This window comes from Pipistrellus kuhlii, unplaced genomic scaffold, assembly GCF_014108245.1.
Source record: "Pipistrellus kuhlii isolate mPipKuh1 unplaced genomic scaffold, mPipKuh1.p scaffold_m20_p_5, whole genome shotgun sequence".
Lineage (NCBI taxonomy): Eukaryota > Metazoa > Chordata > Mammalia > Chiroptera > Vespertilionidae > Pipistrellus > Pipistrellus kuhlii.
In genome coordinates this window covers 75,112,755-75,181,621 of record NW_023425551.1, presented here as the reverse complement: position 1 = coordinate 75,181,621, position 68,867 = coordinate 75,112,755, and the positions used below count along the sequence as shown (strand labels likewise).

General features: G+C 58.0%; 1 protein-coding gene across 7 annotated transcripts; it reads left to right on the top strand.

Annotated features, from left to right (window-relative positions):
* Positions 1 to 14,625: 14,625 nt before the first annotated feature.
* Positions 14,626 to 68,416, top strand: FOXP4 (forkhead box P4). Of its 7 annotated transcripts, none has more exons than XM_036413746.2 (18): positions 14,627 to 15,135; positions 32,797 to 33,019; positions 48,807 to 48,902; positions 54,586 to 54,708; positions 55,181 to 55,267; positions 56,728 to 56,875; positions 57,021 to 57,231; positions 57,460 to 57,564; positions 58,290 to 58,377; positions 59,350 to 59,433; positions 59,547 to 59,754; positions 59,846 to 59,922; positions 60,713 to 60,814; positions 63,571 to 63,621; positions 64,234 to 64,355; positions 65,616 to 65,682; positions 66,187 to 66,356; positions 66,613 to 68,416. In XM_036413746.2, the coding sequence occupies exons 2-18, from the start codon at positions 32,813 to 32,815 to the stop codon at positions 66,758 to 66,760; spliced, it is 2,094 nt and encodes a 697-aa protein (XP_036269639.1). In that variant the 5' UTR covers positions 14,627 to 15,135; positions 32,797 to 32,812; the 3' UTR covers positions 66,761 to 68,416. The 7 variants fall into 7 exon arrangements, with proteins under 7 accessions (XP_036269643.1, XP_036269639.1, XP_036269636.1 ...); XM_036413743.2 differs by having other exon boundaries at positions 14,629 to 15,135; positions 57,018 to 57,231; XM_036413747.2 differs by having other exon boundaries at positions 14,630 to 15,135; positions 57,018 to 57,231; positions 59,583 to 59,754.
* The last annotated feature ends 451 nt before the right edge of the window (positions 68,417 to 68,867 follow it).

The following is a 68,867-nucleotide window of genomic DNA, read 5'->3' as shown; positions in this document are numbered from 1 at the left end:
GACTGCCTAGGAGTCGGAGTTTTTGACACTGACGGGCATAGAAATCAACCAATCAGAACGAAATCCAGGTGAACTGCGAGGAACCAATGGCTGCCTAGGAGGCGGAGCTTTTGATGCTGACTGGCATAGAAACTGACTAATTATAATCTAATTTAAGGCCAAGGCAAAACCTAAGGTGAGGCCTGAGGAGGTTTTTTTTTGTTTTGTTTTGTTTTGTTTTGTTTTTATCAATCTTTATTGTTCATATTGTTACAAAAGTTCCTCATTTTTCCCCCCCTCCACCAGGTTCCCACCCCACCCTCTGCCCTTTCCCCACCCCCCATTGTCCTCATCCATAGATGCACAGTTTATTTTCAGTCTCTTCCGGTACCCACCACTCCCCTTTTCCTCGAGAATTATCAGTCCACTCCCCTCCCATATCTCTGATTCTATTATAATCAACAGTTAATATTGTTCATCAGGTTTTTTAATTTCCTTGGTTTTTTTTAAATTAATAAACTTTTATATTTTTAAGAATAAATTTTAAAATCTAATAATTTTAAACCTTGTTTTTTCTGCCCTGGGAACTGAGAAGCAAACTTGTTTACATGTAAACTTGCCCTTGGGCTATCAAAAGGCATTGCCATTCAAATGTAAATAAACACATTGTTTAAAGATAGCTGCTGGCTGGAATTGGATTACCTGTTCTGGGTGGGAAGGGCATGTCCTCCCCTTTCTCCATTAAAATTAAGGTGTTAGCTTTAAAACCTCTTTTTGGCTAGAGACCTTAAACTTTAAATTTTTCAGGTAGCAAATCAATTACTTAGCATTTTCTCAAATCAATAATACCTCCACATTCCCAAGGATACACTTCAAACAAAAGACACATCCAAATAGATCAACCAACCTTATCCAGACCCCACACAAGGCACTCACAGATCAACACCCCAGCACTATACTAACTCAACACATCCAGATCTAAGCCTTCATCACTTGATTCAGCAGACCCTCAAGTTCCCCCAAAAGTTTCCAGCCATGTCTGAGAAGCAGCCCTGGGAGGTGAGCAGGTAGGAGCCAGCAGTCCCAGATTGCAAGAGGGATGTCCTACTGTCAGTTTAGGCCCAATCCCCAAGGGGTCCCTGATTGGAGAGGGTGCAGGCTGGCCTGAGGGAGCACCCCAACCCCATGCATGAATTTCGTGCACCAGGACACTAGTATACTTTATAAGAATGGTATCAAGATTAAGGGACCCCACCAAAACCGGTTTAGCTCAGTGGATAGAGCATCCACCTGTGGTCTGAAGGGTCCCGGGTTCGATTCCGGTCAAGGGCATGTACCTTGGTTGCGGGCACATCTCCAGTAGCAAGAGGCAGCCGATCAATGATTCTCTCTCATCGATGTTTCTAACTCTCTATCCCTCTCTCTTCCGCTCTGTAAAAAAATCAATAAAATATATTATATAAAAAAAAAAAAAAGATTAGGGGACCTGATGTACATGAACTTATCTTAAAGAATTGCCTTATAAAATACCCCAAAGGCCGACTCTGAATGGTGCATCACTAAGGTAGCCCTACATGGGAAGATCTCGGTATGACATTGCCACCATGGGAGTGGTCTGCTGTCTCCTTTTCCAGCTTCCCACAGTTTCTTCCCTTAGCTCTGTAACGGTTTGATCTCATCAGGAGTCTGAAAATTGTGGCCCCTGAGCCATGTCCTGCTATTCTTGTATGCTCTGTGAGCGAAGAATTATTTTATAGATAAGCATATGCCATCAAGTTGATGAAGGGAGCATGAACTTTGGACCCCCATTTGGCTCAGTGGATAGAGCGTTGGCCTAGGAACTGAAAGGTCCCAGGTTCGGTTCCTGTCAAGGGCATGTACCTTAGTTGCGGGCACGTCCCCAGTAGGGGGTGTGCAGGAGGCAGCTGATTGATGTTTCTCTCTCATCAATCTTTCTAACTTTCTATCCCTCTCTCTTCCTCTCTGTAAAAAAGTCAATAATATATATTGACTTTTATATATATATATCCCACCCACACCCCCATCCCATTCTTCTCATTAGTAGACCAGCATTACAAACAAATTGGGCTCAGTTATTAATGTAACTGCAATCCCATCAATAAAAATTGGGTGGGGGGGCTGTTCCTCCCTTGTTACCGTATTTTCGGACCATAAGACGCACTTTTTCCCCCCCAGAAGTGGGGGGGGAAAGTCCCTGCGTCTTATGGTCCAAATATAGCCTACACATATACTTTAAAAAAAAAGTTTTTTTACTTGCCCGGCTCTGTGTGGTCTCTGTGTGCTTGCCCGGCTCTAAAATGGTTCTAAATGCTGCTGTTTACTTTACAGGGTTGATTACATGTGTTTATGACTATGATGTTGGGTTTTAATGCACATAAAATATTTTAGGACACTATTTGTTTCAGAATCTTTTTTTCTTCATTTCCCTTCTCTAAAAACTGGTGCGTCTTATGGTCCGGAGCGTCTTATGGTCCGAAAAATACGGTATATAAGTCCCCACATAACATCCTCAATTTGGCCTTGGCTTACAGAGCCCAAAATGTTTACTTTTTGTCCCGTTACCGGAAAGCTGGCTGGTGTCTGCCTCCTGTGCAGTGCTGCCGCTACAGAAACAAGCCGGCCACCGTCTGCCAACCCCAGAAGTGGAACACTCTGAGCCCTTGGCCATTTGGGTTGGTTTGGGGAAGGGCATGTAAATCTCTCCTCAGGTCCCAACAAGCCAGCATTCGCTCAATCAGTTCAATGGACTGAACTCTGCAGAATGTGAGTGTGAAGCCGACAGGACTCCCTCCAAGGACTCTGAGGATGAGTCAGAGTGAGCCACGGAGAAAGCCCAGCAGCAGCGACGTAAGCCCCTAGATCACACAGCACCTGCAGCAAGCACTGCCCCCGACTCTCCAGTTACACAAGCAAGTCAAGTGCCTTTGTTGCCTAAGCCGCTGGAAGTGAATGTTCTAACACTTGCACAGAAAACAAAAGCATAAAACATGCGTGCCTAATCCAAATCCGGACATCCCAGGAAAACTTCCAAGAGGAAGTGTCATCTAAGCTGAGTCTTGGACTCAGCCCTGAAAGCCAGCGGAAGGGAAGGTGTTCCAAGCAGACGATGGGAGAGGAGAGAACGCAGCACCCACCACTGGCTTCAAGTGGCGGCGCTGGCAGTAGCCAGGGGAGGGATCGGAGGTTAACAGAGGACGCCTAGCCCTGTCCGGGTGGCTCTGTTGGTTGGAGCATCATCCCGTACACCAAAAGGTTTCCGGTTTGATTCCTGCTCAGGGTTCATTAGGGAGGCAAGGCAGCCAACCTCTCTCTCTCTCTCTCTCTCTCTCTCTCAGTGTTTCTCTCTCTCTCCCTCTCTCTCTAAAAATCAATAAAAACATATCCTCAGGTGAAGATTTAAAAATTTTTTTTCATGAAGATAGGACATCTTGTGCCTAAAAACCAGGCCAAGGTACTTGAACTTGGCCCTGGGGAAACAGATCTTGAGCAAGGCATGACAAGTTCAGGTTGGCAAATTTTTTTTAATTAAACATTTTTTGTCAATTATAGTTGACATTCAATATTATATTAGTTCCAGGTGTATGGCCTAGTAGTTATACATAAACTTAGAGAGTGGTCCTCGCGGTAAGTCTAGGACCCACCGAGCACCGCACATAGTTATGACAATGGAGTTGGCTATATTCCCTGTGCTGTACTTCACATCCCTGTGACTGCTTTGTAATTGCCAATTTATACTTCTTAATCTCTTCACCTTTCCTCACAAAGAGCCCCATTCCTCTGCCATCTGGCAACCATCAGTTTGTTTTCTGTATCTATGAGTCTGTTTTGTTTGTTCATTTATATTATTTTTCAGATTCCACAGATAAGTGAAATCACATGTCATTTGTTTGTCTCCCTCTGTCTGACTTATTTCACTTAGCATAATATTCTCTAGGTTCATCCATGCTGTCGCAAATGCTAAGGTTTTATTCTTTTTTTATAGCCAAGTAATATTCTACTGCATATATGTACAACCACTTTTTTTATCCACTCATCTATTGGTGGGTACTTGGGTTGCTTCCATATCTTGGTTATTATAATTAACACTTCAGTGACCATAGGGGTGCCTATAGTCTTTTGAATTAGTGTTTTGGATTTTTTCACACAAATATACTGAAGTGAAATTGCTGGGTCAAAAGGTAGTTTGACCTTTAATGTTTTTGAGAAATCTCCATACTCTTTTCAATAGTGGCTGCACCAATTCACAGTCCCAGCATTGGCACTTTAGATAGCACTATTTGCCGAGACCGGTTTGGCTCAATGGATAGAGCGTCGGCTTGGGGACCGAAGGGTCCCGGGTTCGATTCTGGTCAAGGGCATGTACCTTGGTTGTGGGCACATCCCCAGTAGGGGGTGTGCAAGAGGCAGCTGATCGATGACTCTCTCCCATCGATGTTTCTAACTCTCTATCTCTCTCCCTTCCTCTCTGTACAAAATCAATAAAATATATATATAGATAGCACTATTTGATCTCTTTGGAGGGGGGGCTGGAGAAAGGTGTTAGGAGGGAGGTGTTAGGAGGAGATCAGGTTGGAAGAGGCCAGCAGTGAGAAGGATAGAGATCATGAGGATCTAGACCAACAGCAGTGGGAGTTGGGGTGGAGAGGAGGAAGTGACTCTGAGAACTAGTTTGGAAGACACGTCCTCAGAGGTTGGTGATTGGGTGTGAAGAGAAGGAACTGGGAGAACCAAAGGGTGAGATCTAGTTTCTGAAGTGACTGGCTGGATCATGTACCAGGCCCACCTCCACACTCTTAAAAGACGCCACCCCTGGGGAGGAAACGTGGAGGTAGGGCATGGGTGTGGATGCAGACGATGATGGGTCTGGAGTATGTTGATCAGGCCATCATTGGAAGTTCACAGACATGGGGAGTGGGAGCAAGATCCACGTCAAGGACAGGGCTTGGAGTCACCTACTCACAGATGGTAGTAAAAACCACGAGAGTAGGTGGAATTGTCCAAGAGCGCCTGTCGCTTTGGGGAGCAATGGGTCCAGGCTGAAGCCTTGGGAACACCAGGCCTGTAAGAGGGAACATTGGGGAATGACAAGAACCCGCAAAGGCGCACAGAAAGGGAAAGTCAAGGAGAAGAAGGGAAGGCCGAGGGTGGTAGGTGCTGGCGCCCTGCCCAGATCTCAGCACTTACCCCTAGAGGAGAAGGCTGCTTACTGCCAGCACCTGCTCTTTGCCCGAGGGCTTTTTCCCTGACTGTGACACGCTCTTGTACCAGCTCCAGGCAAGCCGGAAGTGCTGGAGAGTTAACGTGCCTGCAGTGTGTCTGGCAGGGCTTCCGGAGCCCAAGCCGGACCGTGTCCCTCTCCCTCACGTGGCAGCATAACCTGCGAGAAGACACTCCCCACGCTGGCTTCCCGCCCTGCCTCCGCGCATTCCCACTCCCCTCCTGGTATTTCCTGGGACCGGTTCCCAGATAAACCACTTGCACTGCAGTCCTCGCCTCGGAGTCTGCGTCTGGGAGAACCTACGCTCAGAAGCAGGTGTCAGGAAAACCAAACGAGCAGAAAATCGTGAGATGTTCTCTCCATGCAACTTTTGCCTTCGGGGCATCATGTCAGCCCTGCTCCATGCCCCATGCCTGGTGCCCACCTCCACTGTCTTAAAGGAGGCAGGCCAGTTCCTCCCCTACCTGGAGATCCTCAGCAGGGACTTTCCACATTCCCAGGCTGAGCACAGCTCACTATCAATCCTTTCCTGCCCCAGCTGGTATGGCTACGTTGCTGGAGCATCATCTGAGCATCCTCGGGGCACTGTAAGGTCTCAGGACTGTGCAGGAGGTAACTGATGGATGGATGTTTTTCTCTCTCCCTCTCTCTAAAAAAAATCTATAAAAACATATTTTTTTTAAAAAAAAAAAAAAGAAAGAAAGAAAGAAAGAAATCAGAGCATTGGCCTGCAGACTGAAGGGTCCCGGGTTCAATTACGGACAAGGGCACGTACCTCGGTTGCAGACTCCTCCCTGGCCCAGGCCCTGGTCAGGGCACATGCAGGAGACAACCAATTGATGTGTTTCTCTCACATCGATGTTTCTCTCTGTCTTTCCCTCTCTCTTCCACTTTCTCTAAAAATCAATAGAAAAATATCCTCGGGCGAGGAAATCCTTTCCCATTTGTCACCTTGGGGGGTTTATAGGGGCTGCGTGTTCCGGGAAGTCTGATCACTGTCCCTTGAATAACACAGTGTTATAAAGATCGCTTGGCTCTGAGAGCACCCACCCACCCCTTGTACCCTGGCATAGTCCTTTCCTTTGCCAGCACTCCACATGGCTCCCACTTCTCTCCACTTGTTCTATGCCCAGCCCTGGAGGTGTTCATCGCTCTCTCTCTGTCTGTGACCCAGGGGCTGGCTCCGTCTGCAGGTTGGTGACTCACAGCGGGGCAGGGGGGGCCCTGGAGACACTCCCCTCTCCCGTCACTGGTGCTGACCCACCCTGCTCCTCACCCCCAGCCTCTCAAGGCCACAAATCAGAGAGTGGGCCTGAGCCAGGCCTGGGGGTGGGGGGGTGGGGGGAGGCACAGGGGCAGGACCTGTGGGAAGCCACCTGGTAGAGCCATGTAGGGGAGTGGAGCACAGGCTCTGCCCTTCCCCTATGAAATGGGACTGTGTGAGTTTCAACCTCTCAGAGCCCGGGACTTATCATTGTAAAATGCAGATAATAGCCATAACCGGTTTGACTCAGTGGATGGAGCGTCTGCCTGCGGACTGAAAGGTCCTGGCTTCAATTCCAGTCAGGGGCATGTACCTTGGTTGTGGGCACATCCCCAGTGAGGGATGTGCAGGAGGCAGCTGGTCAATGTTTCTAACTCTCTATCCTTCTCCCCTCCTTTATGTAAAAAAATCAATATATATATATATATATATATATATATATATATATATATATATATATATATATATATATATATAATTTTTTTTTAAAATGATGATAATAACAGCCCCAACCTGACTGAGGCTGGGTTCCCCCAGAAGCAGTGCAGACCACAGGGTTGATTTAGGAAACCCCAGGGGAGAAGGGAGGGGCTGAGACAAGGAGAGGAGGGAAGACAATCCTGTGTTAGCAAGCCAGCTCCCTGAGTGGCTCAGTCTGGGTGTGTGTGTGTGTGTGTGTGTGTGTGTGTGTGTGTGTAAACCCCAGGAGAGCCGGAGAACACACACCTGGGTTAGGCCCGCAGAGGGCCCAGGGGGTGGGGATAGTTGTACGCCAGTTCCCAGCGTCATGGGTGGGGGCCTTCCAAAAGGCATTAATTCCCTGACCCTTCTGGCCTCCCATGCAGGGGCAGAGTGGGCTCTGGAGGCCGCCCCCGGGGCAGGGCCAGACAAGCACTGGGGAGCGGAAGCCTCAGAGGTGTAAGCAGCCAGGGTGAGGGCACGGCAGCTCAGAGGGCAGCTGGAGGTGAAATGAGGTCACACGTGAAGCATGGTTAGCTCAGTGCCTGGTGCACGGGGTTCTCTACAATCAGGACCCAGCCTCTCGCCAGGCCCGAGGGGCGGGCTTGGGCCCTTCCTGCCCTAAGGACCATGAAGGAGGCCTTGGGAGCTGGAGGGGGTCAAGAGCGGAGGGAACTAGAGGAGGGAGGCCAGGAAGAAGAGAAGGTGCGGGAGAACGGGAAGGAGGTGGGCCCGGGGCCCAGGCCAGGCACGGAATGTGACTCAGATTCGTGTTTTGGCACCCAAGAAAAAGTCTGAGCCCCACTCCACGGGCCCAGCCAGACGTCACATGTCATCAGGAACTTAGACACACTCTTATCTCTCTGCACAGCCACCCTACATCCACTGCCTCTGCCACCTGGGGCACGGCCTCCTCCCCAAACCATCGCGGCAGCATCACCACACGGGGCCACCGTAGGAACCAGAGATGCCTATAGGAGTGTCTGGCACGTGCTCAATTCGAGGCGGCTCTGTCCAGCGTGAGGTGACCTCGGCTTTGACCTTCCTCCTTCCCTCTGCGCCTCCCCCTGAGTGCTGGCTGCCGGCTGTGAACCCCCGGCCTCCGGTGTCCATGCAGAAGGAACCCTCCTCCGGCCAAAAGCTCTACAGCATCCCCACCACAGGCGGCAAGGGAGCAGGGAGGAGCGGGAAGAGTGGGGAGCACGGCCCTCTGGGAGGAGGAGGTGGCCCGAGGGAGGAAGGGTGCTGCCTCGTTCCGTGTTCTATCCACATCCCCCCACTTTGACCTCCAACTCTTTCCCTCCAACCACTGAAGACACGGCTATTCCATAAGGAAGGTTAAGACCCCCAGCTGACCCCTGCAGGGCATCAACGTGTCCTGAGGTGTCACGGTTTTCTTCTTTAAAAAAAAAAAATGTTGCTCTAAATCAGTGGTTCTCAATCTTTCTGATGCTGTGACTCTTTAATACAGTTCCTCATGTTGTGGTGACCCCCAACTATGAATTATTTTCGTTGCTACTTCATGACTAATTTTGCTACTATTATGAACCGTAATGTAAATATCTGTGTTTTCCAAGGATCTGGTCGCAACCCACAGGTTGAGAACCGCTGAAGGAAAGCCTAAGACCATTGGAAAGCACAGATATTTACATTACAATTCGTAACGGTAGCAAACGTAGTTATGAAGTAGCAACAAAAATAATTTTATGGTTGGGGGTCACCATAACATGTGGAACTGTATTAAAGGGTCGTGGCATTAGAAAGGTTGAGAACCACGACTCTAACTGATCAAATCATAAAACACACTCAGTACCTACTATGCAAACCCCAGGATGCTGGCTGGTGCCACAGAAAATCCCAAAGTGCATCAGCTTGTGGGCCCCTGTCACTGGTTATTATCCGGTTGGAGAGACAGGCATCGAGGGGTTAACAGCTAAACAATACAATGTATATAAAGTTAGGAGGTGCTTATTAAATAAAAGTCAGCTAACCAAACATTGTAGCTTCAATGTGTGCGCTGTGGAGAGGAAAGAGGTGGGAGTGGGGGGAGGTCAGTATCCAAGAATGAATGACAGCAGCTCTGACCTACCCAGCGCCTCTGCTGAGAACCCGCACGTGCCTTCCTCTTCCTCACAGCCCCTGCCGGACCCTCCTCTTCCTTCCCATTCTGTAGCTGAAGAAACTGAGATGGGGCCCCTGGCTTCAGGATCGCAGGCTCGCGGGTGGCAGAATGGGAGCTTAAACCCAAGCATCTTCACAGGGAGGAAGACACGGGGCAACTTGCCAAGGGTGATGGCCCCTGGGAGGGCAGGAGGGTCTTCCCTCTGAGCCTGCTCCATCCTTGGCCTCTCCCTGCCCCAGGCCACCGCTTCCTGGGTGCATGGCTGGGTGCTGGGGCTGCTGTGCTTGTCCTGCTCGCTCCCTGCACGGAAACCCCTCCGTGGAGGGGGTCCTGTTTGACCCAAAATGTTCTAATTAATGGAAAATTGTCCGCTGCTTGTCAGATTATTGTTCATTTCCTGGTCCTTAATGACTGATTTTCCACCAATCAGCCCTGAGCTCCGTGCCTACAACCCTGAGGACAAGACAAGGTCTGGATCCCTAAAAGTGACTACAGAGGGGGTGTGCAAGCAGGGCTGGGGCACCAGGAAGGGCAGCTGGCCCATCCCCCGTCCCGGTGCCCTCCCCTCCCCTGCCCCATGGGACAGAAGCCCTCACTGCGTGGTCCTCTACTCAGGGCAATGTGGTAAGCTGATAAGCTTTACCCCCCAGGAGAATGAGCCCCCCTTAAAAGAGGGAGTCTAGAGAGTGCCTTGAAGGTTCCTGGCACAGTTCATTAAGATATCAGCCCTTAATGAAATATTTCTTTGTCTAAATCGTCATTTATCTTGGGGAACAGGGGCCTTTGTGGCAAAGGGAAAGGCTGCCCCTTTCCACCCCTCCCCCACCGCCCCCAGCGCGGACCCTGGGTCTTCTGAGTCAGAGAGATTGGGAAGCAGGGTAGGAGGAACAGCTGGGAAATATGGGGAGGGGAGGAGATTCCAGAATGGGGGAACCACAGAAGAAAGCGGGGAGACAACTCGACTGAGCAGAAGGCAGCAGAAAGCCCTGGAAGCCCTCCCCTAAAGGAATCCCACTGCAGTATGGCCACAATGGCCATACCTCGGAAACAACCCAACTGTCCATCATGGGGGGCCTGGCAGAGACCGACACTCTGTGTAACCCATGGAAGGCTCCAGAAGCCTTTTTTTTTTTTTTTTAATATATTTTATTGATTTTTCACAGAGAGGAAGAGAGAGGGATAGAGAGCCAGAAACATCGATGAGAGAGAATCATCGATCAGCTGCCTCTTGCACACCCCCCACTGGAGATGTGCCCGCAACCAAGGTACATGCCCTTAACTGGAATCGAACCTGGGACCTTTCAGTCCGCAGGCCCACGCTCTATCCACTGAGCCAAACCAGTCCCGGCTCCAGAAGCCTTTTCAATGAACACCCTGGAGTTCATGCAGCACACCTGACTTCATCTCAGCAGCCTGAGGTTGAGTATGAAACAACAACAAAAAGTAAAAGCAAAGGAGCAGAAGGCCACCTTTCACATCACGTTTCAAGATGCACTCACAGCCAAAACCAGTTTGGCTCAGTGGATAGAGCGTCAGCCTGCGGACTGAAAGGTCCCAGGTTGGATTCCGGCCAAGGGCATGTACCTTGGTTGTGGGCACATCCCCAGTGGGGGGGATGCAGGAGGCAGCTGATGGATGTTTCTCTCTCATCGATGTTTCTAACTCTCTATCCCTCCCCATTCCTCTCTGTAAAAAAATCAATTATATATATATATATATATATATATATATATATATATATATATATATATATAATGCCCTCACAGTGCTCCAGGAGTGCAAGCATGGAACTTAAGTTGGGAAGGCGAATGACCAACCTCAGGAAACGGGCTGCCTTGGGCAGGGGAAGATGGAGAATGAGAGGGAAGGACAGGCAAAGAACTCAACCAGATCACCAACCATGTTTACGCTTTTTATTTTTAGGCATAAAAAAAGATGTATAAATCATAAGTGTACATACAGCCCAATTAATTTCCACAAAATGTGCACACCCACGTAACCAAATGAAAAAAACACACAAGAACATTTCCAGACAGCCAGGAAACCCCCACGCCCCTCCCCCACCCAGAGTAGCCACTCTCCCGAGTTGTAACACCATCAATTAGTCTGACTGATTTTTGCATTTCAGATAAATGGAATCACGCTGTGCATTTTCTCAGGGGTCTGGCTTTTATGCTCCATGTTCTGGTGGTGAGATTTCTCCATGTTGCTGCGTGTGACAATCGCTTGCTCATTCTCATTGCCTAGTGCTAGCTCATGTATGCAAATCCTAAGGTTTATTCACTTCATTCCACTGTGGATGGCCGTCATAATAGTGCTGCTAAGCACATGCTAGCGGGTGTCTTTTGGTGAGCACACATATGTGTGCGTTTCTGTTGCTATGGACTTAAGAGCGGAGCTGCTACGCTATGCCGATAAAGTTTTATTCCTTAACAACTAAAAAAAGGCTAGACGGGGGAGAAAGGTAAGAGTCAAACAGTCAGATGGATGGAAACAAAACATCTGGGTGCAGATGTGTAGGGACTGTGGGAATGAGGAGATAACTGTTTCTGAATTTGCACAGCCCTGAATGCCAGGCTTGGCACTCCGAACAAGCTCACCCACGAGCCCACTTCCCCTGGCAAAGGGCATCTGCTTCAGAGAAGGAAGACCTGGGAACAAGAGGTGGTCTGCGCCACCTCTTCGCTATGTCACCTGGGGTGAGTTGCTTGACCTCTCTGAGCCTCAAGTTCCTCACCTATAAAATGAGCAGAACCACAATGCTGAGCAGCACACAGCAGGCATGTAATAAGTATAAACTCGAGATATGCATAATCTGAAGTTTTGTGAGGTCCACATTCCTCATTGTTAGGTAAGGAAACTGGGCTCGCAAAAGGGAGAACGAGTGCCTGTGGAAAGCACTTTGAGGCCACGGAGCTCGACTTTGCCCACACTTGTTCATGCGCCCTTCCCACCACTCCGGGAAGCACCCTCCCAGTTTCTGTAAATGAGGAAACTGAGGCTCCGATGTCCAAGTCACACAGCTGAGAAGTGACAGAGGCGGAAGTCCGACTCCAGGCCGCCTCTCTCTACCCCGGACTCCTAGCTGGGCCCTGGTTCCTGCCACAGCCAAAGCCCCTGGCCCTGGCCCCTCTGAAGGAACAAGGACAGAAAGGGCCCCCCCCCCCCACTCCCCGACTGTTCCCAGTCCCTCCACCCGGGGAGCCATGGGCTTCTCTTTTGAACCCTCATCCAGAGCTCCGGCCCCAGAAGGAAGACCTTTGGACCGGCTGCTTTGGTTTTGGGGTGTTTGTTCTGTACCTCTCTTTAGCGAGGCCTTGTTTTCTCACTACAATGCCCTTTAGGTGAAGACAAGACAGGGTCTTTTGCCTCCCTTGGGCTCCCCACCCCCACCCACGGTGACTCACTGGGTGCTGGGAAGTGAGCTGGCCTGGAGACGAGGGGTAAATGGAAATGAGAGCCAAAAAATTCCCAGGAAATCTCTTCGGGCGAGTGAGCCTACATGTGAGATAAGGGAGCTGCTAAGAGGTGGAGAAGCCACAGGGAGGTCACCTCCTTCATTCCCCCTCGCCCCCCCAGCAGAAACCCACCTCAGGCCTCTGCAAGAAGGATGGGGAAGGGGTCATGGTCCAGCTGGACTCACACAGGACCTGCGGACTCCAGGCCTGCTCTGCCCTGCCCCCTCTCTGCCCTCCACCCCCACCCCCACCCCAGTCCACACAAGCCCGACTCCCATGGAGCTGGCTCTCCATAGAAGATAAATCAGATCACATGACCAATGCCTTCCTTCCCCCAAACGGTACTCCTAGGTAACCCCCAAGCAGGCTGTGCTGCTTTAGAGCCCTCCAGGAGCTCTTTCCTGTCCTGAGGTGGCTCTGGTTGGAGTCCTGCCTCCGTGTAAGCCTGGGAACGCGACTTCATCTTCTGTGCCTCAGTTTCTGCCTTTGTAAATGGACAGAATAATCCTATCCACCTCGCAGGGTTATTGTGAGAATGAAATGAGTCCTGGGATGTGCTATGACTCCAAAGCAAGATGTGTTATTTTGTTCTTATTGCGACTGCTATTGCTACATTGGAAACGACACTTTCCAATAACAGTATCCAAATAAATGGCACTTCGAGTCCCGTTTCTCCTCCCCCCCCCCCCCCCCCCAACAATTTCACAGCGAGATACCTGAGAGGTTCCAGCAGGACCCTAGCAGGCTTCTGGCATCCACCCAAATACCCAGGGCAAATACCCAGGACCTGGGCCTGGACAGGTCTCACTAACCTGACAACCACTACCTGCACTCACAGAAAAGAAATGGAGCAAGTGATACAGGACAGCCCACGAGGGAGGGAGCCTCCTCTCTGAAGATCCTTTTCTCCCAAGCCCCATGCTTCTCCCCAGGCCTCAGCACTGACACACTCCGAGCACCAGTCCCCGAAGCACCCCCAGCTCAGTCCCCAGAAGCAACAAGTGTCTGCCCACCCTCACCATAATTCCCCTAAAGGTAATCTGGGCCAGGAGAGCCTTCAGCAGCCCCTGCCTTCTGGCCCCCCACCCACAGCAGGGCCCTTCCTCCCTTGGTCCCGGGTGCTCCTCCACCATCCCTCACCTCTCCCCACCCCAACACACAGGGCCAGATGGGAAATGTTTGGGCGGCGGAGGGTGGGAGGGAGCACTTGGGGCTGGCACGGGTCTCTGAGTGGGGCATCTGTTACCAGCGCCGCCCTCCCCCTGGGATCTTGGGCCTTTCCTCACCCGGACTTCCCCCTCCCAACACAAACACACCCCGCTGACTGCCACCACCTCAGTCCCCTCAGTTCTCCGGGGCAAAACACTGAGTTTTGTTTACAGTCTAATGTCTCCGAAGAACGGAGTCTACTTTGCATTTCTCCAGGCCGCGTGGATCCGGCGTGGGGCCCCTTCTTCGCCGGTTCGCAGAGCGCAGGGAGGGAAATTCCCCTTCCGAGGAGGGAGGCAGCGATCGCCCGGGGTGGCCGCGCACAAAGCCCAGAAGCAGCCTCCCACACCCCCGCCCCGGCTCAACATCCCACCCCGACCCCCACGCCGAGGGGGCCGGGAGCGAGGCGAGGAGGGGCACAGGCCGGCCCCCGGCCCCGGCCCCGGCCCCACCACTCCCCGCGTCCAGCGCAGCCCGCCGGGAACCAGTGAACCGTGTGGGCGCAGGGCTCGCCGTACCTCCAGGCTCCAGAGAAGGACTGGGGTGTGCAAAGCACGTCATTGAATACAAGAGGCCCGGTGAATTCCTGGGGTCTCTCCACCTCCCCCTCCCCCTTTTTCCAGGTCCACAGTCCCACGACTTTCCCCGGTGTCCCCACTTTCCTTCCCCAGAAGTTTGGTCCACGTGGTCTTCCCCCGCTCCCGGCCGGCAGCCCAGCCTGGAGAAAGCTGCTGCACCTGCTTTAGGCGAATTATGGTAGCGCTCGAAGTTGGTCCCCCCTCCCTCCCTCCCTCCACCGCCTGCTCGCTCGCTCCCTCCCTCCCTCCGCCCGGCTCTCGGCGCGCTCCCTCCTTCCCCCTCCGCCCGCCTCCCCGCCTCCGCCCGCCCCGCCCGCGCGCCGCCCGCTCGCAGCCACTCGCAGCCCGGCTCAGTCGCAGCCCCTCGGAGTCCGGAGCCGGTCGCCCCCGCGGACCGGACAGCGCGCCCGGCGACCGGGACGAAGCCCCGGTCCAGCGAGGAGGGCGCGGCGCGGGCGGCGGCGGCGCGGCGGGGAGGAGCCCGGGCCGGAACCAGGGCTGGGCCGGGGGCGGGGACGCCAGGGTCCCGGAGCCGCGGAGCCGGAGCAGCGAACCAGCGCCGCGGGAGGACCGGGAAGGAGGAGCGCCGCCGGAGCCGGCCGAGCCGCCCGCAAAGTGCGATGCCCCGGCGGGGCTAGGGCGCGCGGCGGCGGCGGCGGGCGCGGCGGGCGCGGAGGGAGGACGCCCCGGAGCGGCGCGGCGCCGGGCGGCGCGGAGGGGCAGCCCCGGCGGGCGGCGGCGGCGGGCCCGGGCTGCGCCCCGAGCGAGCCCCATGCCCCGCGCGGGCTGACGGGCCGGAGCCCGCACGGAGCGGCCGGGCCGGACAGGTAGGTGGCCGGCCGAACCCGGGGACGGGGCGTGGGGGCTGGGCCGGCGGCCAGACCAACTCCCGAGCTCGCGCACTCCCTCGCCCGCTCCCCGGCTCACTTTGTGTTTGCAAACTGCCCGCCGGAGCCGCGCCGGGAGGAGCCGGGCCCAGGCCGGCACACTTTGTTCCAGCGGGGCCGGCGGCTGCGCCCTGACCCCGCGCGGCCGCGGCCCCCGCCCCGGGCCCGGCCCGAGCGGCCCCGAGCGGCGTGGGGAACAGGTGGGGGCTCCGGCGCGGCGGTGGCGGCGGGATGGGGGGGGTAGCTGGAGTCGGCCGGAGGGGGGGGGGGGGCTGAAAAGGCTACCGAGGCCCGCCCTTCCCCAAGAATCCCGGCTCCGCCCCCTCCCGGCCGGACCGCTGGGAATGGGGTGCAAGGGGGCGCGACACCCCCGTTCGCCCGCCCGCCCGCCCGGACTCAGACAAAGAATACTTCCCGGCCCGACTGTCCCGAGCCGGGGAGGGAAGTGGGGAAGTGAGTTCCTCCACCCCATTCTGCCCGGGACTCCCCACGGCTGGCCGAGGCAGATGGGGGGCCGTGATCCTCCCCCCTCTCCGCGTCGCCCCGGGTCTGGAGGGGGGACTCGTGCTGCCGGAGCCGCACCTGGGAGGTTCTGGGACCGGCCCGGCTCTCCCCATCCCTCGGTCGGCTCTGGGGCGGAGCGGAAAACTTCTGGGGACTTGCGTGCGCTTGGAGCGGGTGCTGGGGTTTTGTGCGCTCGCGTGGCGCGGGGGCTGCCCTGGCCTTAAACCTTCATCACCCCGATCGAGGAGAGCTCTGCCTCCCCATGTGCGTGTGTGTGTGTGTGTGTGTGTGTGTGTGTGTGTGTGTGCGCGCGCGCGCATTGGGGGGGGAGGGATCGGAGGCCACCCGGAAACTGCCCCCGATGCCAGCGGGACCCTCACTCAGTCTGGGGACTGAGTGTCTTGGACGGCCCCCCACGGCCAGCCTTGCGGGCCCCCCCCCCCCCAAATCCACGTCAAACAAACTTAACCCCCCGGCAGAGCCTGTGGCGCTGGGGCGCCCTGAGCGCCGTGGGGTCCCGGCCTCCCCGGCCAGGGACCGTGTGATTTCGTGGGACGCGGTTCCGTGAGGGCGGCCCATTCCTTCCCCCAACGGGGGGCACCCGGTGCACACACCGGCGCCTGCTCCGGCTCTCCGGGTTTGGAGAAGAGGATGTGGGATCGCGGAGAACCCGAGCTCCTAGAGCACCTGGCTTGTCCCTCTGCACCGGGTCCCTCTGCACCCCATCCCTCTCCCACCCCGCTCGGACGGCTTCCGCCCTCCCGGGCGCCTGGGGGTGAAGGCGCCTGGCACCCCAGCTCAGGACTTGCCTGCAGGTTGACCTCGGGGAGCCGGGGGCTGGCGTTGGGAAGTGTGTGGAGGAGTGAACCGGCGTCTGAAGCCGCCCTCCCCACGGCTCCCATAGAAGCCCAGGAGCGCTTTGGCCCATGCGGGTTTTCACTTGCACGTCAGCATCTTCTGCCGCCTCTCCCGCCCCACCTGGGCCGGCCCGCAGCGAGCTAGCTGTGTGGGTCTGGGGATGAGGGACATGGCCCTGAAGCTGGAGGGGCAAGTAAGGTGGGGGCCTGAGGTTGGGCCGGCTGTCTGCCTCTCCTACAGAGAGAGACGCGGGGTGCTCCCTGCGGCCTGGAGCCCCGGGGAGGGCCTAACCAGCCCCACAGAACTCGGAAATGGAGACCACTGCCCTGAGAATTTGAACCCAGAAATGCACTTTCTTTGGTGACTGGGGACTGAACCCCCTGCCGTTCTTCTCCAGCCGTCCAGTGGGTTCAGGGGCCCCACAGGGCAGACTGCTGGGCTGTGCCGGCCCAGCTGGGGAGGGAGAGTCAGACAACAGACAACCCCTGGCCCAACTCGTTCCCTGGGAAGGGGAAGTCTGCAGGCCGCTTGTTGTTTTTTGTTTGTTTGTTTTAAACTTGAGGAACTTTGTCTCGGCCTGGGTTCTGGGGCTCTTTGTCACCTGGCAGGCTGGAGGGAGAGTTGAGAACTGCTGTGAGCACCTGGAACCAGTAGATCTGAGCCTTCCAAAAACCCCCAATCTGGTGTGACTCCCGCTCTTGCCAGTGGGGCAAGGTGGCATGGGGAGGAAGTGGCACTGTGGGTGTCCCCCTTCCCCCCACACACACACTCGGGACCCCACCAGGAACTGACTCACTGCTTCTGGACCCTTCAATCACTACCTTCCTCTGGCCCCAGCCTTCGCCCTGGGTTGTGGGAGACCATGGGAACCTTCTGGCACTGAGTGCTGGGCCTCTGGGTGGGGTTTTCTGTCCTCCCGGCCTGGGCAGGTTTCCCAGGAGTTATAGAGTTGGGGAACCCCTGAGCCCGGGGGAGAGAAAGGCCTGACAGCAATGCTGGGGAATGCCAGGGCAGGGCAGGTTGGGCCCAGCTTGCCAAAGGACCTGCCCCTGTGTTTTTTTTTGTTTTTGTTTTTTCTGTGTAGGTGCCTTTCTTACACCTAGACACCCCTACCACCCCCTTTCCTCCGCCTCTGGCCCGAAACTTCCTTTCTGGCTGCTGGCAGGTAGGTCCCTCCTTGCCAGGAATGTGCATATCCTGCTGGGCCCCTACTCCAAACACACCTCTTCCTCAGGGGGGAGGGAAGCAGGGGGACTCAGGGGGCTCCCTTTGATCCAGTAATTCCCCAAATGTTTGCTGAGCTCCTACCCTGTCTGGGCAGGTACCAGGCCGGGCACTGGAGTGCCCAAGCAGTGAGGGCTGGGGTTTGCTCTCTGACCTCACCTTGCGGGGTAGGAGAGACAGATAAGATATCACACAGCGGGAGGGGGTGGGAGCAGGGTGTCTGTTAGAAGAGAGGTGTGAGGTGCCAGGGGAGGGAAGGTCATCTCCCCAAGGCTTCCCTGCTCTGCCTGCCTCACCTGGAGCTGCACTTCCCTTACCTGCATCCTGAGCCATCGCCGCCCTACTGCTCTGGTGGCTTTTTTGACTCTCCAGCCAAGATGCAAGCCCCTCCGTTCTGTCCCCAAGTAGGCACCCTATCTCCTTTCCCAACAGCCCAAACTGCAAAATAGGCATTTCCCCCATCCAAGGAACTCGGGCAGTTTCCCGTCTTGATCTTCCAACGCTCCCGGCTTCCCAGACCAAGTACCCAGGCAGGTACCATTTGTGACAGGATTCCCGGGCTCCTTCTCGGCCTCTCAGGGCAGATTGTGGGCCGCAGTGAGAAAGGCTTGGGAACTTGCTGGTAGTGATGGGCCTCGGGACACACACACACACACACACACACACTTAATTAAGCTTTTGGAGCCTCAGTTTTCTTACGTCTAAAGTAGGCCAGTGATACCCACTGAGAGCCCTTTGGGAGTGGAACGGGAGAGCAGATATAAAGAACCTAGCACAGGGCCTGGCACAGGGCTGGCTTTTTCATCAGAGCCTCAGTCAGCACTGCGGGGCCACACTGATGGACCGAATACTGGAAATGCTCGAGTGCCGTCCTCCATTTTATGGAGCGGGAAGAAGTAGCCCCGAGAGAAGCAGCAACTTGACCGAGGTGCACAGCTAGTTAGCGTCAGGGCAGGGACTAAAACGTGGCGCCTCTAACCCCGGGTGTACGCGGGGGGCTGGAGCCTCTGCTGTTGGGGGGAGATTGGGGGTTGGGGGGGAGAAGGGTGTGGGAGGTCCTGCTAATTTCCCCTCCTCCCTCCACAAGCTCAGGTGTGGGCCACCCCTCTGCCCTTGACCTTGGAATGTGCCTGTTTTCCTTCCCGTGGCCTCCTGAGATGCTGGTGGAGACAAATAGAAATGGGAGGGACAGTTCCCCAGAACACAGGAGGAAAAGTACTAGCTGGTAGCATCGCCTCCCAAAAAGAGAGCCTTCGATGGTTTGAAACCCTAGCTTCCTAGCCTCCTGGAATACACGTCTGGCAGCCAGTCTCAGGTCAGTTGGGTACCTACCCTTGGATGGACCGTCTCGAAAAAGCAAAGAGAAACTTCCTGGAGCCTGGCGTTGCTGGCTCTCTCAGCGTTGCCTTCCTGGATCCTCCACAGAAAGGGAAATGCACAGCCTCCCTGCTGCCCGCCCCATGCTGGGCTCAGAGCAGGAAGCATCTTTACTCCAAACCTTGGGGCTTGCCATGTGGTGGTGATGCAGTGGCTGGCGCTGAGCACACCTGAGCTGGAAACCAAGAGCTCTTAGCACAAACGGTGCACATGTGGAAAAGGCCGCAGGGGCAGGACCATGGAATCAAAGCGTCAGTGCCTCCAGGGAGCCCTCCCGGCCTGGGCCTGGCCATGCCCTCCCTCCCCTTGCTCCCTGCCCAGGACGCCCGCTGACCCTCTGTGGGGTTTTGCCTTTGCTGGACTTCCCTCTCTCCAGTGCAGCCTGGCATCTTTCCTTCCCTAGCCCTGGCCATAGCCATTGCCACGTGACCTGTGCCCCTAATCCCAGCAGCTCTGCCCACCTTCCCAGGCCCCTTTGGAGCCTGCCACGCTGGGCCTGAGGGTGCGTGGGACCATGGGTCACGCAGGACAGGCCGAGTGACATTTCCTCTCCCTCATGGCACCTGGGCTACCATGCAGAGGCAGGATGGAGGGGGGAGGGGGCCAGATGGTGTGTTTTCCTCAGACAGTAACCAAGTGGAGTGTGTAGAATAGTGACCCTCTGGCATTTGTTCAAGGCAGGCAGGATTACCCAGAATTCCCACCAGAGTGCAGGAGGGACAGGGGACGAGACTTGATGGCAGGGTGGCTCAGGGGATGGAGACAGGGACTCCTCTTCATCCCACAAACACTGTGGAGCTTAGTGTGTGCCGTGGCCCTGTGAGGGCGGCTGGCTTGGACTTAGGGAGTTGGGAATGGATTAAGTGCCCCGGCACGCATCTTTCGGAGAGGAGGCGGGCTCTGGTCCTGATACCCCACCCCAGCGGGACAGGATGCCTGTGCTGGCCCCTGCAGAGCCCTCCCGAGGGCTGGGCTGCGTGAAGGGCCCTGGAGGATGGGTGGACGAGGGGGCTCTTTTTTCCTTTGCTGGCAGGTTCCCCAGCCAAGCCCACATTTCCAGGACACCCAGGCTGGAGAAGTTGGTCCAAAGAGGGTAGCAGTGTGCTTCCTTCAGGGGCTCCTGGGGCAGTTGTTTGTCTGCACTCTGGAAGGAAAGGGCGCTTTCGGGGGTTGGGAGATGGGGATGTTGGCCTTTGCAGATTGGCAGGGCGAGGGAGTGAGGGGCAGGGCACGGAGGGAGGGGCGGGTGGCGGCTGCTGTGAGCGCTTGGGGAGGAGCGTGGAGACCTCCCTAGCTTGCAGAGGCTGGCGCCTCTCTAGCTGGGAATCGCCGCAGGAAGGGAGTCTGGAGGTCGCGGAGGTGATGAGGGTGCAGTCGGTCCACAGGGGAGAATCCCTCCTTTCAGAAGCCTCTGGATCCCCGGACCTGTGCTCTCCAGCTGCGCGCACCGGCTCTGGCTGCCAGCCGGCCAGCGTTTCCCTGCGGGCCGGGGCGATTGGCAGGAGCGCCTGGAGGTCTGACACCTGAGCCCCGGCTGCTGTGAGGGGATGTCCTCGCAGACGGACTCCGCCCCGTGCCCGCCGGGGTGCAGGGGCGCCGGAGGAGGGGTGGCCCGGTGGGCCTGGCCTCTGCCTTGTAGCCACACGGAGGCTTCCCACCCGCGGAGGCTTCCCACCCGCGTGCGGCCCTCCTCGCGCTGCGGAGAAAGTGGGTCTCACCGGGGAGGGGCGGAACGCTCTGTCCCAACTTCCTCGTCCCCTCTGCGACCTTGGGCATGACCTCTGCTCTCCGGGCCTCGATTTTCCTAACTGTGCCATCGGGGAGGGCGCCTCCACTCGCCCCTCCCGGCCACCCCTTCCCGCAGCGAAGGTGGGGCTTCTGGCGGGGAGAGCCCCGATGTCTCCGCGCACTTCCCCTTTGTCTCATCCGCTCTGTCCCCGGAGGGCCCAGGGCCTGACCCCGGCCCACGCAGGTCTCCTCCTTCCCAATTAGGCAGCTCTGCCTGATTAGAGGGGCGCTCCCGGCCCCTCCCTCCCGATCCCCATCGAGGAGATTTCCCTTCATCAGAATCTCACATCCTCCAGAAATTAATTTGATGCCTCTTGTTATCAATTAATTGAATCTCGTTGGGAGAGAGAGCTCAGCCAGGCGGCCTCGGCTCGGCCCCGGCGTGCCGCCGTTGGCCCTCCCCCCTCGCAGCCAGGACAGCCCGGCTTCGCCCCCTCCCCGTGTCTCCTCATCTGCCTCGCTTCTAATTTTACGTATTTCCTAGTATTAAAACCACGGCTCCGGCTGCGGGCCCCTCTTCCCAGCCGGCTTGGCTGAAGACCCCTGGGCTGGGCACTGCCTACCCTTCACCCTCCCCTGAGCGTGGGGGGCCCCTTCCTGTCTGTCCCCTGGGCTCTGTTTGATCCGCCCTTAAGTCAACAAAGCCTCATCCGTTGGGAATGTGACCCTGACCCTGACCCCGTGTGCTGCAGGGTCTGCTGGTGAGAAACCTGGAGAGCAGGATTGGGGGAGGCGAGTCTGGGGACAGACTCCAGAGAGTCCCCCCCTTCACATAATACACCCTAGCCCGGGAAGCGGGCATGGAGGACAGGCTAGGGGGCACCGTCAGCCACCGGGATTTTTGCGAAAGCTCTTTTTTAAAGGAGACATTTAGGAGCTGTTGCCCTACTAGGGCTGATCCATTCAGTGGGGATGGGGGTTGGGGACGGGGGGGCCCAGGTGTGTGGTGCCTCCTAGCTACCCAGCAGTCAGCTCAGGCGTGTGCAGAAACAAGCCCTCAGCATTTCCAAGGCCACCTGGGGACCTAGACTCTGCCTCCAGCATGGAAGATGGAGGAGGAAGGTTCTAGAAGACATTCCAATCTGGGAAGAGATGGTGGCAGGTACCAAGTAGAACTAGGTGGTCACCAGGCCCTGAGTGAGGAACCATGTCTTGCCAGTTCACATACCTCCCTGTTCCAGTAGTGGCACTGACTCTCCTTTGACAGGTGAAGGAGCCAGGCCCTTAGAGGTGATCTGCCTGGTCCAGGGTCCCCCAGCCACCTGGAGCCCGTCCCTCTGGAATGCCGGCCGTAAGGGCTGAGGTCACAGATTGACTAAGTTCACCCCTTGTGCGTTTACAGCGGTGAATTTCACACAAATATCCCCGCTTGGCTCTCTTTTAAAAACCCAAACACTGCCAACGCCGAGCCTACATTTCTGTGTGGTTAAGGGTAGACTTGGTTGAGTGCCCCCGACTTCTCCCGAGGCCTCCTAGATGACCAGCCTCGCCCGTGGGCATTATGGCTTGCAACTCCGCCGTGGGGAATTCGCCTGTCGAATGTGGGGTCTGTACAAGAGCTCAGAGGAGATCTTTAAGGATACCCCCGGCCCAGTCTGATTCTCACACAGCTTCGTAAGAACTGGTGGCCTTCTGTGATGGTTGTTCCTGCTTTTTACCATGGGAAGAATTACAGGGCCTTGTGTCTCGGACCTATCCAAGCTGAAACCAGCCTACCCCTGCCCAAGTGAACTCTAGTCTGCCCCCAAACGTTTGTACTTCTTGTGGGGGGTGAGGGAGACTTTGTTCTAAGGATAGGATCACAGGCTGGGACTGGGGAAGAACCGGGCAGGAGTCCCCTTCCAGAACTTAGAGGAGGAAGGATGCTGCCGCATGCACATTCAGATGTGGATGTGTTTTGCATTCCCCTAAGTTGGTACCCAGGATCCCTGTGGAAGCCACACCTAGGTATTTCATTTTGGAGACAAAGGGCTGGGCCAGAGCACCTCCTTGGGGCTGAGCACAGCAACCAGGGCTCCAGGGAGGGCCGGGCCCTGTGATCTGGCCCAGGCTGGCGGGAGCCCCGCCCGTGTCCGCGGGAGCCCCGTGGTGCCAAGGGCACTATCAGAACCAGGCTCCAGATGGCCACTCAAGCCATGGGTGAGTAACCCCCGCCCCTTCACCAGCAGGCCCCCCACAAAAGACGTCACTATTTAATTAGCCATCTCTGATTAACCAAACTTGGCATTCGCCTCCTCTTGCCCTCATCTTTCCCAGCTCCGAATCAATGGCTTTGATATGCTAATTAGGGAGTAATTTAATTTCAAAAGGCCGCAATTAACAAGGGTGTTGTGGACATGCTGTAGTTAAGCGGAGTAATCTAATTTGCATTAGTAACAAGCAGGGACTAATTAGAAGCTTAATTAGACACTTAGATGGCTCTTATGTTTACTTTCTTAATGAGATGGAGTGGGATCTTTGGTTCTTTTTTTTTTTTTTTTTTTTTTCTCTTATTGTCAATTTTTCCTTTTGGTCATTGCACCGGGAAGGAGTGTTGAGGCCGGCCACCTTGCGAGGGCCTGGTGGGAGCAGTTGGGGCTGGGGCCAGTGAGAAGTGAGCTGGGTGCCGGAGGTGGTGAGGAAAGGCCCAGATTCCAGGGGAATTCCAGAGTGACCGCCCTGGGGCTTTGCCACCTCTGAGGGGCGAAGAGAGCCCTGGTTTGGGAGTTGGAAGAGCGCAGGTTTCAGTTGGGCTCATCCTCTTAGCAGCCAGGTGGCCTTGTCAAGACATCTTCAAAGCCTGGTTCCTCCTTCATCCGGGGTGTGAGTTCCAGGTTGTGTGGAGAACGAGGAGGGGCGGGTCAGGATATGGGAAAGGACTACATAGGACTCTGAGTGGAATGAGTATGACTAGGAATAACCCATATTCACACATTGTGTGCTCAGGCTTCACTTCCTGATGACAGCTCAGACGCCACCTCCTCCAGGAAGCCTTCCCAGAGTATCCCCATTCCCTCCAGGCACATATAGACCCCCCGGGTGTATTTAACAAAATAGTTATGAAGTTCGTATGTTATGTAGGCCAGAGGTTATCAACCCTAGCTGCACTTGAAGTTTAGATTCTTGGAAAGCTTTTTAAATTGTCCACTCCTGGATCTCAGTTTCCAAAACAGTCTAATTTAATTGATCCAGGTTGGAGCACAGGTATGGGTATTTTTGTGAATGCTTGTTTGCCTGTGTATCTCTCTCCTCCACCAAACTGCAAAGACCCCCAAAGTAAGGGTTGGATTTTACTCACCTTCCTGTGCCCCAGACCCCAGTTCTCAGTATCAGTTGCAGGCAAAGCCGCCCCCCCCCCCCCCAGCTGTGTGCCTTGTAAATGCATCCAGATTTGACAAGGTTTGTAGCGTTGACCTGAGTGCCTTACACAGGATCTGAGAATCTTCTGAAGGAGATGAGAATGGAATTAGGTCTCTAAAAAGCTGAGTGGCTTGTGAGTCTTCTGGGATATGGCATATTGCTGAAGGGAGGGCAAAATTGGTACAAATTTTATGACATCAATTAGGGAATAAATGTATCAAGAGCCTTAACAGTATGCAATTCTGCCTTTCAAACAGTATGCTAAGTAAATAGAAAAAGCAGCGTGTTCTGTTCGCATAAAGGGTGTTTATTGTAGAGTCATCGCAAAAACATAGGTAATGTCTGGATGTCCCACTCCAGGGGGGTGGCTCAGTGAGTTCTGGAACACGCGGCCCCTTCAAGCAACTATGTGGCCACTAAAAAACGGTTGCTTAAAATATTTGGTGTCATGTGGAAATGGTTATGATAGTAAGTGGTGAGTGGAAAAATAGGAAAATTCAAACCACGCACCGATTCTGACCCCGGTTTCACTTTTTCGGTGTTTATATGCCAAGAGAGTGAGAGTGGACTGACTGGAAGGGGCGGGTCCACGGGGCTGGCTCCCTGGGTGGTAGAACTATGGGCACTGATTGTTTTTTTTCTTTTATGTTTTCCCTCAAAAATTTCTACCAAGAGGTGGTTTTTTTAAAAAAAAAACTTTTATGATTTAAAAAATCATTGTTTGAAACTTGGGAGAGAACCTGGAACCGACCTCGCTGCTTGCACTGAGCTCCTGGGCCCTGAGGTTTTGTGCTGCGAAGAGGCCGCAGGTGGTCCCCAGGTCTGGGGCAGGTGGCTCCTAGGGGGTCTTTAGAGAGAGTGTCAGGCAGCATTGGGAGTACAGAGGAAGCTCAGGTAAGGTGACCAGCGAGACAGTCCTGATTTTGAACAATTTGTCCCATGCCCTGCGGTGTTTTTAAAAAGTCCCGATTCTAATTATTCAAAATCGGGACGTCTGGTCACCTTAAGCTTAGGGTGTGAGCCTCTGACCCGCCCCCCACCCAAGGGTGCGTCCCAAAGCACCAAGGAGGGCAGGGGTTGGAGAGGGATTAGGCTTCTTGGGAACTCAGGGACACCCCTCTCCCCCGCTGTTTGGGGAGAGATGCCGCTGGCCTGCTCAGAGAGCACGTGGTCCTGTGACTCCTGACCCTGCTCTGGTTTGGGGTCCCCTTTTGGAGCTGTAGAGACATTCTCACCTTTGGGGTCCTGCTTCATTTTCCTGAGTGCTGAACCAAACAAGGGCTGGGATCCATGTTTACAACATAGCCCACTCAGAGTGGGGTTGCACAGGAGGATCTCCTGGGCCCCGTAATTAGAGTGACAGCCCTCCCCTGGACACCTCCACATGGTGTGTTTTATCGGACACCCGAAAGGAAGCTTTATTGGTATTAGACCCAGATGACGAACAAGGAATCCAAGTGGTGGCCCCACTGCTCAGCGCTCTCATCACTGAGGGAATGAGAGACCAGAGAAGGGTCAGCAGATAGGATGGCAAACGAGTGGCTGGCTATGGAAGGCCAAGGCCAAGAGGGTCCTTCCTGAGCCCTCCCCTCACCTGGCAGCCTGGAGCCAGAGGGCCTTGGGGCCTGAGCTGAGGAGCAGGGGAGGGGGGGGGAGAGGGGAGGAGGGTGGTCTCTGGGCCTGTGGATGACAGATTGGGAGGCACCCTCCAGTTACTTGTAACACCAGTGCTTATTGGTCTGAAAAGCCCTCGGCTGAATGTCCCTTGACACGAGTAAGATCTGATCGCAGGCTAGCGAGAAAGAAGAGAGACAGAAAATACATGGCACATTCATGCTCTGTTCCCTGTGGTACCCACATGTGTGCCCTGAAAAAGTCTTGAGACTGGTGTCCTCGTGTGAAAAAGAAGCGCGTTTGCACATGCTGTTTTCCCTGCATTCAGTGGACTCTCTGCCTGGCCAGTCCCTTCTTACCCTTTATTTCTAAGCGTAAATGGCACTTCCTCAAAAGAAGTGCCCCTCCCCCATTTAAATCAGAACCCTCCGTTTATTCTCTGTACTCCTATTTGATACAATTTATTTTATGTGAGCTTATCTACTTACTGGAGTCCTTATCTGTAACCTGCCCCCACACACACCCCCACCCCCCAGCTGAAACATAAGCTCCAGGACTGCAGGGCCTGGGTCCCGTTCTGCTCGGGTCTCTGTACACACAGGGCCGGGCACGCTGTAGGTGCTCGATTTGTTGAGCCAGTGAACGGACGAAGGGTCATTGCTGGTGAAATATGCTCCTGGCCAGCCATTGGAGAGGAGAGAAGAATGAGTTTGTTCACAGCCCAAACTCTATGAGTGGCTAAGCTTTCAAAAAGACAAATGTTAGATTTACTCAGACCCTCCCCCCCCCCAAAAAAAGGAGGGGGAATAAGACCTCCTGATTACCAGTTGCCCTCAGAGCATTTAGGATACTACTGAACTGGCTTTAAAAAAAACTGATTTGAGAGAGAGAGAGAGAGAAACGTTGATTTGTTGTCCCACTTATGCATTTCTTGGTTTATTCTTTTTTTATATTTTATGATTTTTTAATTTATGATTTTTTAATTATTTTTTACAGAGAGGAAGGGAGAGAGATAGAGTTAGAAACATCGATGAGAGAGAAACATCAATCAGCTGCCTCCTGCACACCCCCCACTGGGGATGTTCCCACAACCAAGGTGCATGCCTTTGACTGGAATCAAACCTGGGACCCTTCAGTCCGCAAGCTGATGCTCTATCCACTGAGCCAAACCGGTTTCAACCCTTGGTTGATTGTTGTATGTGCCCCCTGACCAGGGATCAAACCTGCAACCTTGGTATAGCAGGACCACCCTCTGACCAACTGAGCTACCTGGCCAGGGCTGCACTGGCTGCTTTGAGGTTTGTAAGCCCTGGAGGGCAGGGGTCCCATTTCCATATCCTGTATAGACAGATCTTCAGGGCGTGGCTCAATTAGGCACGTGGTCCATGATGAACGAATGAGTGGCCTTGGGGATGAGATGGCTCATCTGCTTTCGGCCACCAGGAGGCTCATAAGTAGCCAGTGCTCCTCCTCCAAGCCCTACTGCCTTTTTCCTTTTTTAAGAATGCCTGTTCTCAGGCTCACTCCAGGCCTGGGGCCCAGCTGCCTGTGTGTGAACAAGCTCTCCCAGGCCATTCTGTTATGCTCAAGTTTGACATCCTCAGCCTTAGGGTTTTTTAATCCATTTATTCTCCCTTCCTACCGCCCCATGATAACATATTTTAAGAATCTTTATCTGTCTTTCATGGCAGGCTGCTGCCCAGTCTGTTTTGAGAAGAGGATAGGGGTATTGTACATTATAAATAGCTACATCCAGTCGCGTTTTCCCTAGTATCCAGAGGAGAAAAGCAGGCAGTTAACTCGGCCCAGGTCACTCAGCACTTAGGAGGGCAAGCTGGGACCAGATGCCCTGGTTTCCAGCTCCTGGTCTCAGCCAGGCCTTCAGGGGGCTTTGCAGAGATCCCAGGCTCTGAGGGCTGGACACAGTGTCTCCTTCCTTCAACTCAAACCGCCACCCCTGCCCCCGGGACAGGTCACCTGTAGTCCCACCCTCCCTCCATGCTTCCCAAAGAACTGGGGTTGGGCCCCTGCAGCCGCGCGCATGCTCCTGCGCCCTGCAAGGGCCGCGCTGGGGGATGCACCGGCCCCGCCTCCTCGGTAAACCCCGGCATCCATCAGTCCGTTAATTGCACTAATTAGGGATCGTGGAGGTGTTAATTGGAAAACCCTGGTATTGTGCCTGTTTGGGGAAGAAACCGTCAATAAAAATTAATTGATGAGCTGGCTGGGCCGGCAGCGCGGGTTCGCAGCGAGGTGCCGGGTGTCGTGGCAAATGTTAGGGCTCAGACTAAGCGATGGTTAATTAAAAAGCTACGGTGATTAATACTCTCTCACACCATATGGGCCCGCGGAAAAAGCACAAAGGTTTCTCCACGTGCAGGACTCCCCATCCTTTTCCCCCTCCCCACCACAGCATCCCAGCCCTGGGGTCCTCCCTTTGGTCCGAGGTAGGTGGAGCTCGTCACTTCCGCCAGGCCTTCCCCACGGGGCACCTGACGGGGTTCTTAGAAGGGCCAGTAGCCTCTGGGGAAACGGGAGCCCCCAGCGGCCCGCAGACTCCCCCAGAGCGGAAGAGGCGGCTGCGGCTTTGACCCAGCTTCCTTCCTTCTGAAGGCCCAGGCCCAAGGCCCCGGGGTGCTCTGGCTCCCGAAGGGGAACCCCGAGAGATGGGAGACTAGGAGCTGCCTAAGGGCAGGATCAGAGCGCCAGACGGAAACCCTAAGTCACCGGAAGTAACTCCCCTGCAGCCGCTCTTCTCTGCCCCGAGCGTGGTTGTAAGGGGGGTTCTGGGAAGGCTGGGGTGGGGGGTGAGGGCTTCAGTCCTAGAGAGACCTCCTGACCCCCCATACACGCGTTGTGTAAAGGAAGAAAGAACAGCCGCGAACCTGGGAAAGGCAGTGACTTGCCCAGAGTCCTACATCAGGCCTCTGGGACCAGGTGGTCTAACCCCCAGGGCCTCTCTCCTTGCTGTGGGTGTCCCGCTGATGCTTGCTGGGGAAATGGGGGCCTGGACAGAGGGGGAAGAGCAGAGTGAAGGGAGGAGGGGACTCCTGGAGGGTGCCCCCCTTACCGGAGCAGGAAGCTCACGTCTGTTCTCGCCTTTTGGGGAAGAGACCACAGCTGTGACTCAGAGGAACCCTCATCACAGGCTCCGTCCAGCCACCGGAACAGTCTGGCTTCATGCCCACCTGCTGGGCCAGGGAATTTTGCTCCTGGAGCTTCCAAGTCAGAAGAGACCTTCAAGACCACCGCTCCCTGTGGGTCTGGGGAAGCGGAGGCCCAGGGAAGGAGGGAGGCAGAGTGTGCACAGCCGGCTGTGGCTGAGCGCAGGCCACCTGGCACCCAGGCCCCTGCCTTCTCCCCTAGCCAGGGTCCAGGTCCTCAGGGACACGCTTCCTCCGCTGCACCCCACATTCTCATAGTTACAGGGCATGGATATCACGGCTCACCTCCAGCACCCCACCCCAACCCGAGCAGGCTGGGCCCCAGGCACCCGGAGCCTGCTCACCCACAGCGCAGGGAACACCCCGGCGCTATTGCAACACCCCGTGGAGGGGTGAGCCGGAGGCACGAGGCCGATGGTGTGCTGTTCTCAGAGGGCGGGCGGGCGGCCCGGGGCAGAGGTGAGGGTTCGGGCCCGGAGCACCAGCCTTGCAGGTTTCCGCGGGTGTAGGTGGGCCGGCAGCTGGAGCGCGGGGAGAGGTGACGTTCCCAGGAGGGGGCAGAGCGCGCCCTGTGGGAATTAATGCCATTCATATACCCTGCGGAAATGACTTTTCAGATGCGTATAATCTCAAGCATGCAAATGAGAGGCTTGCTGCACCCTGTTTAATATGAATGATTGGCCCTTGAATAGCTACTATTACACGCCACATTGCAGCAATTACGTTGTTCACTGGGTGTCGCTATCTGCACACACCCCTCCCCCCCATTAAAATAAAAAGAGAGAAAAGAAAGGACACCTCTGTTTGTGTCCTCTACTTTTCCCCCAAAACTTGCTGTCTGGCCTACAACCTGATGGTGTGTGTGTGTGTGTGTGTGCACGTGCGCGCGCGTGGTGTGTGTGTGTGAGAGAGAGAGAGAGAGAGAGAGAGAATTAAAAGGGGGCACTCATTCTTACCCCAGGAAAGGAACTGCTGGATTCTCTCTCCTTTCTCCTGTGCACACACACCCCTGAGGCTCTGGGCTTTGTCCCCTGGGGCCCAGGAGTTCTCAGATCTCAGAGGAGCTAAGCTTGGAATCGGGGCAGGCAGCTGCTCTCCACCCCCAGCAGGGCCAGTGTGGGGGGAGAGGGAGGCCAGACTGTGCCCCTGCTGCCTCCCCACCCCCCTCTCGTAGCGTGGGGGAAGGTGCTCTGGAGGCCGCCGGGAGGGATCAGGGTGGGTGGCTGGGAAGGGGGGCTGGAGCCCTGTGCTCTGGCGGGTGGAGGATGGCGCCCACCCCATCCATCATGTGGCGGCCACTGGCCCTCCGGCTGACACGGCCATTAAGGCCTGAGACCGAGCGCTCAATCTCTTCCAAACCGTCGCCCCCAACCTTGCCCTCCCCCTCGCCCCCGGCCCCGCTCCTTGGGCCCCAAGAGTGGGAGCAGCAGCTGGGGTGGGGGAATCCACCAGAAAAATGTGGGAACACGCAGGGAAATGCACAGACACAGGACACTCCGGCAGCCCAGGTTACCGTAGGAAGCCGTGAAGAGACCCCTGGAGTCACAGGGGAGGAGCTAAGAGCAGTGAGGTGGCACATGTGAACCGGTGGGCTCCCCTCGGACCCTCACTTCCATTGGTTTTGTTTCCGGCAGGGATAAAACGAGCACGTGGCCCAGTAGAGTGAGGGGTGCAAGAGTGAGGAGAGAATTTGGGGGCAGGAGAGAGGTGCTCCTGGGAGCTGCCATTTTAAGGAGGAATTAGTCTTTTCCAGTAGTTTCTATAACTTGCTACCTGCAAGGCCTCTTAAGTTAGGGACACCATGTGGTGGTGGGGTCTGCTTAGGCCAAAAGGGAATCAAGAAGAGAGAGGAGAACACTGCTGACTTTCCCAGACCCCTGGGCCAAGCCTGTGACGTCTCTAAGCCTCAGGGTCTTCGCCCTTACAAATAGGGCAGGCGAAGAAGGGGTTGATGGGAGCGTACTCTGCTAGGTGGTTTGTATGTGCTGTTTTATTCCCTCCTTCCAGGACTCCAAGAAATGGAGTTTTAGGGAGATTAAGATGTGTGGAGCTGAAACCGGTTTGGCTCAGTGGTAGAGTGTCGGTCTGAGGACTGAAAGGTCCCAGGTTCGATTCCGGTCAAGGGCATGCACATTGGTTGCGGGCACATCCCTGGTAGGGGCTGTGCAAGAGGCAGCTGGTTGACGTTTCTCTCTCATTGACATTTCTATCTCTCTATCCCTCTCTCCTCTTCTCTGTAAGAAATCAATAAAATATATTTTAAAAAAAGACTGTGGAAGTCTTGGTTGGGGTGGCTCAGTCGGTTGAATGTCATCCTGTGCACCGTACGATCACCAGTTCAATTTCTGGTCAGGGCACATACCCACATTGTGGGTTCAGTCCCCCAATCAGGGTTCTTGCAGGAGGCAGTTGTTTAGTGCCTTTCTCTCACATTGATGTTTCTCTCTCCCTTTCCCTTCCTTTCTCTCTCCTCCCTCTCTCCCTGAAATCAATAAAAACATCTTTTATTGAAGCACTAGTCGGTTTGGCTCAAGTGGGTAGAGTATTGGCCTGCGGACCGAAGGGTCCCAGGTTCGGTTCTGGTCAAGGGCACATGCCCGGGGTTGTGGGCTCCATCCCTAGTAGGGGGCCTGCAGGAGGCAGCCGATCAATGATTCTCTCTCATCATTGATGTTTCTCTCTCTCCCTTCCTCTCTGATATCAATAATAAAAAAGGACATAATGGTAGATACCAGCCATCTCCTGTTTCACTAAAATCCATGCGCCTCTCAAGCGCCGTTGGGGGTAGTCGGATACATCCCAGACTTTGAGAACAGTTCTGCATGTTCAAGTTCCCCCATCACAGTGTGGGTACAAGCCCCCGAGGCAGTGGGACCTCCACAAGTTGTAGCAGGAAGTCCAGACCTCCTCCTTCTCTGGGAGTGGGGAAAAGAGGGTATGGAATTCAGGCTTTGACCCTTTGCCTCTGCAAATCCCCCAACTCTGGTCCCTCCGCTCTCCCTCTGTCGGGCCAGGATGATGGACACTCTCAGCTTGTGATTGGGCATCACGGTGCCTGTGGAGACATCGTTACTGAGTGTCTCCTTGTGGCCAGACCCTCTCTGGCCAGCCTTGGAAGGGAAGGCGGAGACGTGGACCACGGCTGCCTCCACTGCACAGCTCCGAGCTGAGTCTGGCTCCCAGGAGGCGCTGGGCAAATGGAGCCTTTTTGCTGTGGAGGGAATCTCCATGAGAACCTGTGCCCTCAGGACAAGACCAGGGAGGCCCCTGCCCTGGGGAACTCCCTGTCTGCAAGCCCAGGGGCCATTACAGGTGTTTGTACAGAGGAGGAAGGAGCATACTCAGTCCCAGTGAATAGCTCACCTGCTTTTAAGTTCTTGCAGAACCCTCGCCCCCCCCGCCCCTCCCCCCATGCTCTGGCCTGGAGGGAGAGGCCAGAATAGGCATGGGGGAGGGCTGCCTCACCCCTAACATGTAGTGGCCTTCTGGAAGTCACGTTGGGAGAGGTTAGGAGAGGAGGCAGCTGCAGCCCGGACCTAGGAGAAGGGTGACATTGGGAGAGGTTGCACCCCAAAAGGGGTCCCAGGAACAGCCCCCAGAAGGTGGAGGAGGAGATGCCCAGGCCTGGGGTGGGGTGTAAGGTGGGGGTGGTGAGGGACATGGTCGAACCCAGGGGAGAACCCGCACCTGCCCTGCCCACTCAGCCTCTCCCCCATCTCTTCTCCCCCTGCAGGTCCCGCTAGAGCGACATGATGGTGGAATCTGCCTCGGAGACAATCAGGTCAGCTCCCTCTGGTCAGAATGGCGTGGGCAGCCTCTCGGGGCAGGCCGATGGCAGCGGCGGTGCTGGGGCTGCGGGCGCTGCCGGAGGCGGTGCGGGCAGGGACGCGGCAGCGGGCGCTGACAGCAACGGCGAGATGAGCCCTGCGGATCTGCTGCACTTCCAGCAGCAACAGGTAGGAGCTGGCGCCCCTCCTCGGCCACAGAGGCGTGCCAGGCCTCTGCCCACTCCATCCTGGCCACTGGCGCCACTGCTCCGTGCCAGGCGGCTTCCCTTTAACCGTCTTGGGAAGGCCCAGCTCCCAGGGACGCCCTCTGTGCCCTCCGTGCTGGTGGTCATCTTCACCAAGGGGGAGCTGAGCTTTCCAGAGAAAGAAGTGGGACTCGGGGTCCTGTCATCATGGCGCTTCGGACAGTCTCAGAAATGCCCACCGGTACAGACAGACTAGGGAGGCAGGCCCGAGGGGTACCTCCTGGGTGGGTGGGTGGGTACCCGGGCTCTTGGGCACACTGGCCAAGCTCATAGGGTTGGGGAGAAGGCCCTCCCTTTAGAAGTGTGTCCACTGGGGGGAGGGGGTGGGCACATAGGGGTATCTCCACTTCATTTGTATCATAAAATAAGCCTCTCCCCTCCCCCTGACTCAAACTGATGAGATCAAGCTTTCAGACACCAGAGGCCAAAGCAGCTGGGAAAAGGCCAAGAGCCAGAGGCAGGCAAAGGCCCGCCTCCATTTTCAGGCCTCAGACGGGCACCCCTGTCTGTGTCCGCTTTCCCTCTCATCCTCCATCATTCCCGCTCTGAGCGGCAGAGTTCAGGAGTTCAAGACCAGCCTTTCTGTGGGTAGGGAGGCCTAGGGTGGGGAGCCTGTTTGGGCGATGACAGAGCAAGGGCCCAGGTCCCAGCCCCACCCGGGAAACAGGGAGAATCTGCCTGACAAGCTCCGGAGAACCGGCCCAGCCAGCCCGGCTGGAGAGGCTTCTCTGGCTTGGCTCCCTGCTTCTCCAGTCACCGCTGGTGGCCCTGGCCCTCGGGCTCTCTGGGAGGAAGGAAAACCCAGGTCCTGCCTGCCCTCCCCACGGGGGTCCCACCCTTAAGTGCGCGCCTGCAGGGATGTGTGTAGTGGCTCTCGTGTTGTCTCCCATCCTGGGGCTCCTCCCACTCCACAGCCCCTAGGGAGTGGCAGAGGTCAAAGGGCAAAATTCTACCCCCACCACATGCCTGGGAGCCGGAGGTCAGCCTGGAGCAGCATGGCCAGAAGCTGGGCGCCCTGCACTGAGCTAGCTGGTCAACCTGCACAGACACAGGAATGGAACAAACCCGGGTTAAGGCCAGGCGCACCCCTTCGTGTGACCTTTGCCAAACCCTGGGCCTCCTGAGCCTTGGCTTGTTAGGGTCCGACGCAGTTTAGGTGTGAAACGCCTGTCGCCAGGGGCTGTGTGGATGGGAATGGAGCTAAGGGCTTTCAAAGTCGCTTCCTCTCACCAGCAGTGGGAGCTGGAGTGGAAGGGGCGGCCTCCGCTCTCTCCCCAGGGAGATGGGCCTTGGGAGTCTCCTGGCATCTCCCTGGCCTTTTACGCGGGATCTCTGGGGAGAGACTGGGTGCCTGTGCTGTCTGCTGGGGACAGAGGTCAAAGGGCAAGATCCCACTCTCGACCAAAATAGTGACACAACACACCCGCCAGAAGGCTCCCAGGCCCCCCATTCTGTATGGCCAGCTTCCCCTCCCGCACTTCCGTGCGGAATGGGGGGTGAGGCGTGGGCCGGAGAAATACTGAGACTGGGACCGTCCTTCAAAACGTGTCTGAAGCGAAGCGTGCGCACAGAACCCGGGTGGCGGGGGAGGCGCGTGGGGCGGGGAGGCACGGTGTGTGCTGATCAGGTTTCTCCGTCTGCACACACATGTTTCACCCTCCGCGCTCCACGTCCCAGCTATTCCTGTTTGTCTTGGGGAATGTCCCAAAGTCCTGGAAAATCCTATATCTGTTTCACAAATAAACTGGGGTGGAGGCTCAGAGGCGGCGGAGGGCTGTTTTACCCATTTGGGCTCTATGGGCGCGGTGCCTGGGGCCAAGGAAAATATTTGAGACGTAAAAAGGTTTTGTTGGCTCCGAGCTACGAAAAGAGACCTGCAAAATTAAAAACCCGAAAATGTGCAATTAAATAATGTATGAGAGTGAGGTGTGTGGGGGGGTTTCAGGGGTAACGCTTTCTGCCGCGCCCCCCCACCCCCACCAATGTTCCGATTTGTGAGCTAAACCAACCATAGGAAGGCGAGCCTGGCCCCGTGTGCTCCTCCTCCCTCTCAGTCCCAACCAGGAAGTCCTTCAAGGACAAACAAATACCTGTGTCTCTCGCATGGGTTGTGTCATTTAGTCATCTGGAGGGAGGGGGTGGGGGGTGGATATTATTATTCCCGATCACAGGTGAGAGGGCAGCAAGAGGGGTCTCCCAGTTCCAAGTTCAGGGTTCAGCACAGGGTCTTTGCTCCTGCCACGCACACAGTCAGCCCCCTGTAGGAAACGGAGGGAGCGAGTCCTGCCACATAGTAGGAGCTACATAAATGTGTGTTGACGCATGATCAAGAGCGCTCCATTCTCAGCCTAGAAGGTCTCTTAAAACAAACAAACAGAAGCAGCACTGTCCACTGGCCCTAAGTAGCCACTTCAGAAGAAGGAGGTTGGGGAGGAGGGGAGGCGGGTGGTGTCTGTGAGCATTGCGCTGGTCTGTCCCCTCTCCCTCTGTCCTGCTGTCTGTTGGTCCCTGTCCCTCCGCTCTGGGTAAACAAACCCTGGAAATGCAAGCTTGGCCTTTGGGAATAATGAGTTGACAGAGGAGAGAGAGAGAGATAAACAGGGCGAGTCAGAAGTCAGACCAGTGACAGGACTTTAGGCTGAAACAAACAGTGCTGGAGAGGGCAGCCACGGCGCTTTGGAATAAGAGCAGGCGCCTGTTTCCATGCAACAGCAGGCCGGAGCTTGTTTAAACAGAGGCCGGGGTGGAGGGGGGGGGGGGGGGGAGACAGACACAACTTGGCTGCCAGGCCCCTCGGAGGGAGAGAGGGTCCCTGGCCGGCTGCCCCATGGAAGCAGTCAGGGCCCCAGCTTCCCCTCCCCCTCCCCCCTCCCAACACCCTTCTTGGTGAGTGCCAGAGCCATGCCACGTCCACTCTGACCTTGGTCTCCAGTCCCCTCGCTCTGGTGAGAAAGGGGTGTGGGGAGTGTGGTGGGCCTGGGGCATGCACTTCTTCAGCAGACACGCACTGTGCCTGAGTGTGCACGGGGCACCCTGCTGGCCGCTGGAGTGGGCGACCCCCCAGCTGCTGTTACAGACCCAGCAGATGTGCCAACTGCCCATCGGTCCTCTGCCTTCACCTAGACCTGTGGTCGGCAAACCGTGGCTCGCGAGCCACACGCAGCTCTTTGGCCCCTTGAGTGTGGCTCTTCCACAAAAGACCACGGCCTGGGCGAGCCTATTTTGAAGAAGTGGCGTTAGAAGTTTAAGTTTAAAAAATGTGGCTCTCAAAGGAAATTTCAATCGTTGTGCTGTTGATAGTTGGCTCTGTGGACTGAGTCCTTCCTCACCCCCCCCCCCCCCCCCCCCCCGCCATGGTTCCCCTCGCATGGCTTTTCTCTTGCAGGATGCCCTTGCGTTTTACGTTTTATCCTAATCTGATTCACCTGCATGGAAGTGTTAATAAGTGTTCATATGGGGACCGCTCAGATCCTCTGCTGGGGCTCAGTAAGGGCTGGGAGAATCTGTGCCAGCTTTTGGGAGGTGGGGGGCCTGGGGAGGTCTTGGGGCCCGATGGGCACTCTGGCCCAGGCGGGCGGGACTCGGGCAGGAGGGCTGAGCAGGCCCCATGGGGCCGCGGGGCTGCTGGCCACCGCACTGAAAGGCGTCCCTGGCCTCCAGAGCCGCACTCCTATTGTCCTCAGGTTGTGGGGGTGACAGGTCAGCGAGGGTCACAGGAGGGTTGCTTAGCGTCTGGGAACTCCCACTGCAGTTGCTGTGGCAACCGGGGCCAAATCCCACCCCGCGCACATCCTGTGGGGAGATTCAAAAGGGTTGGGAGAAGGGGAGCTGCACTTTAATGGGCTTTTAGCTCACCCCCCGCCAAAGAAATGGGGGTGTCAGGGACCGGAGCAGGGGGAAAGCGAAGAATGGAAGAGATTTCTGTTTTCCTTCTCCATCTGGCTCTCCTCTCTGCCCAAGCCACTCGGGGGGTGGGGCAGGAAGGGGAGGGGCCTCAGAGGTGAGTTAGTGCTCCCCACCTCACACACACTGTCTGCAGTTGTCTTTACTTTTAGGCCTGGGGCTCCCTTTTTCAGTTTGTGGGACTCCCACCCTCATGCCAGATTCTGCTCTTTCGTACATGGCCTTACACCTCCTTTCCTTCCCCAGGAGGTGCTGGAGGGAGTGTTGGGGCCCAGACTCCCCCGAGGGAGATTAGAAACTTCATGTCGATGAAGTCCCTCCCATACTCTCAGCAGCTGCAGGGCCATGCTTAGAGTGCTCCTCCCTGCCTGCCCCGGAATGGGGGGCAGGTGAGTGAGGGGCTGGGCTTCCAGGACCAGCAGGGGAGAGAGCTGTGACCACCCCCACCACCACACCCCCCGTTCTTGTGCCCGTCCTGGGTTACTCAGCTAAAGACCACCGTTTCCTGTCTGCCTCCCAGTCCAAGGAAAGGGGAGGTCCCCTAGGGCAGTAGTCGGCAAACTCATTGGTCAACAGCCAAATATCAACAGGACGACGACTGAAATTTATTTTGAGAGCCAAGTGTTTTAAACTTAAACTGTGTAAGTAGTTATTAACTTAGTTATTAACTTAGTTAGGGTCTTCCTAAGCTGGCCTTTGCTAAAAACTCGAGGGGCCAAAGAGCCGCCGGCGCTACCCTAGGGGCGGGAGCTGCAGTAAGGGGGCGGGGCTGGGAGGGGACTCCAGAGCTCTGCTCTTTGGGAACCACATGAGTCAACCGGCTCCACCAGCCTCCCTTCCAGGGTGACTTTTCTCTCCTCCCTCACCCCCTCACAGGGCCCGAGTTTGGGGCCGCGGGAGGGGGTGGAATGTTTCTGAGGTGAAGGCTGACCTGGGGAGGACCGCACTCAAAGCACCTCTCAGTGGGGAGCTAGCTTTCTCCTAGGGGAGCCCCTCTATTCTGAGAGGGGAATGGCATGCCCCCTCAGCCCCCTCCAAACCCCACCCCTGCAGAGGTGGCTAGTGTGAGGGCAGTAGCCGGGCCCACGGTGGCTCTGAACCCAGACTTCCTTACACCCCGCTTCCTGAGGACTCCACAGACAGGACCACCATCTGGGGGTGCAGGGCTCCCTGCCACCCCCACACTGGGGCCCTGACTCTTCCAGCACCCACACCAGCTGGTCTGGGCCCATGGGCCATCCTGGGTCACCCCGAGTGCTAAGGCCCCCACTGGGGGCGCAGGGCAGGGAGAGGAAAGAGGGGGAGCACCCTTCCCCTTTCAGAGCTGTGGGCCCATGGTCTGTTCTCGTCTGTTGGTGGCAGGGGCACGGCCTGGCGGGGAAGGCCCTGAGAGCAGGCTGCACCGGGCCTTGCCTCTCCCACCCACGTGGGCCCGTCGGTATCTGCGTTGCTGGTTTTCATTTTAATGGTTCTAATTTGAGAATGCGCCAATGTCATTTTTACGAGGTTGGTGTAAAAAAAATTTACAGCCTTTTCCAAAAAGCTTTTTTTTTTTTTTTTCCAAGGGAAAAAGGTGTAGAATCACTTCGGGGGTTTTATGGTCTGCTCTCCCCCACTCCCTTCGCCCCCTCCTCTGTGCAGTTCCATTTTTATGTCTTTGCTAGAGGACAAAGCCTGGCTGGTGGAGGACCTGGCTCTCCCTGTGCTTAGTACCCTTCCTGGTTGGACTGCTGACCTATGACCTTTCCCCCTGTACTCCTTTCCTCTACTCTGGTCCCTCCACTTTCTGTTTCAGTGAGTGAACGGAGAGATGGTTTTTGTTATTCATATTATTTAACAAAAAGTAACAAATACTTATTCGGCACTGACTGTTTACTAGGGGCAGGTTAGACAATTCTGTCTCTTCCGTAATTCCTTATATTCACTTGCTTAGAATCCTCCAGCAGTTTTTCCAGAGTGTAGAAATAAATAAAAAAACCACTGTCCCTGCCTGGCCAGAGTAGCTCAGTTAGTCGAACGTTGTCCTGTGCACCGAAAGGTCGCCGGTTCCATTCCTGGTCAGGGCACATACCTGGGTTTCGGGTTCGATCCCCAGTCAGTCGGGGCACTTGTGGAGGGCAGCCGATGCTTCTTTCCCTCTCTTGTTCCTTTCCTTCCTCTCTGTAGGCGGGTCCTTGGGTGAGGATTAAAAAAGCACACACCATTGTGCCTGTGTGATCTGGCCCCTGCTCATCTCTGGGACTTTCCCTCAGGCCGTTTGGCTCAGCCACACTGACCACGCATGAGGCACCTCCAGGCCCATTCCGCCTCAGGCCGTGCACCGGCTCCTGTCTGCGCCGTGCATGCTGTCCTGGGAGAGTCGCCTCCTCTTCCTCAATGGCTCCTCAGAGAGGCCTTCCCTGGCCACACAACCCACGTAGCCAGCCAGCCAGCCAGCCAGCCTCTGTGACGCTCCCCACCTTCTCATGGCTCGCCTGCCTCCGTGTTAGCATCTGTCTCACCCCATGGGAATGGAGCCCCGTTAAAGCAAACACCGGGAGCCCACGGTGTCTAGGACCAGTGCCCTGTGGGGCCTCATAAATATTTGCTGAGTGACTGATAAGTGAACAGAACGTTATCCTGTGGCCCTGGGGGGACAGTACCCCAAACACCTTCCCGCCCCTCCCCTACATCTAGCCAGACCCCAGTTGAAATTACCAAGATAACTTAGATCCCAATTTTACTAAAGTTAGCTGGGTGCAGACAAAAGAAGCGTTTGGGGTTTGTTTATTTTGGCTACCCCTCACCACCCTCCAAGTCAAACCAGGATTTGTTAGGGTCCTCCCTCCTGTCTGGCCAGCTCCTGGCTGCAGAGCCCCATGTCGGCCCCTGTTTCTGCCCCTGTGTGACTCCGGGCCTGTCACTGCCCTGGCTGTCCGTTTCCTCCTCTGTAACGGGAGCTGGATCAGCGCTTCGTAAACCTTTTTGCTTGAGATCTACAGTGAGAGCTACATTTTACTCCAACACCCACCACACACATAGTCATGAAACAATGTTTATGCTCACCCAGTACCTCTGATTTTTAAAAAGCATGTGCGTGTGTATTTTTCCCCATTTTTTGACCCACTAAATTGATATAATGATCCACCCGTCGATCATGACCAGCACTTTGGGCAACACTGGCCCCGATTCCCTCCAGCACTCCCAGCTCTCCAGCTGCGGTTTGTGCTTCTGCCTCTCCATTCTCAGAGCTCAGCCCTTCCAGGACCAGCACATCCCACCCTCCTAAACACACACGCGTAGTGGGACTGGGACCCAGCACAGGAGCACAGAGCCGAGTCCTGCAGCCTGGAGAACAGCCCTGCACCTGGCTTCCCCCTCCCCCCGAATTCTCAGAGGCAGAAATGAGGGGGTGGTCTCCTACTGGAGATGACAGACCCTCCTGTCTCAAGACTAGTTTTTCTTTTCATAGCAGCTCCCCGTGGCCCTCAGAGCTCCAGCTTCATTCCCTTCCATCCCAGCCGCCCTCCCTGGATGCCATCCGTTATAAGCCATTTGTTCCTAATTGTGGAGATCCTGCTAATGACTTCTGAATGGGTGATGGGGGGAGGAGAGTTCAGCTTCATTAGCGAGACGGAGTTCTTAGCTTGAGGGGAAGTGGGGGTGGCGTAGGCTGGGAGAGGGTTTGGTTAGCTAGTCCTTCTGGGTGGCAGAGGACAAATGACCAGGAGCTGCCTGGGAAGGCAAACGATGAATTAAGTGACAATAGTTAATGCTGGTTCAGGACCCACTGGGTGCCAGGCTCTGTGCTAAGTATTCCATGTACATTGTCTCGTATTCTCTTCACAGAAACCTTGTGGGCTAAGTAAGGCTTATCCCTATGTTGCAGAGCAAGAATGAGGGCTCAGAGAGGACAAGTGACTTACCCAAGGTGGCTCAGTATATGGTGGAGCCAGGATCTGCATACAGATCTCTGACCAGGGTCCATGTACCCGATAGACCATCCTGCCTCCCCAGGGGAACATTAGACCTTACTTCCCAAACCACAGATCTGGGTATTTGGTTTTTAGTGCAGCAGGTGGAGGGAGGAGAAAAATGAGGTTTAAGAAGCCAAATGGCTCCCAGTTTCTTCCTTCCTTCCTTCCTTCCTTCCTTCCTTCCTTCCTTCCTTCCTTCCTTTCTAATAAATCTTTATTGTTCAGATTATTACAATTGTTCCTCTTCCCGCCCCCCATAGCTCCCCTCCACCCAGTTCCCAACCCACCCTCTGCCCTTATCCTCTCCCTCCCCCACACTGTCCTCATCTGTAGGTGTATGATTTTTGTCCAGTCTTTTCCTACACCCCCCAAACCCCTTTCTCCCCACCCCAGAATTATCAGTCCACTCCATTTCTAAGTCCCTTATTCTATTATATTCACCAGTTTATTCTGTTCATCAGATTTTTTTATTCACTTGATTTTTATTTTATTTTATTATTTTTTTAATAACTCACCATTTTTTCTTTTTCTTTTTCTTCTTTTTTTTTTTTAAATATATTTTATTGATTTTGTACAGAGAGGAAGGGAGAGAGATAGAGAGTTAGAAACATCGAGGAGAGAGAGTCATCAATCAGCTGCCTCTTGCACACCTTCTACTGGGGATATGCCCGAAACCAAGGTACATGCCCTTAACCGGAATCGAACCCGGGACCCTTCAGTCCCCAAGCCTATGCTCTATCCATTGAGCCAAACCAGGCTCGGCTGAAGCTGTTTTTATAAAAGCTGAAGGGTAGGTCTCGCAGAGGCTCATTGAGCCAAACCAGTTTCGGCATATTCACTTGATTTTTAGATTCACTTGTTCATAGATATGTATTTGTTCTTCATAATTTTTATCTTTACCTTTTTCTTCTTCTTACTCTTCTTAAAGAATACCTTTCCGCATTTCATATAATACTGGTTTGGCAGTGATGAACTCCTTTAGCTTTTTCTTATCTGTGAAGCTCTTTATCTGCCCTTCAATTCTGAATGATAACTTTGCTGGGTAGAGTAATCTTGGTTGTAGTATCTTGCTATTCATCACTTTGAATATTTCTTGCCACTCCCGTTTGGCCTGCATAGTTTCTCTTGAGAAATCAGTTGACAATCGTATGGGTGCTCTCTTGTAGGTAACTAACTGTTTTTCTCTTGCTGCTTTTAATATTCTCTCCTTATCTTTTGTACTTGGCATTTTAATTATGATGTGTCTTGGTGTGGTCCTCTTTGGATTTCTTTTGTTTGGGGTTCCTGGACTTGTAAGTCTATTTCTTTCACCAGGTGGGGGGAGTTTTTGGTCATTATTTCTTCAAATAGGTTTTCAATACCTTGCTCTCTCTTTTCTTCTGGCACCCCCATAATTCAGATGTTGGTATGCATGAAGTTGTCCCAGAGACTTCTTACATTATCTTCATATTTTTGGATTCTTTTTTTCTTTTTGCTTTTCCGGTTGGGTGTTTTTTGCTTCTTTGTATTTCACATCTTTGACTTGATTCTTGCGATCCTCTAGTCTGCTGTTGGATCTCTGTATATTATTTTTTATTTCAGTCAGTGCATGCTTAATTTCTAGTTGGTCCTTTTACATATCCTCGAGGGTCTTGCTAAGTTTATCTGCCTTTTCTAGAAAATTGTTGAAAAATCTTACAACTGTGGTTTTGAACTTTATATCAGGTCATTTACTTTCCTCCCATTTCTTTCATTTCTGACCTATTTCTTTGTCTCCTCATTTTGGCTGCTTCCCTGGGTTGATAGAGTGGCTTTGAGTGCTAGGTGTCCTATAGGACCCAGTAGCTCAGCCTCCCCAGTTACCGTAGGTGGACACTCTTGGTGCACCCCTTTGTGTGCTGTGTGCACAGTCTTGTTGTAGTTAAGCCTTGATTGTTGTTGGTATCACTGAAGGGAATTGACCTCCAGGCCAGTTGGCTGTGAGGATCAGCTGTGTCTATGATGGGTGAACTTCTGTGCTGGAGACACCCTTATGAGACAAGACTTGCTTCAGTGGGGCTTTGGTGCTCACTGAGTCCACCCCCTGAGTGTGTCCCTTATGGATCTGAGAAGTTGTAATCTGGATGGTCCTGCTCTGACTCCTGGGTACACTGGTTCTTGGGTCTCTCAGGAGGTGTTAATTTAGCCTCTGTCTGAGGCCACCCATCAGGGGCTATGGAGAGATCAGCAGATTTCTCTTCTTTGTTTGGGTTTTGGAGGTGCCCAGATGAGGCCCAGTTGTGAAGAAATGTAAGCTGCTGTGGGGCCTTGGGCCTTCTTTTGCATGTTCTGGGTCTCACTGGCTCAGCTGTAGTTTGTTAGGTAAGTTTAGAATTCAAAGGACCAGGCCATTCATATGCAAAAGCCTCTGCACTCAGCTGGGATAGGGCTGAGCCTCAGGGCAGAGAAAACAGTAATGGTTTCCTGTCAGCCCTGCCCTAAGAGGCCCTTGGTTCTCAGTGTCCCACAGTAATCACGGCAAGCACCTCTGAGAGAAAGCCACCTTTGAGTTTCACACACTGCCAGACAGTCCAGTTTCTCCCCATATGAGTCTGGGTCCCCAGTGTCTTGCCCAGAACTGGAGTTCAAAATAGTTGGGAGCCTTTGTCTCCCCCCTGATTGAAAAAGCCAGCCGCATACTAAGTTGCCAGCCCTCTCCGCGCGAGCACTCCTCCATACCTCTGTCTTTACTTCCTCAGCTCCTCTGAGTCTCAGTGTGCTTTCTCTTTGCTTCTAGTTGTAGAATTTCCACTCAGCCAGCCTTCCTGTGGTTCTGGATGATGTCCATTTTGTCTTTTAGTTGTAGTTTTGAAATTGTTGTGCGTGGCAGCAATTTAGGTGTTTACTTATGCCGCCATCTTGGTTTCTCCCCTCCCAGTTTCTTTTTTTTATTTTTTATTTATTGACTTGAGAGAGAGAGAGAGAAACATAAATTTGTTGCTCCACTCATTTATGTATTCATTGGTTGATACTTGTATGTACCCTGACCAGGGATTGAACCCATAACCTTGACATAGGGGATAATGCTCTAACCAACTGAACTATTTTGCCAGGGCCATGGCTCCCAGTTTCTGCCCTGAGCCCCCTCTTCCTCCTTTCCCCTGGATTTCCCATGGTGGCTTCTCCCTGGTGTGGCATTCTAAATCCTTTTCCTGCCCAAAGCCGTGTTTGGATACCCATGGCCCCAGGGAAGGGAACCTGAGCCCCCCTTTCTCCTAGAGATTCCTTTCTTGGTCTTCCCTTGCCACCTCAACCAGCTTCTCCTTCCTTCACACGCAGGCCGCTGAAACACTAGACGGCTGGGGGAGGGGAGGCAGATTCTCAGGCCTCACTGACTGCCCGAGATCCCAGGGCCCCTCCGGGTGGGGGGCTGGGCAGGCGGAGGTGTCTGGACTCTGCTTCCTGGCGGTGGGACCTTGGGTTTCAGTTTCCTTGTCCGCAGGGGAGACAGTGACACCTGCCCTACCCAGCTCAAGGTTGTGAAGCTTCAGCTAAATGTTGGTGGCAGGGCTTTGGAAACCACCAGGCACTGTCCAGATGCCAGCTCCTAAGCTCCGTGTCAGCCTGTGCCTGCCTCCCACGTTCCGCCTGGACTGAAGTGACTTTCCCCAGCGTTCCTGCCGGGTGCTGGAGGCCGGGGCCCAGAGACAGCTGACACCTGTGCTTCCAGGAGGCTGCGACCTGGTTGGCATCATCAGAGAAAGTGGGGGCTGGCCCTAGCCGGTTTGACCCCGTGGATCGAGTGTCGGCCTGCAGACCGAAGGGTCCCAGGTTTAGTTACAGTCAGGGGCATGTACCTTGGTTGCAGGCTCCTCCCCGGCCCAGCCCTGGCCCCGGTCAGGGAACGGGCAGGCAGCAACCAACTGATGTGTTTCATTGATGTTTCTCTCTGTCTTTCCCTCTTTTTTCCACTCTCTCTAAAATCAATGGAAAAACATCGAGTGAGGATTTTTTAAAAAATAAGGTAGAGAAAGTGGGCTGGATCTGTTAGGGTGCGGCCTTCATTTCCCACATCCCTGGGAGGTGGGCAAGCCAGTGACGAGTCAGACCCCAGTGCCAGCAGCCAGTGTGGACGCCAGCACCTGTGTCTCCGGGTGCATGTGACTCGGCTGGGCCTCTACAGCATCTCAGTCCCGCTGATCCCCGGGGGGCTCCCTGGAGGAGGGCTTCCCCGTGGAGGTCTGGACGTGGGCTGAGGACAGAGGCAGGAGTGGAGCGGCAGTGCAGTGCCCTGATCTGGCAGTGACATGCCCAGGCCACCCAGAGAGGGCAGCTAGGACCCATGCCGAGGGTCTGCCCATTACCCCCTCCCCACGCCTGCCTGGGTGCCTGCAGGTGATGTTTAGTGGTATCCACACACCCTAATCTGGGTCAGGGCAAAGTACACACATGACCTTGTGTAGGTCACTGTCGCCTTGCCACCTCCCATCACAGGGCGGCCATGCCCACGAGGGAAGGAAGGAGAGGATGAATGAGTGAAGGGTCTGGAGGAGTCCCGGCCCTGATGACCTCAGGGCTTCTCCTCCTGCCCCCAACACAGCTCGATGTTCTGCCCCCGGGAATGGCGAGGTCCCCCGGCGCACAGGGTCGTTTCACTCTGCGGAGTGCGGGTCGCTGTGCTCGGAACCCCCTCCAGGGCCGTGGCTTCCCCAGGCAGAGAGGCCTCCTCGGGGCTCCGGTCCCGGGGCCACCTTCACTCAGGCTCTGACAGGCAGCCATCGTCTCTCCAGCATCCAGCATGGTCCCCGGCACACAGCAGGCGCTCCAAAACAGGAAGGAAGAGGGAGACGTCGGGAGGGACCGCAAGGCCTAGGTCTGATCTGGTCTCAGCGGGAGGCCCTGGGGGAGGAAGGCCCGGAGTGAGAGGGGCCGGAGCGGAGTGAAGGGCCTGGGATAGGGCTGGCCCACGAATGAGATTGCGAGCCCACATCCCTTTCCCAGTAAATCCTGTAATTTCATGCTCCAGGGGGCCACAGAGTAAGAGAGTCAGTGGGGAGTAAATCCAACGCCCTGGCCACTCCCCCTACCAGAAGACCCCAACTTCCCCTGGAATCCCCCCAGCCCCCTGGACCAGGGTGTCCGGGCGCTCCTCTGAGCCATCCTCTTCCTCACCTTGTCCCTGGACCCCTCGACCCCCCACCTTCGGAGGACAAAGAGCATTTGTCCAACCTATGTCCTTAGAGCTGGAGGGGTCTCACAGCAAGGCCGGCAGGGGCTCCTTCCTGATGATCCTCAGCCTCTCCCTTCCTCCCCCCACCCTGCACGCACCCCCTTTGCACGGCCTCATGGAGCCTGTGCCTCGGGAAGGTCAGACTTCCACGTCTAAGAAGTGACTTTTTTTAAAAATATATTTTATTGATTTCTTTTTACATAGAGGAAGAGAGAGGGATAGAGAGTTAGAAACATCGATGAGAGAGAATCATCGATCAGCTGCCTCTTGCACACCCCCTACTGGGGATGTGCCCGCAACCAAGGTACATGCCCCTGACCGGAATCGAACCTGGGACCTTTCAGTCCGCAGGCCAGTGCTCTATCCACTGAGCCAAACTGGATTCAGCAGAAGTGACTCTTGACGAGAAGAAAGCCCAGGCCACGAGCCCTGGCGTGAGGTCCGGGGAAGAGACAGGTGTGGGAGGCCGGGTCTGGGGGGCTGTTGAGGAGCCCGCCTGTGAACCCCAGGTTTGCTGGGGAATACATTCCCATAGGCTCACCAGTCTGTTTAAATGCCATCCTAAGGTAAACGGGGTTCAGCCTCGGGGGAGACTCCGGGCTGGCTGCTGCTCGCTGCGGGATGGAAGGGCTGCGAGGGGGTGTCCATGTGCTTGGTCACAGCGGCCGCGAGGGAAGTGTTTGGGGAGGGACCAGTGTGTATGCGTGTGTCCCTGTCCCTGTCCTCTCCTACCCCCCAACCCCGGGTCTTATCTGCTGGTGCTGGTGCTGGGGTAGGAGTGAGGGCAGACGTGTGTGTGCGGGGGGGGGGGGGGGGGGGGGGCAGGGAGCCACAGGTGGGCACCAGTTGGTGAAGAGGCTCGACGGGCAGGAGACGGTGTGGGAGAGGCTGAAGGAGGGAGGGAGGGAACGGAGAGCTTCAGAAGGGAAGGGGCAGATGCTTGGCGAATGCCAACAAAGGAAAGCAGTCCTTTAATTCCCCTCGCACTTCTGAGCTGGGCAGCGTCCCAGTTTTGCAGGGCAGGAGACTGAAACGCAGAAATGGAACAACTTGTCCAAGGTCACACCGCTGCTAATCACACTGAGATTCTAACCCAGGTCTGCCTGATGCCGGAGGCTCCCCCATCCTCCCCGCCAGGGGCCTGGACACAGCAGCTCTGGCTCCCCAGGAGGCCTCTGGGAAACCGGGAGCACACAGGCTTTGTGCTTCTGGAATGTGGATCGGGGCAGGTCCCCACATCCCTGGCCTCTGAGAGGAGGGCGGGGTGCAGGGCCTCGCTGACCTCATGAAGAACTTCTCCCCTGACCCCTCGCTGCGCCTTCCGACTTCTCAGAGCCCATGTGCCCACTCCCCAGGCCCACCGCTGGCCGAGCTGCTCCTCCTGCAAGTGCCACGCACTTCCCACGCGCGTGACTGCTGGCTCAGAGCCCACAGCCACCATGGCCTGCAGGAGCTGACTGCAGTCCGTGTAGCTCACTGGCACCTCACACCCACGGCAGGACCTGAATTCCCTCAGTGCCACGGGGCCCTGCACCCAGACCCCCTGGACTCAGAGAGCCACCAAGTGCACACCCTGAGCCTCGGGGGGTTCTGACCCAAGTGAATGCCACCCCGGGGCCCCTGGGTCCAGCACACAGGAAGGCGGTTGGCCTCGGAGCCAGGCCTCTTGGCCCCCAGTCCCGACGGACACCTCCTAACTGTGTGGACTCGGGCAGGTCACTTAACCTCCTGGAGACTGTCTGTCGCCTCATCTGCAAAATAGGGCCGGTCACCCCTACCTCACAGCCTCGCAGGAGAGCGTGAGATGCAGGCCGGCCTGTGGAGGGGAGCAGAGTGTGCCGGCCCAGAACACGCCACTGTGGCAGATGGGTTCTGTAGGCTGGTTCGTTTTAAGAAACAGCAGCCCCGGGAGAAGCTCTGAAAACCAAGTCCCGAGTGTAGGGATGTGTGTGCCTGAAGGAGACCTCCCTTTGGGAGGATGCTTTTCCGTTGCACCGGGCCTGCCCTCGCTGTCCGGGGAGAAGGCCTGGGCTTCAGTCTGCGAAGCCACAGCCACCTCCCCTGTTCCCCGTGCTTCTCCTGGGACCCTCCTAACGGACTCCACCCCCAACTCCACCTTGTGTCCGTAGCTGAAGGAGGTGTTGAAGGTGACGGGGTTTCTGGGTCTCTCCCCTGTATACAGGAAGCATACGTGCTATTAAACTGCAATGTTTTCCCCCTGTTAATCCGCCTGGTGTTACTTTGGTTGTTAGTCCAGCCACAAGAACCTGAAGGGAATAGTCTTACCTCCCAGACACCTGTGAAGCGCCTGGCGCATAGTAGGTGCTTAACAGATAGTTCCTATGACGCAGGCCCTGACTCTGCCCCCCTTGTGTGACCACGAGGGCAGCAAATCTCGCCAGCTTCCAGAGTGAGTCCCTGCAGGCTCTGACCCCTCCCTGACTCCTGTCCGTATACTTACCCCCCAAGCCCAAGTGGACCCCTCATTCCCCTCTTTCACCCCCAAGACCCTGACCTTACCCTGACCTCCTCCCCTTTCCTACCCCACACTCTCCCTGAATCCTGGGCCCCACGGACCGCACAGCCCTGCCGCCCACAGGCCCTGCACCCACAGTGCAGCTCAGGCAAGCTCAGCTCAGGCACGCTCCCGCCCTGTCTTGCAGGCTCTCCAGGTCGCCCGGCAGTTCCTGCTGCAGCAAGCCTCGGGCCTGAGCTCCCCCGGGAACAATGACAGCAAGCAGTCCGCCTCCGCTGTGCAGGTGAGGAGGGCGTCCCTCTGGGCCGGCCGGGCCGGGGCCAGGTCAGAGGGTGGGCTTGGCAAAAACAAGGCCGGTGAGTGGCAGCTGCTGGAGGGAAGGGCCAGGCCCTGTGAAGAGACTTGCACTTTCTGTCTCACCTCCACCTGATCCCAGGCCCGCCTCTGCTGGGCCTGTGTCTGCGCTCAGATCTGCCTCTGTCCCCTGCGAGGCTTCCTCTTCCGCGGCCTCGGGGTCACTGCTCAGGTTTCTCTTTTCTCTGTGCGGCCACCCGGCCTGTCCCTTGTGACTCCCCCCTTCCCAGGCTCTCCGTGGCTGAGGTCACCAGGTCTCCCCCCTAATCTCTCACCCACCAGTTCTCTCTCGGTCGCCCCGAGTTTCCTGTCTCTTGATGACTCTCTGTCTCTTTTGTTTTCCTTTGCACAATCTGCCCTTTTTCCCTCTCTCCCTCCCCCCAACCTGCTGGCCCATCTGGCTGGGTGGGGGAGGGGAGGTCTGGTGGGGGTGGGGGGTTTAGCCTGGCCTTCTGTTTACCTTTTGTGTCTCAAAGAACTTGGGAGAATCGCCCGTCCGATTGTCCAAATCCATCCCGGGGTGGGTCACTGCTCGGGCAGCCCTGTCTCCACCCCCCCCAACCCCTCCCCCCTCCCAACCCCTACCCCCTCCTAACCCCTACCCCCCTCCCCAACCCCTACCCCCTTCTCAGCAACCAAGCTTTTTCGCTCCCTCACCCCTCCCCACAGCAGCGGGAAGGCTTGGAATTGGGGAGAGGATTAAGCGGGGCTTTGAAAGGAAGTTTATCTAAGGGAGGAAGGCTGAACTCCATCCGAAGCACGCAGCTCTGGAGTCTGGGGGGCGGGGTGCTGAGGGAAGGAGGGAAGCGAGGGGGGCAGGATGGAGGATGGGGTGCGGGGTGCGGGGAGAAGGACCCAGGACTGGGTTTTATGTAAAACAAGTTCATGTTCAGAAAGTGCTTTGAAGAAGTCCAGTGTGCCCGACAGTTGTGGGGCCTTCGCTGGGCCCTGTTTTAAAAGTCTGGAACCTGATGAGACTGCCCTCAAGGGGGAGGAGTTGGGCACAGAGGGCTTCTGGCCTGGGTTGCTGGGGACACCCCCTGGAAAGCCAGGATTGGGGAGAGAAGCTCTCAGGCCCCGGTGGTGTCAGGGATAGGGATCCCCCTCTCCAACTCCCAGGGTCCGAGGTGGTGGTTCTCAGTCCTCCCCGCCCTGGACCAGCTAGCATCCCTTCTGAGAACAAAGAAAGGTAGGCTGGAGAGAAGGAATGTCCCCCAGTCCGGAAGGAAGGGCTGGCTGAGGAAGGAGGAGCTTCCTGGGAGTGGGCGGGACTGAGGTCAGGCCCAGGGAGGACTCCGCGGTGTGAGGAGCAGGGGAGCTGAAATAGTGAGAAAGGGAGGCTGTGGGGTTTTTTTTTGGGAGACCCCCTTCCCTAAAATGAGAGCGGTCCAAGGATGCCCTAGAATGAGCAGCAGAGGGACAGGGAAAATGAATCTTGGGCCTTCTCTCTTGCCTTCTTACTCCCAGTGATGGATCAGTTCACTCATTCAGCAAGTACGGTCACACCAGCAACAGATACTTACAGAGGCTTACCCTGGGGCAGACCCCACGTGCTTTATAAGTAGTGTCTCACTGATCTTCTCACTCCCATGAGGTCCATGTTGCATTAGCCTCATGTTGCCAATGAGGAAGCCGGGGCCCAGAGACGTTAAGTAACTTATCCAAAGTCACACAGCTAATCGGGCTATTTCTGGGGCTTCTGTTCCCCGTGGGGGTCCAAGGCCCAGAAATAGCTTTTCTGTGGGGGTTTAGGGGAGAGTGAGTAGAAACATGCATTTTGCTGATTTGGAGCTCAACTGAAATGAAGGGAAATGAATAAGGTCCGTGGCAGCCCCTTTCCCGGCTCCCCCAACACTGTCCCGGCTCCCCCCAACACTGTCCCGGCTCCCCCAACACTGTCCTGCTCCCCAACTCAAGGTGGGGTTCCTGCTCACCTCCCCTCTCAGCCACGTCCACCAGCCCCCTCCCAGGCCAGCTTCAGACCAGTTTCCAAAACCATCTTAGTTCTCCAGCTCCAGCGTGTGCCCAGGCCTGGACGCCAGGCACGGCGAGGTCAGGTGGGGGCAGGGAGGGGGCGCAGCACAGGTAGCTGGGAGTTTGGGCAAACGGAGGTCAAGGCCGGACCCTAGCTCTGCCAGCCTGTCTCATCTTCTCAGCCCCTAAGGCTCGCCCTCCTGCCATTTCTACAAGTTCCCCTGTCCCACCCTGGCTTTTTTTGTTGTGATTCAGCCCAGAGCTAGTCTGAGGGCTTCCTTCTGGTCATACGCAGGGGAATTTAACCTAGCCTGTGGTTGGCAAACTGCGGCTTGCGAACCAACTGGCGGCTCTTTGGCCCCTTGAGTGTGGCTCTTCCACAAAATACCACGGCCTGGGCGAGTCTGTTTTAAAGAAGTGGTGTTAGAAGTTTAAGTTTAAAAAATTTGACTCTCCAAATGAATTTTAGTCATTGTACTGTTGATATTTGGCTCTGTTGACTAATGAGTTTGCCGACCACTGACCTAGACTAAGCTCTGGCCTAGTCTCCGAAATCACCCAGGGACCCCGGTTCCCACACTTCAAAGGCCGAGTCTGGGTCCTTGATTGGCACAAATTGCATCCATCCCAGCCCCCAGCGGCACTTCCCCGTGTCTCCACCCTGAGTCCAGCCCAGCACACTGTAATCATGGCGGCCGAGGGCTCTGGGGGGCATGGTCCCTGGGCGCGGGGCTGGAGGCAGCTGTCAGCAGCCAGCTCAGCCGGAGTCCCCCTGCCAGGCTTTGGTGAGCATGCAGCCACCCTGGCCACTCTCCAGCTGTGACTCACGGCTTTGCTGAGCTGACTAGCCCACGGTGGCCATCTGGACACATCCCCGCCTGGTGAGTGGTCCATGGGGACCCAGGAGAGCTCCAGCTCAGAGCCCCAAGGGGCGTGACGGGAGGTGGATGGGTCAGCCAGTTCAGGAGGTCCGTATGTGGCGGCCGCCTTGCAGACCTTTCTTGGCCCTCTTGGGCCACCTTAGAGACAAGTACGCAGAGATAATCCATCCTGATCTCTCTCTGCAGACACCTCTCCAGCTGCAGCTCAGCCACGTGGCAGGACGGCAGGGGCTGGGGCGGCCTTCCAAGGTCTCTCTTCCCCTCCCCTGCCTCTGCGTGGGAAAGCCCCGAGGAGGGAAGGCCACATCCTTTCTTGCATGCTGCTCCGTGACTCACCCCTGGGGCCTGGAGAGACCGGGTGTCTGCTCTCAGCCTCCCCTGCTATGGCGCAGCTCTCGCCGCGATGTGAATGGGAGGCTCACTGCTTTGGTCCTAAGTGACCCCGGCCACCCAGTGCCTCTGGGGGCCCCTTCAGTACCTAAAGTGCAACAGTGGAGAAGGGAGAAGGAAAGGAAACCAGAAAAAGAAAATTCAGAATGTTTTCTTTAAGTAGTTGTTTCTACAGTTGTATAGAGTTCCATGACATACAAACCCCTTCTCCCTGCCCCTTCCGCCCTTGTCCCAGGCGGCAGGGCCGGTGGTTTAACTTCCCCAAACCCCAGCGTTCTCAGCTGTAAAACGGTAATGACGGTGATACCCTCCTCCCGGGCAGGCTGCTGTGAAGAGTCAGGGAGATCGCACTCATTAAGGGCTTAGCCGAGTGCCTGGCCCCTAATCCACAGCCAGCCACGGCCTCCTGTGCAGTCTGGGGCGGCAAGGTGGGCAGGTGTTCCGAACCCCAGGGAGAGCACAGGGCAGGCGAGGCTTGGCGATCTCAAAGGTCAGTCAGTGTCAGAGACAAGACCCTGCCCGGGTCACCTGACGCAGAACTCTGGGCTGCTGAGCCCAATACCGCCGGGTCCCAGGGGAAGAGGAGAGACAGGCCGGGTGGCTGCTGCAGGGTTACACGGGCTGGTCTGCAGGGGGTGGGCCTGGGTCACCATCTGCCCCTCCTCGGGTCCCTCCGAGAGTGAGGACCAGGACCCCATGCAGCCTGGCGGTGGCGTCTCTTGTGGTACAGGGTGAAGGGGGAGGCGGGTCTCAGGATCTCAGCCCCGTCCGCCTTCAGCTCCTGGGTGCTCCGCGTCCACAGTCTCTGCAGTGCTGACCAGCCCTGCTCCAGGGTAAGGCAGGCAGTGTGGATGGGGAAGGCCCGGGAGCCATGGAGTACACAGACCTGGGCTTGCATCCCATCCTGCCCCTTAAGGCTCCTTATAGAGGCCCCTGGAGCCTGCCTTCCCACAGGAGGGCCCTAGTTAAAGAGCCAGGCGGTGCCTCTCTGGGGATGTCTGCAGAGATGGCAGGGGGAAGGGGGAAGCCCAGGGCTGGGCTCGGCCACTCGAGCTGGGGGCAGTGGGGCTTCCCATGTTTGCCCTACACCCCCTGGTTGCTTCCCTGCAGGGGAATTCACTAATCGGTGGCTTAGGCTGAGTCCTACCCCTGCCCCAGGGATCCCAAAAGGAACCGACTCTTCCTCCCCTGACTCCGCCCCCATGGGACCAGAGGGAGGTCACAGGGGCCAAGACAGTCCCTGAAGGCCTCTCTCTGTACCCCTCCCTTCCTGCTACAGGGCTGCAGAGGGGCCCCGTCTGCCAGGAAAGGTGTTTCAGCTCAGAGCAAACCCCAGGGAGGACCGCTGTGTGCCGGGCCCTCTGCTGGGCCCTGGGGTGGGAGGTAGGGAAGAGTCTGTGCACTGTCAGAGGGAGGAGTGGGCAGGCCGCCGGGCGGGCACCTGTTCTGTGAAAGGCATGAAGGCGCTCCTACAACCTGGGCCTCCCTGGCCGTCACTCCGCCAGCCTGGGGGCTCCGGGCAGGCAGGGCTGGGAAGAGATGTCGCTACTGCTTCTCCCTGCACCTTTCTCTGTAGCTGGGTCCTCTGGGCTTCCGGAGGCCTAACCCAGGACAGGGGACAGGAAGCTACTCAGAGAACCCGACACGTCCCGGTGGGAAGGAGCCACCTGTTACAATCCAGTCCCTGTCTGACGTTTGAGGAAACTGACGCGCCAGAGAGGGCCGGCGGCTTGCTGGGGGTCACACAGCAAGTTCAGCGCAGGGCTAGGAGGGGGAGCCTGCCTCCTGACCGCTGCCTGGGCTCTTTCCACCCGCTGAAGACAAAACTGCTCCTACACACCCAGGGTGGCACCCTCGGGCCCCGGTGTGTGCCCTCTGCACACGTGTGCTGGAGGATGTGACGTGTGTGTGCCAGCGCCCAGGGCTCCTGCCCCGAGGGCCACCTTTTGAATCCTCCTGGTGGCTGCCGCTGCCCTCCCGGCCAGGCCCACCTCACAGTGTCGCAGGGGAGAGAGCAGAGTCGGGCGTGGCGAGCTGAGCCTCTTGTCACCTTCCTGCTCCGGAGTGAGCGCGCTTAACAGGCAGCCTGGGTCGGCACCTCTGGGTGCCAGGCTTTCTTCTGAGGGTTAACCCGTTAGTCCCGCGACAGCCTTCAGGGGCAGGCACTGTTGCCGCCTCCGTCGCACAAACGAGGACACGGAGCCGGTCCCTTGTCTGAAGAGACCCAGCGAGTCGGTGGCAGAGGCAGAATGTGAGCCCAGGCCATCTCCCTCCGGAGCCACTCCCCGTGCTGTGGGTGGGCCTTGGGTGCCTGCGCTCCCCGGAGCCGGGTGGAGGGGAGCAGGCTGACGGGGCCCAATCCCGCAGGTGCCCGTGTCGGTGGCCATGATGTCGCCGCAGATGCTCACCCCCCAGCAGATGCAGCAGATCCTGTCGCCCCCGCAGCTGCAGGCCTTGCTCCAGCAGCAGCAGGCGCTCATGCTCCAGCAGGTGAGTCTGGCCCCGGGGCAGCTGAGACGCGGCCGCCGTGCCTCCCCCCCAGGTGTGTTTACTGCCAACACCACGGAGTGGCAGAAAACCAGAGAGACTGCTCAGGCCGGACTGATCTGCATTCCTCCGGGGCAGTGGGGGGAGGTCTGAGATCAGGCCTCTCAGCGAGCAGCGCCTTGGCCCACCTGCCCCCAGACCCCCGGGACATCCCGGCTCCTGGCACCCTGACCTATTCGGGACCCACCCAGAGGCAGGCCAGACTGGGCGGTGCGGGATGAAGCTCCCCCTCTCCCTTCTCCACTCACGGAGTCTCTCTCGGCAGAAGTCTCCCTGCCAGGCTCCGTGTCCCACGGCCCCAGGCAGGCTCCCCACTCCTGCCTGCAGGAGCTGGGCCACCACCGGGCTGGGGTTGCTAAAGTCAGCAGCCAGCTGACCCTGCTAACGCACTCTGCCCCCCTCGCCCCCCCCCCAGCTGCAGGAATATTACAAGAAGCAGCAAGAGCAGCTTCACTTGCAGCTCCTCACCCAACAGCAGGCTGGGAAGCAGCAACCCAAAGAGGTAAGGGGCTCGGGCAGGGCCTGCCCATCCCCTGCACCCCGCCTCTCCTGGCCGGAGGCTGGGAGTCCCCGGGTGGTTTGGGAGAAGTGCCTGGTGGGCACAATGGAAAAGTCTGGAAAGGCCTGGGGGGGAGAGGGCAGGGGGCTCCCATTTCTCCATCGCCCTTCCTCCCCCTGGGTCCTCTCCTTGCTTGTGTTGTTGGTCAATCAGAGCAGGACGGCAGAGCCCGGGGTCATCTCTGCTCATGCATGTAGACACGTGTAAAGAGTGTCACATGGTCCACACGCATGACCAGTTGCCAGCTGTCATGCCCTCTTCCTGCCCACTTGTCTCTTCTTGACCCCGCACCTGAGTCCTCCTCTCTGGTCCTGAGGCTCTTTTAGTCGCTCAGCAAACCACTTGCCCCTGCCCCCCCAGCACCACCCCAACTTCTGTTCCTTCTTGTAACATCCGGCTCTGCTCTCTCCTTAGAGCTCTCTAGTCTACACCCCTGCCCCTCTGAGCCCCAGTGCCTTCTGAGCTTCCATAGCGGGCCCCCTGCCCCGTCCTCCCTCTCCCAGGCATGTGGCTCCCTCTGGCCGGCCACACCACACCCAGGTTCTGAGCTGCCTCTTCCCGGAAGGCTGCCCTCTGGCTCCAGTCATTCCCCCAGGCGTCAGCTCCCCCTCAGGGGTCCTGTCATGGCTGCATTCTCTGCATTATCTCCGGCTGGTTTATTGCCCCGCCAGCCCCCACCCCGGGGCAGGCAGGCAGGCAGAGAGGCCCCTGCCTCCCCAGCACCCAGGATGGGCTTGGAACACTTGCCGACAGCCTGGCTTGTCAGTGCCTGTGTGAAAACTGAAGGGGGGGCGGGGCAAGCGAGAGCACCTGCGAGTGCCCCAGCAGCGGGGAAAGGACTGTTCCCTGAGCCTGGGTCCTGCTGACCAGCTGATGCTGGTCTTTCCAAGTCCCGCCAGACTGTGATGCGCTGTGTCTGAGAAGCGAGAGGAGGTGGGAGGTGGAGGGGAGAAGGCCCCTCCTCGTGATCAGAGGGGGGCACCCGGGCATGTGGGAAGGGTGCCTGCCAGGCAGGAGTGGCCCCTGGAGCCTGACAGGCTCATCGATCATTGTGATGAGAGCGCCCCCGCCCCCCCAGGCGCGCACAGCTGCGGTGCGGGAGCCGGAGCAGGCGCTAAGCAGCAGAAGGAGGGAGGCGGAGCGGGGAGGCGTCGTGCTGCGCGTCTGAGCCTGGCTGTGTTTGCGCGCCTGCGTGCGTGCGTGCATGCGTGTGTTTACTGCGAGCAGGCATGCAGCCCTATGGAAGCTGGGCCGGGAGCAGAGACGCCGCGGCCTCGGACACCGCGCCCACAGCCCCAGGGGCTGAGAGGCCCTGGGAGGGGGTGACCGCAGGGTGGGGGCCAGACGGCGCGCCGGAGGCTAATGGCACCCCTCTCTGCACACCCCCTCGGCCCCCCCACCAGGCGCTGGGGAACAAGCAGCTGGCCTTCCAGCAGCAGCTCCTGCAAATGCAACAGCTGCAGCAGCAGCACCTGCTCAACCTGCAGAGACAGGGGCTGGTCAGCCTGCAGCCCAGCCAAGCCCCGGGGCCCCTCCAGACCCTCCCACAAGGTGAGTGGCCCGCCCCCCTCCCCCAGCCCTGCCCACGGCCCTCCGTGCACCCAGGGGCTGGCTTCCCCTGCTTCCCCAGGGGGGAGATGGGAAGGCTCCCGTGTCCCTGAGGCCCTGCAACCTCACCCCCCCCCCCCCACAGCGGCCGTGTGCCCGACAGACCTGCCGCAGCTGTGGAAGGGCGAGGGTGCCCCCGGGCAGCCCGCCGAGGACAGCGTAAAGCAGGAGGGGCTGGACCTCACTGGCACGGCCACCACCGCTACCTCGTTTGCCGCCCCCCCCAAAGTCTCGCCCCCGCTCTCCCACCACACCCTGCCCAATGGACAGCCCACTGTGCTCACCCCTCGGAGAGACAGGTACTGGGACCTTAGGGAGAGGTGCTACAGACTGGGACACTCCCGGGGGCCCCCCGGGACGGCGCATGTTGTGGGGGCAGGGAGGGAGGGGGCGCTCAGGCACCTGGGAGTGTGTCTGGGTTTCTGGGGAATCTGTGTTAAAAACAGACACGCCACCAGCAGGGGAGCTGGGGCAGGGCTGCTGGGGTCTTCAGGGTCCCTGACGGCCCCCTTTGTCCCCTCCCCCAGCTCCTCCCATGAGGAGACCCCTGGTTCCCACCCTCTGTATGGACACGGAGAGTGCAAGTGGCCTGGCTGTGAGACCCTGTGTGAAGACCTGGGCCAGTTTATCAAGTAGGTGTTGTCACCCCGCTCTCCTTCCCCCCAGCCCTCCCCCTCCAAGGAGCCTTTCCGTTTTCCCTGCCCCCCGCCTGCCCCCCACCTTCAGCCCCCAGCTGGACCTAGTTCCCCTGCCCTCTGTCGCATACCTTTCCTTCTCTCCTACCTGCCTGCCCAGCCTGAATTCCCCAGCCTCCCCCCCCTCCCAGGCTGCACAGCCCAGCAGGGGGCGGGGGGAGAAGAGAGGCCTCCCCCTCTCCCGCCCTCCCCCAGCTCCAGCCCCCAAGAGTGATGGCCGGGAGACAGGCCTGGCCGGCCGACAGGCCTCCGCCGGGCAGGAGGCAGACAGGCGGCTGGCAGCAGGCGGCCAGCTGCCACTGCCGTGCCAGGCTCTGTCACTGACTGATTAACTCCACTGTCTCCCAGACCCTTGCAGCATCAGGGTCAAACAAATTGTTTTCACGCTTCGTCAGAGGTTTACTTAATTAGTTCATTTGCAATTAGATCTCTCTGTAGCCGGGGTTTTAGCAAAGACATCAAAGGAGGGTGATGAGAAGGCGGCTTCCTCCTCTGCCCCGTCCCCCCCACCCCTCTCCCTTCTTTGTATCTCCGGGCCTGTCTGCTTTCCAGGCTGTGCTGTGGGCGGGCTCAGAGGATGGGATGGGAGGGTGGTGACAGCAGGAAGCCCAGGGCCAACTCTCTCTCCCCCGCCCCCCTCCTCCTCCCCCCCCCCCCCGAAGACACCTCAACACGGAGCACGCCCTGGACGACCGGAGCACGGCCCAGTGCCGGGTGCAGATGCAGGTGGTGCAGCAGCTGGAGATCCAGGTGTGGCCCCGTCCCATCTCCCCCCCACCCCCACCCACCCACCCACAGCACTGGCTTTCCAGGAGGGGGGTGGGGAGGCTTCTGAAGGATCACGTGGTCAGAGTTAGCATCTTTTGTTTCCTAGGTCCTAGTTACCATGGTTCTGAGGTGAGGGCCGCTGGACTCTGAGGGGGAATGCAGGGTCAGGCGGGGACCTGGCCGCCGGGAGGTCCAGAAAAGAGGCTGGTGGTGGTACAAAGGGAAAGCGCCTTCCTGGCCAGCACACAGAGCACGTGCGTCGTGCGGCCCCGAATGTGTTGCCCGTATAACTCAGGGAGTCCCCTAAACAGCCCTGTGTGGGGGTACAGTTTAGCCCCGCTGGACAGGAAGTGGCCGCAGAGAGGGGGAGCAGCTGCCCCTGGCCAAGCAGTGGCGGGCGGCACAGCCGGGATCGGCACCGCGGCAGCCTGGCTCCCGAGCCTCAGCTCCGTCGTAGGAGAGGCTCCTCCGGCCAGGCCGTCAGGCAGCCGATCAATACTCACTCGCGCCCAGGGCAGAGGGCCCTGCCGGGGGATGCGGTGGCGAAAGATCCATTGAACTTATGAATGGGGTGAATGGATCATTCATCTGCTCCTGTGTCTCCATTCAGCGCACGAGGACCCTCTCACGCACACCAGGGCCATGGGACTTGGGTGTTGTTCAGCCGGCGCCTCTGCCTTCCTTGGGGAGGAAAGGCGTGTGCTGTTGGGAAGAGGGCCCCTGCCTGGTGGGGAGCCGGAGCCTGGGACACGCCGTCCGGAGGAGAAGCGAGGGGTCCCCTGGCCTGGCCTCGAGGGTGTGAGGGGCCAGAGAGGCAGGGGCCAGGGGGAGCTGGGGTGCTGAGGGGGGGGAGGCGAGTGGTGGCCCGGAATAGAGGCTTCCTGGGAAGTCTGGTGGACCAGGAAGGAGGAAAAGGGCCTGGCTGCTCACCCCCGGCTTCTGCACCGCCCACAGCTTGCCAAGGAGAGCGAGCGGCTGCAAGCCATGATGGCCCACCTGCACATGCGGCCCTCCGAGCCCAAGCCCTTCAGTCAACCAGTGAGTGCCCCCCCTTCCCGCACCTTCCCGGAGCCCTCAGCCGTCCCCCCACCCCCCGGCCCTCTGGACCCCCGCCCGCCAAGCGGGTCTCAGCGCCTGCCCATTGCTCACAGCTGAACCCAGTGTCCGGCTCCTCCTCATTCTCCAAGGTGACCGTGTCTGCAGCAGACTCGTTCCCAGACGGCCTCGTGCACCCCCCCACCTCAGCTGCTGCCCCCGTCACCCCGCTGCGGCCTCCGGGCCTGGGCTCTGCCTCCCTGCACAGCGGGGGCCCCGCCCGCCGGAGGAGCAGCGACAAGTTCTGCTCCCCCATCTCCTCAGGTAAGGGCTGTGGGCGTAGCATTCCCCTACAAGCTGGGCCCCCCCCCCCCAAAAAAAAATGGCTACGCCATCCTTTGCCTGTCTCCCCCAGAGCTGGCCCAGAACCACGAGTTCTACAAGAATGCAGACGTCCGGCCCCCCTTCACCTACGCCTCCCTCATCCGCCAGGTGAGCAGGGAAGGCGGCCAGAGGGGGTGGGGCATGGCACGCAGGCAGCACCCGGGCCTGGGGTCCCAGCTCCCAGGAGGACCCGGGGCCAGGGACGTGACTCTCCCTCAGGGCTGTCCCCTCCCGCTCCCCCACATTTCCCTTCTCAGCTGCAGGTCTCACATAGATGCTGGTCACGTGACCATCTCTCTGGGAGCGCACACTTTTTTTTGCTGCTGATGTTCACTGTATTCATTCTCTCATTTCCATGTACACACACTGCATGTGACTGTTTACTAATAGACTGTGGTCACTCTTAGTCGGCTTCCTGTCTCCTCCCTCTCTCTCTCTCTCTCCCTCTCTCTCTCTCTCTCTCCCTCTCTCTCTCTCTCTCTCCCTCTCTCTCTCTCTCTCTCTCTCTCTCTCTCACACACACACACACACACACACCATCTCAGAGACTGCCCTTTGCCCAAATTCGGATAAATTCCAAACAGCCCCCGCCCCTAGATGTCTCTCCTGAGAACGCTGCTCTCGTCCTCCTCCAGCAGGGGCCTAGCAGCCATTTCCCTGCAGAGAAGCCGCGTGCCCCTTGCCCCAGGGCGTAGCTCTTGAGGCCTGTGCCCCTCCGTGGCTGGGCTGGAACCAGCCGGCCCTGCTCAGGCCCCAGGAGACTCACCCTCCCACCCACGGGCTCCGCAGTGGGTCTCCCCTCTCGGTGAGTCAGCGGCCAGGCAGAGAGAGAGAGAGAACACAAGCCGGGGACCCTTAGAGGCCCAGGCTGAGGGTCTCTGCTCCTTCCTCGCCACAGGCCATCCTGGAGACCCCCGACCGGCAGCTGACCCTGAATGAGATCTATAACTGGTTCACCAGGATGTTCGCCTATTTCCGAAGAAACACTGCCACCTGGAAGGTGAGGCATGCCCCCCCTCCCCCCGGCCCGGGGCCCCCGTCACCCTTGACATCACACCCCTTTGGGACTAAGGCTGCCTGACAGTCCGTCCCCTCAGAGAGGGGCTCCGAGGGGCCATGTGCCCCTCCACCCGCCTCTTCGGAGCCGTGGATGCTCTTTCACCGCCTCCCTTCAGCCGTGTGCTGCCTTCCTTCCGGGGAGAAGCCCTCCTCCAGAGTGCTCCCCCGTGGGCCCTTGCTGTGGGGCCCCCAGGAGTCAGCGGTGCCTGAGCCTCGGAGGGAGGCCTGGGTTCCATTCACAGGAGGCCCCAAGGGTCCGGATACCTTGGCTAAAGGCACATGCTCTGAAGTTCAGGATGGAGTGGGGGTGTAAGGGGTGCCAGCCTGGCCCAGACACGTGGGCGGAGTGAGACCCGTGGACTGTATACACTGGGCCACCAACACAGGCAGTCGCACACTCTCCCCAGCTCTGCCGTCAGCTGCGGGGAAATGATTGTCTCCATCCAATTAGTCATTTCCACACCTTCACCTCATAAAGAGTTTTCCTGAGGGACCAGAGGCAGGCAAGGGAGGGACCCTAGGAAAATAGGACACTGGGATGTGTGCTGAGCTGCTAAGCTATTTGTTTCTCTGTAGCCAAGGTGGTCTGTATGTCTGTGAGCGCGCGCACGCGTGTGTGTGTGTGTGTGTGTGTGTGTGTGTGTGTGTCTGATGGGTGAGAAGATTCGGGTCTTGGCAGCAGAGAGTTGGGGGGGGGGGGGAGGGAGGTGCAGGGAAGGAAAGGGGAGTGTTGGGTCCTATGGGCAAGTTGAGACACCTGAGGAGTCCCTAACCTTACTTGGATCCCTGGCTCTTGGGTCCCCCTGCTGGCCAGTGCAGAAACTGCAGTTAAACAGGTTACCTCCCCCCCATCCCACCGGGTTTCAACAAGTGTCACTGAGCCCCCTCCCTCCCAGCACCCAGGACCTGGTGGGGTCAGGACTGGGTGGGGTCTGCACCGGGCCCAGCCTTCTCTGCCCTGGGAGTGTGCTAAGTGCAATAGGAGATACTGATCTTCCGTATCCCATGCCCAGTTCCCAAAGCCTGGGTGAGACACTATGAAGCTGTGATTGGCTACTAGTGATGTCATTTCCTGCCAACCACAGTCCTGCCCTCTCTCTCAGCCAGCAGGGCCTTCGTGGGGCCCTCCCAGGGCAGTCTCCAACCTCCAGGCCAGTTGGATATTGGGTTTGGTCCGTCATAGGGTTCTATTCGATTCATTACAGTTATCACTAATGCTTACTTCGATATTGCGTATTGACCTTATGCCTTTGGGGTGGCGCAGTGCAGGGCCTCACTCCCATGAGACAGTCTCTTCCTTGGGGACAGAGTGCCACTCCCCCCGCTCCTCCTTTTCCTGTTCCCGCCTAACTGTACCTCCTCCCTGCGGTTTTTACTCTCCTTTCTCTTGAGCTCGGGAGGAGCTGGTTCAGGTGACTTCCTTAAACCACTGGATGATTGTCATGCAATGCCCCAACTCCCTTGGCCTCTCATGCCACCTCCACCCGTCACCCGGCCTCGGCCATCCCAGAGGCGTGTCTCTCTCCAGTCTTATCTCCTTCGCCCCGCCCCCAGCCCAGGTCCCAGCAGAGAGCTGGACGGGTGGGTCACCCTCCCAGCTAGTCAGGCTCTGCGGTTGCTCCTGCCGCCTGGGGCACTGCTGGTGCCCGCCTTGTGGCACAGAGGACTTCATCTTGGCGTGAGGTCCACTCTGACCTTCCACTTCATTCGTGTTACCTGGGAAACGCACCCTGTCTACACCCAGCTCTTTCCCTCCCACCTTCACCGTCCGCCCGTTTCTCTCCCCTGGAGGTCCCTCCTCTTCTCAACTCTGTCAGCCTCCTTTTCTCCTTCCTCCCACCCCCTCTGGCCCCCTCCTGAGACGCTGTCCACTTCAGACCAGGGCAGAAGGGTCGGGAGCCGGCGTCGGCCAGGCCAGCTGCCGTCCATCGGGGACAGAGCAGCCATCTGCCAAGCTGACGGTCCTCCCGGCCCTCCCCCTGTGTCCGTCCCCTGCCGGGGCCCGTGTTGTGGACTCGTCCCTTTGTTTACGCGGCCCCCGCCAGACCCCTCAAATTGCCGTTAATGTTTCAGCGTAACGAATTAGTCTCTCATCACGAATCAGGCTTCGAAATGAGGGAAAAAAGCCCCGGTGAGGCCATCCTCGGAAATTGGGGTCATTCTCATTTGCAAAGCGGAGGATCGGAGCCCCGTAATGCGGGCAAATTTATTCCGAGGCAGGAGCCCCGGCGTGATTAGGCCCTTTGTAATTATCGCTCCGAGAGATTCCACTCCAGCCGCCCGCCTCCCTCGTGGATTAGCAAGCGAGTCGGAAAAATACACAGGATTTAATTAGAGGCAAATTAAAATTGGTAATGAAATCGGGCCAGTTGCAAGTGGCAAGAGTTGGAAGGGAGAGGGGGAGAGGGGCTCTCCAGGGGCACGGGCTGCCCGCCCTGCCCGCACTCTTCCCCGTTTAGAAATGTAAAGAGGAGACAAGACGGGGACGGGGGAGGACAGGTAACGGGCTGGGACGGCTGGGGGGGGAGGGGTGTGGAGCTGAGACAGAGGGCAGGGACTGGACGGAGGGATGTGGGTCGGGGAGGGGGTGGATGAGGGCCCTAGCCCAGGCTCCCACGGCGTGGGAGGGGGGGAGGGGAGGGAGACAAGGAATTGGGCCAAGCATCCCCACCTTCACCCAAATGCCCTACAAACCAGATGACCTCAATTCCAGGAGTTATTCCTGCAGGAGGAGGTGGGAGTGACAAGGTGACTTTTCCTCTCTTCTCTCCTCCTGCCTCCCGGCAGCTAAGCCCACACTCTCCTTCCTCCCTGTTTGTGTCGGCGCGCATGTATTAGGCCTCTGCTGTATGCCTCATGCACACAGCCCCACGCCTGGCTCCCACCGGCCCAGAGGCGGGGAGCGGCTGCAGCGAGGGCTCCCGAGTTATTCCCAGAACTTAGAAAAGCCAAATGGGAATTCTGAGGAGAGGTGTCCGGGCTCACTGAGCAGCCAAGGCCAGAGCACACCCTCTGGATGGTCAGAGCCCCCAGTACCAACCACACGCCTGACTCAGGACGATGGAAGAACAAGGTGTTACTGACTGCCTCGCCTGCAGTTGGCAGACAGAGTTTTCCAGGACTTGGCGGGAAGAAGGGAGGCAGATACCGGAAGGGGCTGTGGGCCGGGAAGACACTGGGAGCCCCTGGCTCCAAGGGGAGGGCCTCCCAGCCCCTGTGGCCAGGTCTCCTCTCACGGCCCCGCCCCTGCTGGTCCCTGGGCGAGGGCGGGTGGGACGGGGACTTCCTCACCCGGGCAGAGGCGGGCCCGGCCAGCCGGCATGCCGCCCGAGCACCTGCCCCTTGCCGCTGCCCCCCCAGAACGCCGTGCGGCACAACCTCAGCCTGCACAAGTGCTTCGTGCGCGTGGAGAACGTCAAGGGCGCCGTGTGGACCGTGGACGAGCGGGAGTACCAGAAGCGGAGGCCGCCGAAGATGACGGGGTACGTGGGCCAGGCCCGTGCAGGGCGCCCCGCCCAGGGGGCAAGCGTGGGGCGCCCGGCTGAGCGCAGGCCGTACGAGAAAAGGGTGCTGGAGCTCGGGGGAGACCGGAACCTGGGGACGACTGATAGGAAGCGGACGTGTATGTCTTACTCTGCCCTCCCTCTGACTGAGAGAGGGACCAGACGGGCATCTGGCACTGGCAGGCAGCAGAGACCCCCAGGAGGCATGGCCGGAGCTGGGAATGGGCAGGTGCCAGTCAGTGTGGCCGTTGGTGTGCCGGCTGCCAAATTCAGATCCACCCTCCCCCCATCTTGTGACAGGAGGAGCCAACAGAGGTGCCCAGGCCCCACCTCTTCACTTAGCAGAAAAGGGGGCCCAGAGAGGGCAAGGGGCTGGGGCAGGTCACACAGCAGATCCGTGGCAGAGCCGCGTCTGTGACCGCCCCTCTCTGATCTTCACTGCACCGCGTTTTCCGTGAAACAAGGAGGCGGCAGCTGGGGATCCAAACTCCTCCACAGACACCCCCCAGGGGCCACCTTCTGCCTGTGCCTCTTGGCCCCGAGACCAGGGTGGGAGGGGGAGAAGTCTGAGGCAAGTTAGATGGGTCTCTGCATGGGTCCTGTTTCCCTCGAAGAATCCTCCTGGGACCAGAGCCGCTCCTCCCCAGGCGGCGGGGGGCTGGGGTAGGGTCGGCACCAGACCCTCCGCAGTGCCCCACGTGCCAGCCACCTTGGCATCTTCACGTCTCAGTACCCACTCGGAGTCAGGAGACCAGGGTTCGAATGACCTCTCACTGCTGTGTGTCCCCGGGCCACACCCCCACCCTCTCTGTACACGGGGCGGTCACTGTGGACGAGCCCAGCGCGGAGGCCTGCTTTCCCTCGGCAGTGCCGGGCACCGTGCTGGGCGGAGGCCTTCGGTGTGTAGCAGGTGGTGCTGGCTGAGCATGTGCCGTAGGAGACGTGCCGTAAGGTGGCCGGAGCGGGTGGGGTTCACAGATACAGGCCTGTCGAGGCTACCGCATGGGCCTCGCTGGACACGGGGGCATCTAGACCAGAGAGAAAAGGGGCCGGGACGCCCGGTGTGCGGATGGGCACTGGGTGGGAGCCGGGTTCCGGAGCCTGTGAAGCCCAGCCCTCCGGAGGGCTCCGCAGACCACGCTGCGGGATAGTGAACAGGAAGCGAACGGGCCTCAGTCAGGGTGAGTGCGAGGGCGGAGCTGGCGCCTGAAGGAGCCCAACGCTGCGCCTCCCCCGCAGGAGCCCCACGCTGGTGAAGAACATGATCTCGGGCCTCAGCTACGGAGCACTTAACGCCAGCTACCAGGTGAGCCAGCTACCAGGTGACCCGCCCTTCCCGGAGCCTGCCCGCTGCTCCCCGTCCCTCCTGTCCCCGGTTTCCCTCCCACACCCCGGCCCGGAGGGGACCTCCCTGCAGGGGCCTCTGGAGGAGCAGGGGAGGAGGAAGAGAGGGGGGGCGACTATCTGAGGGGCCAAAACCCAGACCCTCTGCCCACCCCCTCAGCTGCATGGGGCGGGCTCTGCTGTTAGGACCGGGCCTGGGAGGGCAGGGAGGGCCGGGGCGTCGCCAGGGTCTCCCTCCTGGGCTTGTCCATCAGGAGGTCCTCTGTCTCCCTGAAAGGGGCCAAGCCAGGCCCAGGCCACGGCAAAGCTGGGAGGGAGGAGGGCAGGCCAGGGCTCAGAGGTGGAGATGGGGGGGCGGGGAGAAACGTGCTGCCAGGGTAGGTCTGCCAGCGGGGCCAGCTCTGGCCCGCAGGCTGAGGAGGCTCCAGGTGAGGAAGTGACAAACCCTGCCTCCCCGCACCTGCAGGCCGCCCTGGCCGAGAGCAGCTTCCCCCTCCTCAACAGCCCCGGCATGCTGAACCCCGGCTCCGCCAGCAGCCTCCTGCCCCTCAGCCATGACGACGTGGGTGCCCCCGGGGAGCCTCTCCCCAGCAACGGCAGCAGCACCCCGCCTCGCCTGTCCCCGCCCCAGTACAGGTGAGCACACAGCCTGGACCCGCGCCCCCCCACTGGGCCTCTCCTTTCCCTCCTCTCCTCCTGCCCTTCCCCCCTTCCCCTGCACCCTCTCCCCACTTTCCCTCTCCCCCTTACTCTCTCCCCTCCCTTTCCTTTGACATCCACCCCCAGGGGCTCCGGTGGGGAAGAGCCGTGGGCAGCCCGCTGGGCCCTGAGACTCTGGGTGAGGTTTCAGCGGGGCGGGCCGCCCCGTGCCCACACGGCCCCTCTGCCACAGCCACCAGGTGCAGGTGAAAGAGGAGCCGGCGGAGGCGGAGGAGGACAGAAGGCCCGGACCCCCGCTGGGCCCCCCCAACCCCGGGGCCGCGGGGCCTGCCGAAGACAAGGACCTGGAGGAGGAGCTGCCTGGAGAGGAACTCTCCTAAGGGCCTCGAGGGGCAGGCAGGACGGGGTGAGACCCCTCCTGGAACCCGGGCCCCTCTTACCCCCACTCCACAGCCCCCTCAAACCTCAAGGCACTTCCAGGACCCAGATGGGGGCTGGACCAGCAACTCCCCATGTGGCCTGACTGACAGACGCAAAGGGCAGGGACGTCCCGCCTCCCCGCCCCCCTAAGGAGAAACGGGAGCCCTGGTCTGGGCCGCAGAGGACAGGAGGGCCCAGGCCCCTCCTCACTCCCTCCCCGCCACCAGCAGCAGCCGCGCCGGGCCCTCCCCACCAGCTCTCCGGACGGCCCGCAGCCACGGAGACCGCGGGCGGGCGGGCGAGGCGGCCGCCCCAGGCCCAGGGCCCCTCGCACCCGGCTCTGGCCGTTTTTTTCTAGCCAGAGGCCCCCACTCCCCCGTCTGTGCCCCCTCCCACCTTCTCCATACTGTGAAGAAAGAGTTCTCCACCCGATGCCCACCCCGCCCAGGCCTGGGCAGAGGAACTGAAGCTGCCAACCGCCCCCAGAGGAAGCCAGCCCCGCGGGCTCCCACCCAGAGCCACAGCCGGGCCGCACCAGTGGGAGCAGGGCCCCTGGCCGAGGCCCTCCTCCCGACCTGACCGGGGACCCAGGCTGCCGGGGCCTCTTCCCGTTTACTGGCCACCTGCCCGCCCGCCCGCCCGCCATCCAGGGAGCACAGGAAGAGTCCGTGCCAGGCGGCCTTTTGGACACGGGGCCCAGGACGGGAGCCCAGCCATCCGGAGGCCAGGGGCATCGGGGCAGAGGTGGTGCCAACCGCCCGCCCGCCCGCCTGTCACGGGACTGACTGGTGGGGTTAGTTTGGCAGCTGCTGTGACCCAGCAGGTCACCCCGCCCCAGCTCCAGGGCACCATTGCAGCCCCCTCCCGCCCTCCCCTTCCTCTCCCCTCCCCTCCTCCCCCCTCCCAGTTAAACGGATGACCAAAGACCTTTCTTATGCCAGAAGCAAAAACCAAAACTTTTTGTTGGCTTTTTCCTTTGTCGCCTCCTCCTCCTCCCCCTGCTCCTCCTCTGCGCCCACCGGCCCCAGGCTGGGAAGCCTCCCTCCACTTAAGTTATTGTTTTAAACCAAAGTTTACAGTGTCTGTTGGTGGCCAAGACCCTCTCCCTCCACCCCTGCCCCACCCCCCTGAGGACCCTGGGGCTCGGAGGGGGCTGGGGCCCTGCCCCCCTCCCCTCTGCTCGTGCCCAGCCTGGGAGAAGGGAAGGGCAGGGCGGGAGGGGGCCGCCCTCAGCCCCGCACCCCCCCGGGCAGCGGGCACAGAGCCCCCGTCCGCCCCTGGACTGCTTCCCGGGGCTGCAGACCCCCCTTTAGGACCAAGTCCCCGTCGCGCTGGGAGTGGCTTCCAGCCGAGGAGCTGGAGAAAGCCGCACTCTCCACAGACCCCCTATGGGGGCCCCGACCGAGGCCCAGGCCTGGGCGTGCTGGACGCTCAGCACCCAGGCCGGGCCCCTTTGCTGAGAAGACTCTTTGGACTCTTTCCCCGAGAAACCCCCACGTACGCCCCTTCACAAGCACCCCTCCCAGAGGCAGGGCCCCGCCGCCCCGCCCTGTGTACTCCCCACCTGTGTTTCGTTTGACCAGCACAGAAATATTAAACGTCCTCTGTACACCCGGCCCTCGTGTGTCGCCAGGCGAGGGGGGTGTGGCGGTCTGGGGGGCAGAGGGCACCAGCCGGGCAGCAGGGGCCCAGAGGGGGCTTGGGCCCGGGCACCAGCCAGCCACCGTACCGCAGGGCCTTCCTTCCCCGCCCCTCCTGCCCCCTCCTCCATGCACCGTCGGGCAGTCCCTAGTGTTTCCTTTTGAGCCAGATGCTCCCCTTCCTTCTCTCCCAAAGCCACGCTCGCCCCAGCGGCTTCCTGGGTGTGAAACGCCAGTTCCTGCCAGGCGTTCTCAGCAGGGAGTCCCGCTGCAGCACCCTCCCCTGGGCACTGCCCTTGGAGCCATTCGCCCGTGCCTAGGGCCCCTCAGCCATGTCTTCCAGAGGCTGCCTGCATTGTGTGGGGGGCACCGAGCTGCGGGTGGGGCTGTTGAGTGCATGCATGCCAGTGTGTGCAGAGTCATGCCG

Bases quoted from the DNA above. Each gene is read 5' to 3' on its own strand.
- FOXP4 (XM_036413743.2), top strand. From the start codon at position 32,813: ATGATGGTGGAATCTGCCTCGGAGACAATCAGGTCAGCTCCCTCTGGT. The intron at 54,709-55,180 runs GTGAGTCTGGCC...CCCCCCCCCCAG, and splicing joins AGGCGCTCATGCTCCAGCAG to CTGCAGGAATATTACAAGAA. The intron at 59,755-59,845 runs GTAAGGGCTGTG...TGTCTCCCCCAG, and splicing joins CTGCTCCCCCATCTCCTCAG to AGCTGGCCCAGAACCACGAG.